The sequence below is a fragment of the Lepidochelys kempii genome, chromosome 1 (assembly GCF_965140285.1).
Source record: "Lepidochelys kempii isolate rLepKem1 chromosome 1, rLepKem1.hap1, whole genome shotgun sequence".
NCBI classification, from domain to species: Eukaryota; Metazoa; Chordata; order Testudines; family Cheloniidae; genus Lepidochelys; species Lepidochelys kempii.
In genome coordinates, this window is record NC_136380.1 from 243637147 (window position 1) to 243698094 (window position 60948).

General features: G+C 46.6%; 1 protein-coding gene across 5 annotated transcripts; it reads left to right on the forward strand.

Annotated features, from left to right (window-relative positions):
• Window positions 1-1365: 1365 nt before the first annotated feature.
• LOC140901672 (sodium- and chloride-dependent GABA transporter 2) lies at window positions 1366-60270 on the forward strand. Of its 5 annotated transcripts, none has more exons than XM_073320927.2 (15): window positions 1366-2272; window positions 5157-5369; window positions 16355-16489; window positions 19066-19206; window positions 20364-20448; window positions 23485-23617; window positions 31274-31408; window positions 48868-48971; window positions 53052-53176; window positions 53868-53980; window positions 54867-55004; window positions 56528-56630; window positions 57062-57162; window positions 58024-58194; window positions 59780-60270. In XM_073320927.2, exons 2-15 carry the CDS (start codon window positions 5162-5164, stop codon window positions 59897-59899), a joined length of 1812 nt encoding a protein of 603 aa, XP_073177028.1. In that variant the 5' UTR covers window positions 1366-2272; window positions 5157-5161; the 3' UTR covers window positions 59900-60270. The 5 variants fall into 5 exon arrangements, with proteins under 5 accessions (XP_073177028.1, XP_073177037.1, XP_073177063.1 ...); XM_073320936.2 differs by lacking the exon at window positions 1366-2272 and adding an exon at window positions 2414-3478; XM_073320920.2 differs by lacking the exon at window positions 1366-2272 and having other exon boundaries at window positions 4973-5369.
• Window positions 60271-60948: the final 678 nt, after the last annotated feature.

A 60948-nucleotide genomic window follows, 5' to 3' on the forward strand; every position in this document is an offset into this window, starting at 1 on the left:
TGTGGTCAGACTTTGATAGGTAATATCAGAAGTAACACAGTCCCACAATACCATGGTGGAGAACTGGTTTAATAGATATTCAGATGGGAAAGCATTGCCCACTGAATTGTCACTACAGCACCTATGTGCCCATTGGACGTCAGTCTACTATAATCTATATATAAGAACCTGGCTCAACCAAGATTATCCTGGGAGATACCACAATGAGAGGTGGTATGTCAAAACTGCAGATCCCTTCTCTTTCCTTTCTTTGTGGATTGGTACCACATTTGCTTTTTCCTGGTCCTCTGGTATCTCCCCACTTTTCCTTTATTTTAAAATGTATCAGTATCTTAGTAAATTTGATAACTAAATAAGTCTCTTAAGCTGGGATGCATACTGTCCAAACGCACTTATTTTATGTTTGTATTTTCCAATATTCCTTTACCGGCTTTTTATGACGTTATTTCGGTCATATTTCTGATGGTTTGAACCTCTCTTATTCGTTCTTATTGAAGACATTTTTCAACATTCTGTGTATCAGCCATTTTGAGTTCATCCTTTTCCTCTTTTTTTCCCTACAGACCTTTTTTACCCCAACATATTGGTTCAAAGTCCTTCTCATTCCCATTAACTTCTTTGGCTTGTATAACTCATTTAAATGTGTTATTGAACTTCTCTCTTTCCTGTAAGCCTCAACTGATTCTGTATTTATTTGTTCTTTCCTTCTATTTCCAATTATGAGCTTATTTTTTTAATCCTCAGATCTATTGAGTTAGTCTCTGAACTATACTGACTGTTTCTTGTTCTTTTTCCAGAAGAACTCTAATGTGGTGCACCTTAATTATGTTATGTTTTAGTCTTTTCTCCAGCCTTCTCTTTTGTACTTGTGGATTTTAATACTTCTTCCCGTTGCATTGTGCTCATTCAATACTTTAATTCCTGAAAATTTGCTTTCCTTCATTCTGCTGCATTCTGTGCATTCTGACCTGACTTGGCTCAAGTAAAATAGTTTGACTGGTTATGGACTTCCCAATTGTCCTCCATTGTTCCTCCCAACTGGCTTCTCTTCTGTCTGGAGCTCTACTTTCTAGATCATAAAGTTGTTGTCTTTGTAACTTGAACATCTTTGCATATCTACGCTTATTATCCAATACACGTCTTGGTAGCTAAGTCCCTTGTGAGTACAATATACAGTGGTTTCAAGAAACTCCAAGAAATTTTAGATAATTGATCTCTTTTTGTCCTGGGTGGGTCTGTAGTAGATGCAACCTATAATTTTGCTCCTTTTAATCCACTGTATCATTGTCCAAAATACTTTACTACACTCTTTATTGTCAGACTGTATTTCTCACTGGGATATTCCCTAATGTCTCACGCATTAAGAGTGAGATCTGTGGCAGTTCAATAGTTCTGTAGCTATGCCTTGCTGTCTCTCTTGTGAAACACCAATGACACACATCTTCTGTTATTGGAAGAGACACCTAGGTAAGAGCTCACTGGCCTGAGAAAGGAGTGGGGCAGAGATTAGTGGAATGTACTCCCACCATTGGGGCCTGTCTCCTCCTCCTACCATCTTAATATCCTGTTTGTGAAATAATTACAGTGTAATAATCCATAATAGAGATCTAAAAATTTGCCCCCACTTTCCCCCATCATCGAGAGGTAAATCCATGCAGAGAGGTCACTGGGGTTTGCCCATGTGTTGTGCTCATTCACTAGCATTCCAAGGGAAGGCTTAAATCTGTGTTATAGAGACTGCAGTGAAAATTCACTCTGAGTTAGATTCTGGTCTTACCTGTTTCTGATGTAGACTGGAACTTGAACTTGTCTCTGGTATGGACTTGACAGGCATGTGTGAATTTTTCATTTATTGTCCCTTGAACTGGGGGAAGAGAGAGACAGAATGAGTAACAGAGGGAAAGAGGAAGAGAAGTAGACAGAGAAGGGAAGAAACAAACTGAGATAGAAGTAGACACAGGGTGAGAGACTGACAGACAAAAGCAAGGTGGAGGTACACATGGAGCCAGCCACTCCCCCCTCCCCCTGCCCCCAAGGAAAAAGTAAGACACTTTCATGGACAGGGGAGAGAGCCCCTTTTGCAATGGTCATGCAATCAGTCATGTGTAGGTTGTTGTCCAGCCCTGGGGGAGTGGGGGAAGGAATGTGGGTTGGGCAAAGTGTAGAATTGCACCACTGCAGAATTTTTCTTCCACACTTTAAATAGCCAGTACCTTTCACTACAGCTTTCACATTTCCCTCCAATCAGACCCTTGACAGCTCCTTCCTTAAGGTAAATGGCTCACTGTTGTCTTCTGCTTTCCTTCCCCCAACTCCTTTAGTTACCTTGTGGTTGGCTGTTTAATAATTTTCTAGTGTGTAAAGTTTTTTTCTTCTTCTTCTGAGGAATTGCTGTCAGATGCTTGGGAGTGTTCGTTACTGCGGGGTGTGTGTGTGTGTGTGTACACAAGCACACTTTCTGGAGTATGCTGGGGTACAACCCCCACTCTTCTGGCTATTTTTGGGGAACACCATTTGTTGACATTGTGTTTTTCTGCTCTTTGCGAGAACTGGCGGTACAGGAGAACTAGACGGGGCTTTGCCAAGCTGCCTCAGTGGGGCACAGGGGGGATCAATGGCAGATGCTGTGTGCAGGAATGTGCTTCCATTGCTCAAAGAGTTCTCAGCAATCCTTACTTATGCACAGTACCAAAGTAGGAGCTGCAGCCATCCTCTTCCTCCTCTGCTGATGCATCCTGCTGAGTTTTGCTGCCATTAGTACTCCTCGTAGGGAATGAATATGCACAAATATCCCATGAATTGCTGCAGCAAAATCATGGTACAATCTGCACCCCCTATCCAATGTTTCCCTGCAGTATTCTGGAAACACTGGCTGTGTAGGAATTTGCACTTAATTCAGTCCCAGTCTTTAGTAAAAGACTCTCTAGGGACCTTTGCAGGACAGTGAGCAAACAGGATTAAAGCAGCTGTGAGCTTTCCTACCAGCAGAAGCACTTTATTAAATAGTGTATGAGCACCAGCTCTGCAGGCTACTGCAGTCCCAGCCTCTGCTAGCAGGAGTCACTGTAGGGAATAGCATAGAAGCATTGGCTTTGGGCTGCTCACAGCTATTGGTTCCTAGCCTCACCTAGCAGACATTGTAGGGCAATGGTTTAGGGGAATGGAGCTGGGGCACTGGCTGTGGTGGAATTCACAGCTCTTGCCGCTCCTTTGTTACACATAATTTCATAACTGCTATGCCTTTTCCTCCCCCCATAAACTGCACCTTTAAATCACTGAGAACTCTGCTCTCTGCGGAGAGAGGCAGTTATTTTGAGAGGCAGAGCTGCTGCAGCCTGTTGCAAAGGAAACTCTCTGTGCCCCCATCGAAGCCGTAGTTTACTGATCATTCTTGTTCTCCTAAAGGGACACGGTCAGCGTGGAAAAAATCCCATTTCTGTCTGAAAAACTTGTTATCCTCTACTTACAAGTAACACTGGTAAGATCGCTTCACCTGACAGTCAAAAGAAAACACTTTTTCCTCTATTTGTTGGTTTGTTTACTTTGTGCATGTGATGGTGGTTGGTGCATGTGAGGTAACTGAGTATAGTTAATTTCATGACTTCCCTGTGAGTTAATCAGTTTCTTCCTCCCTGAAAAAACCCTTATAAACTACAACAGGGGAGTAGAAAAACCCTTATAAAATATCTTCAAGACATTTAAAAAAAATTGGTTAAGGCTTGTCTCCTATGTTTGTACAACTCCTGGGGCAGTGTGGCCTCGGTGCTAGATTAATGTACATAGCTAATAATATTAGTAATATGTGTACTATTTAAAGGATGCGCTTTCAAAAGGATGGAGTGTTTTGAAATGAGTCTGTTTTAAATGATGATAAAGAAGGTAGCACCCCTTTAACCCAGAATAAATCCATGAGATTGAAGGTATGTAGGTGCATTTAGTATATGGAAAAAAACATAACATTCCCTATCAGGAATTGTAAGGATTGATACAAGAGTAACTAGTGGGATGTGTCTGTCTGTGTCCCTCAGCTGCTCTATCCTGAAAGAGAGGGAAATAACAGGGTCCCCCAAGGATCTGTACTGGGACCAGTGCTGTTCAACACATTCATAAATGATCAGGAAAAAGGGGTAAATGATGAGGTGGCAAAGTTTGCAGACACAAAATTGCTTAAGATAGTTAGGTCTAAAGCTGACTGTGAAGAGTCACAAAACTAGGTGACTGGCCAACAATATGGCAGATGAAATTCAATGTCGGTAAGTGCACATTGGAAAACATAATTCCAACTATACATACAAAATGATGAGATCTTGGAGTCATTGTGAAACAGCCGTTCAATGTGCAACTGCAGTCAGAAAAGATAACAATATTAGGAACCATTAAGAAAGGGATAGACAATAAGACAGAAAATATCACAATGTCACTATATAAATCTATGGTACACTCACACCATGAATACTGCATGCATTCTGTTTGCCCCATCTCAAAGACATATTAGAATAGGAAAAGGCACAGAGAAGGGCAACAAAAATAATTAGGGGTATGGAACAGTTTCCATATGAGGAGAGATTAAAAAGACTAGGACTGCTCATTTTTGGCGAGATAACTAAGCGGGGGGGATAAGATAAGAGGCTTATAAAATTAAGAATGGTACTGAGCAGGTGAATAATGAAGTTTTATTTAAGCCTTCACATAACACAAGAAATAGGGGTCACTTGATGAAATTAATAGGCAGCAGGTTTAAAACAAACATAAGGAAGTACGTCTCCATACAACACACAGTTAACCTGTGGAACTCATTGCCAGGGGATACTGTGAAGGCCAAAAATATAACTGGGTTCAAATAAGGACTAGATAAGTTCATGGAGGATAGGTCCATCAATGACTATTAGCCAAGATGCCCAGGGACACAACCCCATGCTCTGGGTGTCCCCAAGTCTCTGACTGCCAGAAGCTGACCTTGGATGAAGGGAGATGGATCACTTGATGATTACCCTGTTCCGTTCATTATCTCTGAAGCATCTGGCATTGGCCACTGTCAGAAGACAGGATACTTGGTTAAATAGACCACTGGTTTGACCCAGTATGTTCTTATAAATTTCTGACTAGTTGAATGAATTGTAAACATAATGCTGAAAAATGGTACCAATTCTTTGAAGGTGGGATGGATTACAGAGTCCCGGGGGCAGTTAGCAATGGAGAGACGATACCTGCTCATCCAGGCATGGAAAAGCAGAAGGAAGAAGAGAATCAAACACTGGAACGAGGCCATTGGAACAACAAGCTGGAATATGTGCTATCCGTGGCTGGGGAGATTATTGGCCTGGGTAATGTCTGGAGGTTCCCCTACCTCTGTTACAAGAATGGTGGAGGTAAGTACAGCCCTAGCTCTAACCACTTACATCAGCTACCCCATCTAGCCACTGATGTCCCTCTGTTGTTCTCCATTGGCCTTAAAGCTCCATGGTCACTTGCATTTTGAATTGCTCTGTGCCTATCTGCACTTGAGAGCTTTGTTTCCAAGAGGTGGTCTGAACTTGTCTGTACCTCTGGGGTATGCACCTGTGTGCACAGCGGGCCTGATTTCTAGATGATCTATACTTGCCCAAGAAATGCATTTCCTTGGGGGAGGGCAGAGGCAGCCGTATGCGCTTGGCACCATACATCTTGCAGTTTTTCAGAGTGTCCGTCTGTACCAAATTTCCCACAAGTGCTCAGTGTGTTTGTCCACTGCTAGGAAGCTTGTTTCCTAGAGGTTTCCAGAGTCCACATCTGTGCCCCAGGGACCCATTTGCTGGAATGCCTGGGGCCTGGCTGTCTATGCCCAAGAGGCCAATTTCCCAGCAGTGACCAGACTGGAGTTCTTCACATACAGGCCTGACATATCTGCATATTTCCTGGAAGTTCCCGAGGAGTTAAGGACTCCTGGTATAGTATAGGGGTTCTCTGTACCCGTGCCACAACAACTGTTTTTCTACGTGTAAAACTAGGGCCGGTGTTAGGGGGTAGCAAGCAGGGCAATTGCCCGGGGCCCCACAAAGCTAAATTGCTCAGGCTTCAGCTCCAGATGGTAGGGCTTGGGGCCCTGGGCTGCAGTCCTGTGCAGCGGGGCTTTGGCTTTCTGCCCTGGGCCCAAGCAAGTCTAATGCTGATCATGCTTGGCAGACCCCCTGAAACCTGCTAGAGAACCACTGGTGTAGTACATGTCCTGGATGCTACCCAGCATGTCTGTCTGGCCCTGCAGGGATGCCTGTCGTACTCATTGTGTGTGTGGCAGGGATGGGATCCTGTAACATGTGTAGATATTAAATCCTTGTAAGTGAAGGGCCTGACTACCATGAAGGTGAACATTTAATAACTAGATGCCTGTGCACCTCGAGGGCACCAGTTTTCCAGAGGTGCCAGGCACGCAGCATTACTGAGGGGATTCAGGACTAGTTTTTCTCTCATATCCTCTGACTCTCTTCGGGTATGTATCGCTAGTCAATGGGTGCTAACATTAGTGGTACACCGTCTCCAGGAGAGACATCGGGGTGAGTACAAGCGCAGAGACAGCAGTGTCTGTGAGACTGGCTTTATGGGGAAAAGAGCTGAGGTAGTATTCAGAGACTCCTTTGGTGTCTGTGAAGAACCCCAACATTGCTTCCATTCCCTGCAAAATCTTCTTGCCTGAGTGGGATGGTGTGTATGTGAGATGTGTGCACGCTCATGTACATGAGGAACGTGACTGACACAGTGTGATGTAGGTGGGAGATGGAGTGTGCATCTTTGTGTGTGTGTGAGACCTGCCTTCCAAGCACCCTGGGGCTATGCAGGTAATAATTAGTAATGGATATGTGAGCCTGTGGGGTGTATTTCCATTCATCTTTTCTATGGGGAATTCCCCAGTGCAGCAAATTCACTTTGTGGGTAGATTGTTGTTTTTAGGCTTTGCCGTTAGACTTTTTTCTTAAAGAAAAATTGAAACCGTCTCCCCTCCCCGCAAGTCCTGCTAGAGGTCAGAGATATTTCTGTGTTTTCTGTGGAGAACTTCTCCAGTGTGTGGAGCAGGAATTACTCTCCCTGTTTATGTTTGGTGATTTATTACTGATCAGAGTCTCCGGAAGGTCTCAGTTGGCAAAGTGAGTGGCATGGGGACCTTGCACTGAAATCTCCTGGATTTCACTTGGAAAAGTCTCCTGGGTCTAACTAAATGTTAGGGGGCTTATTTCTTCATCCACTTACTTCCCTGGTCCTTCTCGCATGAACAGAGAGCAACAATACCCGAAGTCCAAAGGTGCAAACAATTCAATGTTTATTGGGGTGAACTTCCAGCAAGCATGATTCCAGTTTCCTTCCTTAGTGTCCCCCTTCCCAGCTCTGACACCACAGAGCCTTACACCTGTGCCCTGTTCCCATTCCTGCCCTTAGCCAAACATGATTCCAATTTCCTTACCCCCATTCCCTGTTCCCATTTCCCCCTTTAGCAAAACATGATTCCAATTTCCCTGTTCCCATTTTCCCCACATACCAGGTGTAGGGGTCAACCTGGGATGAGATTAAAAAGGAAATGGAGGAAGTGTCAGGGGACCCAGAGGGATGGGAGGTGGCTGAGGAGCCCACCCTCCTTGGTATACGAGTAGTGGAAAAAGGTCCCTGACCATGGGGACTGAATGCCTCCCAGGGAAAGGAGGCATTTCAGTCTGCTTGTGAGAGGTTTGAAGTAAGGGCAGCATTATGGGAAGCTGTTAGAGTTAACAGACCACCTTTAGAGACTGGAGCTGGGACCTGGTCCTGGGGGAGTGGAGAGAAAGAAGGAAAAAAAAAAAGTTTCAAAGTGCAACCTGCCTTTCCATGCTCTTTTGTTTTTCTGATGTTTTAATGGAGGATACTTTGGATACTTATGTGAGATGTCAAGAAGGAAGTTTTTGTTTAATGATAAAACCCAGTTATATAAATGTAACTGTATGTGCAACTCTGAGCAGTCACATTGGATGGAAGCTTGGTAATTAAATTATCCAAAGGGGTCAGGTTAAGTGGCTACTACCACCACTATGCTTCTGTCCCCAGAAGCCTTTACAGCTATTCTGAGGGGAAATGGGCCCTTTTCCCACAGAAATGGTCTATAAGGGACTGCTGCAGGCAGCAGGCGGAGAAAGAATCTGAGCAAAAGTATTTGACTATTGGGTAACGTAATCAAAATCACTTAAGGATGTAAGGGGTTTCTATTGGAACTTAACTTGGCTCCCCCTGGTTGTGTCTAGTTGTACAAGATGGGAGTGTAATCAGGTACAGTTGTATAAAAAAGAGTAATCACAGTGCAAGGGATGTTAGGCAAAAGAGAATTTTGTGCGTGTGCATGGGAAAAAGAAAAGGAAAAGGGGAGGAATGATGCGAACACTGACCCTTGGGGTGTCTCTGGAGGATCAGATTGTTGCTTTGGTGGGTGTGCATGAAAACTCTCTGGGCATGGGGGAGGCAGTTACACCTTGTGTAAAATTAATATGGCTAATGTTATGGAGGTTAAACTATATGGAAGGAATTTGCATTTTCCCAGGACATGTGCAGTGTATATTGGAGAAGGGGTAAAAGAAATGCAAATAAAACATGGTACTTTATTAAAATCCTATTAGGGCTCCAAAAGGGGCCACAATAGGTTGTGCTTTCTTTTTCAGATCTCTGTGTGTTTTGGAGCAGGAGATGAAAGTGGAAAGTAATCAGAACTCTAGTGGAAGTAAAATGTTTCCCTTTTAAGACAGTGTCTGAGATGCCAACAGCTTTGGATCCAGAAGCAAGCTAGTAAGCCTCTGTGTAAATGCAAATTATCTAGCTGATGGGCACAAAGGAGCTGCAAATAATGAATACATCTGGTCAGCAAACAAGCTACTACAAGACTCAGATTACGGCCCTCCAGGAAAGGGAGGTGAAAAACAAGTCAAGCCTGAAAATAAGGGGGACAGGTTAACCATAAGGGGTGGGTGTGTGTGGGGAAAATGGGAACAGGGAATGGGGGTGGGGAAATTGGAATCATGTTTTGCTAAAGGGGGAAATGGGAACAGGGAATGGGGGTAAGGAAATTGGAATCATGTTTGGCTAAGGGCAGGAATGGGAACAGGGACACAGGTGTAAGGCTCTGTGGTGTCAGAGCTGGGAAGGGGGACACTAAGGAAGGAAACTGGAATCATGCTTGCTGGAAGTTCACCCCAATAAACATTGAATTGTTTGCACCTTTGGACTTCGGGTATTGTTGCTCTGTTCATGCGAGAAGAACCAGGGAAGTAAGTGGGTGAAGGAATAAGCCCCCTAACACTAAACCACTTTCTCATGCCACTGGCATGAAGAGGATTAGCCAGTTAGCTGCTTTCACTTGGTATTTGCTTCTTTTCACCTGGTGCTTGGGAATGTTTTATTTTTGAGGGGGATTAGAAGGGAGGATTTTTCTTGTTTTTCATTTTTAATCTGGAATGTATCTAGGTTGCAAGCTGCATGGTTTCTGCTTTCATTCACCGTACTGTTCCCTTGGGCTACCTGCACAGCCCCTGGAAGTACTTAGGGATAATGTGAAGACTGCTCACTGCTGGAATGGGAAAAGCAGTTCACAGAGCCACCTTCCTGCCCCTGTTGTTGGTGTTTGTTAGTGAACCAGGATGTGGTAATGATTATCAAGTGCTAGAGTCCTGGAAGGAAAGGGATGGCTTTGGGTGGTGTAGAACCTTTGTGAAGCTATCTTATCAGAGAGAACCCAATTTGCTCAGATAGTTCAGGATAAAGAGAGATGGACTTCCCAAATTTCATAAGCGCTAGAGGTGAGCCAGACCCAGAACTATGGATCCAAACACTCACAGGCTGTGGTGGGGTTGAACTCTGTATCAGAATCTGGCATTTGGGGACAAAAGCTGCGTGAAATTATTTGTGCAATATTTTTCAACAGAAAATGCAGATTCAGTTTGACCAAAACAATTTGTGAATTCAGGTTGATTTTTGTAAATTGTTTCAGTTGGGGGGACCTGGAAATGTCAAAATGGTTTGTTTCAGCATTTCCAAAACAAAATGTGTTTTGTTCTGGAAGGACTTTTTGTTTCACAGCATCCCTCAATTATATTTAAAAAATTAAACATTTAAAAGCATCAAAATCCAAATGAAACTCTTTTTTGATGGTTTGGTTCACTAAACATGTTTGAAATATTTTTCTTTTGGGTCGACCAGAAATGTATTTCTTATTTTTCAAAAAAAAATTTGGACCTGCACTTGAACTGGATATTTTGCATTTGGGACCTTTAGCTGCCTTCCCCCTAGGTTAGAAAAAGAATGAGTCATAATGTGACATTGGGGGGGGGGGGGGAGGGGGGGAGGAGAGGAGGTGGTTGCCAAACAGCCTTTATTGGGGAAAAAGAAAGTGAAATGGGGGGTAGGTGAGAAATCATCCGTTTGAACTTTGTGAAACGGAGCAGCTTGTTACTTTTCCTTTCTTTTTGGCTCTCTCCACTTTGCAAACAAAGAATCATCTTTTGAATATTTAGAAAGAAAAGGAGTACTTGTGGCACCTTAGAGACTAACGAATTTATTTGAGCATGAGCTTTCGTGAGCCACAGCTCACTTCATCGGATGCATCCGATGAAGTGAGCTGTGGCTCACGAAAGCTCATGCTCAAATAAATTCGTTAGTCTCTAAGGTGCCACAAGTACTCCTTTTCTTTTTGCGAATATAGACTAACACGGCTGTTACTCTGAAACCTGAATATTTAGAGTTCAGTATCCAATACCCAAGTCCAACATGAAAAAAGGAATAACTGTTCCTTCTTTTTCACTCTGACTGGGCTTAGGTTATGCCTCCCCTGGAAGGGGTTAAACCCTCTCTAGGGACGTTCGCCTCTCTGATTGAGAAATACTGGGGAAGTGTGTGGGTGTGCATGGGTGTGCCTTTCTCCTCTCTCATTGTGTCTCACCCCCACATTCACACCACCTCTGGTCTTGTGCTTGGTTGGAATCTTATTTGTGAGAACAAAGCAATCACACAATGGAACAGAGGGAGGCTAGAATTACAAAGCCAGACCTCAGAGTCCTTTATCAGGGTCAAACTCCCCCTGGCTTCACTAGATTAAAAATTTTGTGAGGGCTTCAGGATTTGACCTAGCCTGTGCCTGAGGCAGGATAAAATGAGATTCAAACTGGCAAAATTGAACTAAGACTTGAGCCTGTTTCGGAGATGCAATTAAGAGGCCTCTCTTGAAGTACAAAACGGAACCCTGTAACCAGGTTGGCTGTGTTGTAACCGCTTCCTCTGACTGTTGTCTTGTCCCTAGGGCCTCAGGCCTGAGCAGTTGTGAAATGTCCTTGCTTCACTACATTGTACCACTCTTTGGCTGTCTATGTAGCGGCAATCCTACCCCCATCCCCCACTGCTGTAACTACATCAGAGGCCCTTGTGTTTTACACTTGGTTCGTAACCAGTCTCAATCATAGTTCCTTATCATGGTTGTGACATGTATTTTCCAATCTGTGCAGGCAAGAAAAAATGGTCATGTAATGGTTTTGTATGTGTGATGCCCACTACTGGTTGGGCCATAAGGAGGATAAGAGACTGCCGCCCAAACAAAGCATCCTCCTTTCCTACTAGATGCCTGGGAGCCCATGAAGGGGCCTATAGAGCTTCATGTTCAGATTCCTTGCGCCTCTTTCCTGTGAGCTTGCAGTACACGCAGCATGCTACCAGAAAGGGTCCAGTGCACTGCGCTTTCACCGTAACCCCCTGCAAGGCACAAGTTACCCATGGAGGTTCCAAGAGAAAAGAATGGTGAAGGCTGTTTGGCAGGTCAAGTGTGAAAAGGCCACAGTTCATCAGTGTGGGAAAGTGCTAAGGGTGGGACTAGGCTTTGCTTGGAAATGAAACAGGGAAGTGCTAGAAGGGGTGTCCCAGGTATATGTAAAAAGAAAAGGAGGACTTGTGGCACCTTAGAGACTAACCAATTTATTAGAGCAGGAGAGTGAATTTGTGTGTGTATGGGGGTGGGGGGGATGTGAGAAAACCTGGATTTGTGCAGGAAATGGCCCAACTTGATTGTCATGCACATTGTGTAAAGAGTTGTCACTTTGGATGGGCTATCACCAACAGGAGAGTGAATTTGTGTGGGGGGGTGGAGGGTGAGAAAACCTGGATTTGTGCTGGAAATGGCCCACCTGATGATCACTTTAGATAAGCTATTACCAGCAGGACAGTGGGGTGGGAGGAGGTATTGTTTCATATTCTCTGTGTATATATAAAGTCTGCTGCAGTTTCCACGATATGCATCTGATGAAGTGAGCTGTAGCTCACGAAAGCTTATGCTCTAATAAATTGGTTAGTCTCTAAGGTGCCACAAGTACTCCTTTTCTTTTTGCGAATACAGACTAACACGGCTGTTACTCTGAAACCAGGTATATGTGTGTGTGTGATGACCTACCCTTGCATCCTTATGCCTGAGGTGTGCAATGGAGTGGTGTCTCAAGCACAGGTGCTGCCTCACCCCCCCGGCTTGAAATGGTTTCCATCATATTGGGGTTTACAGTTTGGTTCAATGGCTCTCAGCACCCCCCATTACACACATTGTTCCAGCGCCCCTGGTCTCAAAGCAGAAAGCCCTGTAATTGACTGGCATTGAAAGCTAAATTGCAACAGCCCCTATGCCTCACACAAAGACAAAGCTAAGATGTGTCAGCTGGAGGTCAGGCAGAGGCAAGCCTGCCTTAGCTTTGGGTTGTATGCTCCAGGAAATAGCCACTTGGCATTCACACGTGTGCAAACTTGATCGTGAGTAATTTTATAATCCATGCGATAGAAGGGGAGTCTGAGTTAGGATTCCAAAATGAGCAAACCTTTAGGTTTATTGGAAGCCATCTTGCTAATGGACAAACTAGAGAAGTGTTTCTCAAACTGTGGGTCAGGACATCAAAGTGGGTCGCGACCCCTTTTTAAAGGGGTTGCCAGGGCTGGCATTAGATTTTCTGGGTCCAGGGCCAAAGCCCAACTCCTACCACCCGGGGCTGAAGCCGTAGCCCGAGTCCCACCACTCAGGGCTGAGGGCTTCAGCCCTGGGTGGCAGGGCTCAGTTTACAGGCCCCCCGCCTGAGGCTGAAGCCCTTGGGCTTCGGCTTTGCATCCCCCCACCCCCCCAGGGTGGTGGGGCTTTGGCCCCCCAGCCCGGGGCGGCGGGACTCAGGCAGGCTCAGGCTTTGATCCCCCCACTCCTGGGGTCATGCAGTAATTTTTGTTGTCATAAGGGGGTCGTGGTGCAATAAAGTTTGAGAACCCCTGAACTAGAAATAGCCAGAGATCCTGAGGAAGAGGGAGGGCCAGAGCTCAGGGTACAAGTGGATGAAGCCCAAGTAAGACAACTATTGTTGCTAGATAGGAGAGGTCATTTGGTAGCCTGTGTGAAATAAGTGAGGGAGGCTGCAGTACTTTTCCTACTGGACAGAGGTCCACCTCAGAAAGACACCCCCCTCCACATGGCACCAACAACACTCTCAGGAGAGGTCAAGGACTGTGAATAGGCCATGAAGACTGGTCTCTCCTCTTGTTCCTGGCGGTGGCCTCTCTGCCTCAGGGCTGAAGCTTCCTGGGGAGGCTGGTGTTGCTGTCCCTGGGTGAGCCTGTTCTGCGAGTGAGAGGACGTCTGCTTCCAGACCTGTCAAGCCAGCACCTTTTATTAACATTACATTCATGTGAATTATTTTTCAAAGTTTGTGTGGGAAGATACCAACCCAACCCGGAGAGGCCAGCTTTAGCTCAGTACTGAATTTTAAAAAACAAGAGAGCAATTCTGAAGCAACCGCATCTGAAAGGCTGAACTCCTTTCTGCTGGAGGAGGTGAAAGCATCACCTATGGGCTCCCATTCAGTCAATAAAGCAGATTTACCTAGGCAGTGCTTTGCAGCAGCAGCCGCAGCCAGAGGGAGCCATTCTGTGTCATAGCCCAGTGCCTCATTCGAAGGACCAGTCAACTTCTGTACTAGCCTGGCCAGACTTCAATCGCAATGGCAGTGCCAGGACCAGTAGAAAGCAGACGCAGCAGCTTTGCTGATTCAGGGCTGAATGAAGTTCACTATAATTTGCAATTTCTCACAGTTACAATATTGGCCTGGCCCGGGGATGGAGGAAGGAGTTTAATAGCAGCAGCAATTAGTGCACAGAAACGGTGTTAAACCTTGCAAGAGCCCATTACAGTAGGAGAACCAGGCAGAGAAACAGCTCTTGAGTTTCCTTGAGCAAGTTCACTCATTTCATTTGGCACAAATTTCTTCTTTAGATAAAATGGATGTCAGCAAGATCCATTCTCAAGCCCATGCTGATGCGATGTAAACTGGAGCACCTTCTGTGTGCACCATGGGATCACTCCAGATCCTGACTTGGATACACACTGCAGAACTGTAATGCTGCTGCAGCTCACCCAAAGACGTCTTTAGAAAACTTTTCTGGCCAAAAAATTAATTTCCCTAAAACCGTTCCCACTCCTGTGTCAGCAGGATGCCAGCTTGCTCACAGGTGGGGTATGTGGTGGTGGTGATGTGGGAATAACGGTACTGAAGTAGCAGCAGATTTGAAAAACAAGAGATTTTGTTAAGAAGCTTACTTCAACTACATGGGTAGAAGAGAGAAGGAAAGCTTCTAGCCTTGTTCCAGAACTCCACCCACACAACTCCCCCAGCAGGACACTGAGTGATGAACGGCTGAGCCAATAAAACACAAGATAGCAGTATTGCATCTTCAGAACTTTTGGTGGCTCAACTTACTGTGAGTGGGGACGATGCTGTTACCTAGCAACTCTGGGGAGATGATTAAGGCCTGGCCTACACACAGGTATACTATGTTGGTTGGGGGGTGATTTTTGTACCAATTTGGTTATACAAATACAAGCCTAGCGTGGACGCAGTTGTATCAGCACAAATGAGAGGCCCTATAGACTATTCCTATGTGAAAAGGGGAATAAACTATACAGGAATGAGCTATATCGGTATAAGCACCTTTACACTGGCATAACTCTGACCACACTAGGCAGATGTACTGATATAACTATACCAGTGTAGTTAAAGTGGTGTAACTTTTGTGTCTAGGCAAAAAGTAACTCTCATCCCCCACACTCCTCCCCAGCATTTTGGCCCTGCAAGTTGCACTAACCAGTGAAAAGCTGTTTAAAATAAAATAAAACCACACAAGATTAGAGCCGATTGACAAATAAAAACTAATTACATACACCAGTTGTAACTGGCTTCATTTTTCTGGTGACATTTTAATTGAAAATGTGAATCAAGTTTTGTTATTTCCCATGTTTTCAATTTTTGAAATATTTTTCAGAAAGGTTTTTGGTCAGCTCAGACACAAGACGTGTGTGTATTTTAAATCCAAATAGTTGATTTCTTTCTTCTCTGATGTTCCTGGGGCCTCTCGCTCCCACTGTAGGTAGTGGGAAATTTGCCATAAACTCCAGTAGCAGCAGCAGGACTGGGCGCCCAATGTGAGTGAAATACCTTTCTGTACTACTTTCCTTTCAGTTGTGCTTCTGCCTCTTACAAACTGCTAGGAAATAAGGTGAACAAAAATCCAAATTGGGTGGAATGGTGGGAGCAGGCTGAGTTTATTCAATATTTGTACATTAGCCATCCTGATTATTACCAACTCCAAGCATTCAAAAATCATGTCAGTTTCCAAAAAAATGCTGAGATTTCTTAAAAAGTGTAAGTGTGTGTCTGGAGTTTCTTTGTATTTGCCTTCTGGTTTTTGAGCCTTTAGGGTTCATGTTTAAGCTTTTCTTCCCACCATAGGAGCTAGAAACATTTATAAAAAGATGAATCTGAGATTCTCATGGAATTATATGACTCCAGGAGTTGAGGCTTTAAGAAACTATCATGAGACTCGTGCTAAAATTTGTGAGAACATAGGCCACGTAGGCCTGTGCATACACATGTAAAGACATTGACCCTGCCCAGGAGAGCTTACAACTGAAGCAGTAACAAGACTTGGGTAATGCAATCTGGCCTCTTCACCACAGATGCAGATTTTCATTTCCTGAGGCAACTGGCAGGTTTGTCTTTATACTACATCAGGTTTTAATGCCTCATTCACACTATGGTTGAGACTATGCAAGCAGTAATTGTGTTTGAACGGGTTATTGCTAGCACCATTTCCTTGATAAATTGATAGGGATTTTTTTTCTTTACCGTGTCTCCCAGGCCCCTTGCATCCTGGCCCTTCCCTCTTCTGTTCTCTACAGCCCATATCGCCATCTGTGTCTCCTTTCTCAGGGACCCTTCTTGGAGCATTCTCTGTCCTGGGGGAAATTTTCAGTCTATGGTCAATGGTCTAACATGTTTTCTTTCCCATGTACAATGCTTAAATCTGCCAGGTGCTTTCTTTATCCCCTACCTCATCTTCCTCTTCACCTGTGGGATCCCAGTGTTCTTCCTGGAGACAGCGTTAGGGCAGTACACCAGCCAGGGAGGGGTCACTGCCTGGCGGAAGCTCTGCCCTCTCTTTGAAGGTGAGTAGACCTCAGAGTGCACCACTTTTTTGGTGGGGGAATGAGGGGAAAAATAGTGCAAGGGTCAGGAACTAGAGCTGGGACATCTATCCCTCTTAAGAGACCCAGGTAAAGCTCTCCCACTGTACCCATGCTGTTCTCTGAGAAATTCTTTGAAAGTGCCTATGGTGTTACCATGAAGAATTGTGTTTACCCTCTCAGATCAGTTCATGATGTACCTCATCTGGTATTCTGCTGCCTTTCACACCATCAGTATATGATGATGCTTTAGAGGAAGGTGAGAGCCTGCCCTAAAAGTCTCCTGGACTCTCCCCTCGCTCCCCTGTTGTTCATCCAAAATGGTGCTGAAAAAAATCTCTTGCCTTTCCCATCACTCTGGTCACGTTCGCTCTCCTTGTCAAATCACATCACTGGCTCTCTTCACCTCCTGCACTGAGGTGTGAGCTCTGGCTATGGAATCTGCCCACAGGCAGAATTGTGCTCCTGGAGGGAAATTTTTATTTAAATAATTAAAACTGCTGTAACCCTTATTATTGCAAAGAAAACCTAAAATATATGAACTTACATTTAAACTGATGCCATGTCATCTTCCTGAGTTTGCAGACAGCCTGAAACAATAGTTCTGAGAGGTGTGAACTACCCCAGTCATCTTAATGTGGTGTTAACTCTCAAACCAATTATGACATCATTTTAGCATAATCATCCAATGGGGTGTTTATCCCTCAATCCAAACACTACTGATGCTTTCCTAGGTACCAGAAGTCTCAACTGTCTCCTATCCATCTGCCAAAACCCTCCAGCTCCTCCCCTAACAACTTCTACAGATCTGGTAGTTTGCTGCTCATATAAAAACTTCCAGCACATTGAAAACTAAAAATGTGAGGTCGAGCAAAATCAAAACTCAGTGTAATATTGAACTGAATGACAGGAGACACACTTCTCACTTCCATATTTAATTCAATAAAAAAACCTTCATGTTCCAACTTCCCTGAAAGGGCTGCAAGGTGTTCTGTCCAAAACACCAGGTGCTGTGGAAAGCCAGGGAGATAGCTACAGAATTAACTGAGGATTGCCAGAGTACATGAGGCCACTTGGCTAAATGGAACAGTGGTGTAAATTTCTGTTTCTTTGTTAGTAGGTGGCTGCTCACCCTGCTGTGCAAATACAATCCACATGCTGTGCAAAGTCCAAACTCCCATCCCTTCCTGGGGCGTGGCTTTATTAACAAACAAATGCATTATATGAAAACACAAAGAGCAGCTCACATCTCCTCAGGCATGGCTGCTCCTAGAGTGCCTCCCTGAGGACTGCTCAGTCCACTCACAGATCCTCATGCCCCAGGAAGCCTCCCACTCTCCATTATCTCCAGATGAAATAATGAGTTACCTGCAAAGCCTGCTTAACCCTTTCCCAGAGGAATCATCCCTTGCTAACAGGGTGCAGTATTTCAGGAAAACACCACAGAGGCTGGAACTGCAATAGCTTGGAGCGCCCTATACAGCTACAACTCTGCAGCCATTCTCCTACTGCAGGGGTTCTCAAACTGGGGGTCGGGAAACCTCAGGGGGTCGGGAGATTATTACATGCGAGGGGGGGGGCAGGGTTATGAGCTGCCAGCCTCCACCCCAACGCTGCTTTGCGTCCTGCATTTATAATGATGTTAAATATATAAAAAAGTGTTTTTAATTTATAAGGGGGGGGGGTCGCACTCAGAAGCTTGCTATGTGAAAGGGGTCACCAGTACAAAAGTTTGAGAATCACTTTCCTATCATGAGCTCCTTACAGAGATGCCTGCTGGCACATGTTGCTCGGAGTATCTGTAAACAACACTCTTCCTTTCCCTCCAACTCAGCAAACGCTCCTGCATCATTTCCTAAAGTGAGTCCTGAGTGGAGTAGCTCATAATAGACTGTGGTTTATTTGAACCATGAATATCCCAGCAGCTGTGTCTGAATTGGTATAAGAGATGCTGGCCTATAGAGGACCCCAATGTGTACAGTGCTTTGCCTTTAGAGGTTGTTGACCTCCAGGAGTTATAAACATTATTCCATAGCTTTGGCTTTTCTCTTTTCGCTGCTGGTAAAAGTTTGGTTCCAGTGATTATTAAAGCGTAATTCTGACCCTGCTGTACTCATTAGTCTCTACAGACTCTAGCCAGGATTCTCCAGCCACTTAGCAGCATGAATAAGGCAGGGGTCATGAGGAAACCCTGACACCTGTTGGCAACTGCCCTGAAAGTTGCAGCCCACAGGTGCAGTAGATCACAAACACTTTTCTTATGTGGAAGTCCGTCTCCCAAGGGAGCTTCACTGCCTGCCATGACAACGTGAGGCCATGGAAGGTAGTCTGGATATCACTGGGAAGATGGTGATGGATGGATTGGTCGCCAGGCCAATGTTCACATTGCAGCAAGGGAACCCCAAAATGGTGAGAGAACTGGAGCAGTGGGCAGTACAGACAGAGGCGGATTTGGAGGGCTTGGAGAAGCAGGGTGCTGTGGCAGGCTCTGGCCCTGAGGCTATTCTAGCTCGTGTTCCTCTCCTTGTTTATGAACACTGAGGCCCTTCTCTCTGCAGGAATTGGTTATGCTTCCCAGGTGATTGTCGTACTCCTGAATTTCTATTACGTTATTGTCCTGGCTTGGGCCTTGTTTTACCTCTTCAGTTCGTTCACTATAGACCTTCCCTGGGGCAGCTGTGACCACGAGTGGAACACAGGTAACACTGAATTCCTTTCTATCTTGTCGTCTCCTCCAACTCTCCATCAGTTTGCAGGGAAAAATCTGCCACAAGCAAATACCATCTAACCTGAGAAAGCAACATCCAGCTTGCTCTGGGGGAGGGGCCAAGGCCGGTGTGAGCGGGGGAGGGGCCTGGTTTATTGCCATACTACCTGACACAACATCAGTCCTCCTGATGGTAGAGGAGAAGAGGCTTGAAATTTCATTTGATTAGCTGGGTCTCTTCTAGAAAAGGCTCTAAAATGCCAGCCACCCACAGCTCCCATTGATTTCAGTCTTTCACTATGCTTGATCAGAGCAATGAACCAGCTGGTGTGTTATGCAGGCTCCCCCGTGCTGCTCCAACAACAGATCTCAGTTCTGGAAGAGGCTTCCCTTTCCTGGCAGCTGTGGGGACAGGAGGGAAATTCAGTCTATATTCAGCCCTCTGCTTCCTGGGCTCTGCTTCAATAATGGGAGCCCATTCCTACTTGGGAGGGCCCACCTCTCCCCTTGGAGGGAAAAGGGGCATTTAACCTTTATGATCATACAGTCCTTGGTTTCATCCCAGCACTGCTTTGCCAATGGGACCCCAACCCTGCCCTGGAAGGACCTCTTGTTCTGAGCAAGAGTAGGGATTTTAGAATATTTGTCTCCCTTTGAACATTATGCTGCTGGATGGAAAGGGGATCTGCAGCATTTCCAGAGGTGAAAGTGGGCCGGTATGGCATACCGGTAAGAAAGTGGCTGCCGGTACACAGCCAGTGTTAAAATGCTGCTGTGGCAGCGCTTTAAGCACTGTACCGCAGGGCCGCTGAGGGAGTAGGGCAAAAGGGGCAGCTGCCTTGGGACCTGGCGATTTAAAAGGGCCCGGGGCTCCTGGCAGCGGCTGGAGTCCCAGGCCCTTTAAATTGCTGCCAGAGCCCTGGGCGGTACGGGCTGTGCAGTGCTGAAGGGCTGGCTGGGGGAGTCTGGCCCCAGCCCTGCCCCTTTCGGGGGCCCAGAGCTGCCCCCCCGCCCGACCTTGTCCAGGAGCCCAGCTGCCCTGCATACCAGTAAGTCCTTTAAGTTACTTTTGCCCCTGAGCATTTCCCAGGGGCTTGGCTGTTCCAGTTGTATCTGTTTATGTTCTCTCTCCCTGGGCCTGTCCTGCAGAGAACTGCGTGGAATTCCAGAAGGCAAACGGCTCTCTAAACGTGACGACCGAAAACGCCACCTCCCCTGTCATCGAGTTCTGGGAGTAAGTGAAAGGCTTGTGTTTCTCTGACTCCTCTGGGAGTTACAATTCCCCAGCGATGACTCTCAGCCCCACCAGGCACTTCTGAAAACCCTGAGGTGTATAAACTAGGAACACCTCAAACAGGATAGCACCCAGGAGAAAAACATGGGCCAAATTCTGCTCTTGATTACCATTCTGTTAATTTAGAGTAACTTCACTGAGGTCAGTGGAGTGCCTCTGGATTCACACAGGTGTACCTGAGAGGATACTCTGGCATCCTGTGTTGTTTATGTTCTCCCTGTCTTTCCTACACTGTGACCCAAATGTTGGCCCCACACCTATGCAGCCTCACTGACTTCAGTGAGGGGTTGCACAGGGGTAAATGAGATTAGAACTGGCTCTCTGTGAACAGACCTCATCTTCACTGCTCTTTCTCCTGCCCCTGGTCCGATTCGTTCTCTATTGATCGTTCTCATCTCACATCCTCTACCTGTTTCTGTTCTCTTCTCTCTCTCTCTCCTTCCGGTTACAACGCAACTACTCTTCTCTTCCAGCTCTTTTCTCCCATATTCTCTTTCTCTTCAACCTGCTCGCTGTCATTCTTTATACGCGCGTAGCCCGATGCGATCGCAGATTTTCAGTCTAAATCTCTTCTTGACACATCGGGTCAAGTTCATCCTGGGTATAAACTCCACTGACACAGTGGAGTTAAAGTAGGATATCAGTGGAGTTGCACCAGGGATGAACTTGGCCCTTGTTTCTGCTCTAGAGAGAAGCTCAACTGGCCTCGGGGTTACTCTATGGGTTATCTTTGTAATTTTATCCCGGGCTAGTATAATGTGGAAAACACTGTCAGTACAGCTGGGAATGGGGTGAGATCAGTGGACCTCCGTAGGGTAGCAGCCACACCCCTCGTGTCTTGCAAGGTTGGGCCTTCTCAGTGTGTGAATTTGGGGGGGCCCCTCAAGAAACATTAGTGCTGCAGGACTCAGTGCTGGTGACTCAGCAGATGGGACTCTCCCTTAGCGTCAGTACTCAGCCCAGCACGTTGGGCTGGAGGATGGGGACGTTTGGATAAGATGTAAAAACAAGGGCTTGTGACCACTGAAGATTCCACAGCCCCTGGTGGGAGGAGGGGAATTGCTAGGCACGGTGTCTCGGCTTCATTTCAGTCGGAGTAAACTCCCTTCGGCAACCCTAAATCCCCCTTGCAGATGTAAACGGCTGCAGTGTTCCTCTCTGCCTGTCCCAAACTGCTGTGCAGAGCTGCTGTGCACTGCTGAGCAGCAACCTTTGGCAGCTCCCGTTGAGCACAGGGACATGATTCTGACCTCTCTGATCCGCACAGGAACGCGGGGGGTTCCTTCTGGGATGGAAGGTGCTGTGTCGATGTGTTGTTAATAAGCAAACAGAGTTTGCTGCTTCTCCTCTCTCGTGCTGCCTTTCACTAACTCTCCTTGTTTATCCCCCCCTCTTCTCTCTCCTGTGGCTTCTCTTGGATTATCACGTGTATAGCGTGAGCTGCAGGGCTGGCATTTCTTGGCCTGCTCTGCCCATGGCTGGCAGCTGAGAGACTGAGATTAAAATCCAATGTTTTGAACGGTTCTGTAGTATTGGGACAACAGCACATGGGAGTGGAAATTTCCATTGTTCCAGCTCCTTGGTCTCAGCCTCTGATACAGGGGAGAAGCAGGCTCTGCTCTCACTCGCTGGGAAATGGAGGGTAGGGCCAGGGGAAGAGGGTAGACGTTTGCTTGAAAGATGCAAATCTGCACTGTATTGTGTGCCCTTCTGGGACTCCCTTGAGCTGCACTTGGTGCCCCCTTGGTCTATAGTCCCATGCTCTGTTACTGTTTTGCTCTTGTACCCTGCCAGGGTCCCTTCATGCTGTATGTCCTTGTGCCATTCACTGCTGCATGCACACACGAGGCCTCCATTTAGCTGGCCCTAGGAAAATAAGTGAGATGGGGAAATGCCAGAAAGGGAAGGGGGATTTCCCTTGGGCTCTGTGAGATCCTGCCTTTGTGCAGGACTGTTGATGGGGAGAGCAGGTATTTTCTGGGTCCCTGGCTGATGGGGCTGTGGAGCAGGAAAGGGTGCAAGTGCATTGCCCATCTTGGATTGTTGGCGTTCCAGGAGGCGCATCTTTTAGTTGTTGGATGATGCAGCAGGAGAGGGCACATGTGCATCACCTGCCTCTAACTGCTGGGGCTCTAGGGTGTCGCTTGGCCCAACCTTTGTGGGTGGGGACTGCAGAAAAGAGGAGGGGTTCATCTTCTGATCTCTGGGTGTGGGGACAATATCGTGGGAGAGGCCTGCAACTTCCATTCTCCAGCAGCTGGGAAAGAGTAGCTGAGGCTGCAGCAATGGAAGCTGCTGTGCAGTTAGTGTCCTCGGTGATCTGCATTATTCTCTTGCTTTGTCACGCTGTCTTCTACAGTCCTGGGCGTGGCATGTGCTGCCTTGCAGATTTGGCTCCTAAAGGGGAATACCTTTATACTGTGTGATCCCAACCCTTTGTCATCCCACCTAACGGGGTTGGAAGGAATTAGCTGAGGGTGGTCCACATGTAGAATCCCTTGTGATCTCTGTCAGAACACCAGCTGGTTTAAAGCACTTCTGAGAGGTAGGGAAATCTTATTATTTGTCATGCAGTATGCAGCAGCTGTGATCAGAGGCCATGTTGTGTTAGGTGCTGTACACTCATGTAGTAAGAGAGTTCCTGACCCAAAGACCCTGCAGTCTAAATAGACAAGACAAAGGGAGGGAGAGGGAATGGAGGTGAAGTGTCCTGCCCAAGCAGGTCAGTGACACAGCTGGGAATGGAGCCCAGGTCTCCTGCCCCCTAGGCTGGGATTCTGCCCACCAGACCTTTCATTTTGGAGAGGGAAACAGCTGAGGAATGTCCTTTGTGCTTTCCTGAGGTGCACAGTTCAGGGTTAGGGCTTGTTCTCCCGAAACGGCAAGGCATCATAGGGGCCCTCAAGGACGACTGGCTGGTCACAGAGGATCTAACAGTTGAACTTAGCAAGACTCAGTGTCTGTCTGCCTTCCCAGGAGGAGAGTGTTGAAGATTTCCACTGGCATAGAGCACTTGGGAAGCCTGCGCTGGGAGCTGTCTCTCTGCCTCCTGCTCGCCTGGGTCATCTGCTACTTCTGCATCTGGAAAGGAGTCAAGTCCACAGGCAAGGTGAGTGCCTGGCTCAGGTCTGGCCTCCGCCTTCATTGCAGTCCAAGGTGCTGCAGCTCCTGAGCTGAAACCCAGCTCTCCCAGACCCAATGAGAACTGGCAACTCCCTCTAGAGCTGGGCAAGGCCAACAGGGTTCAGCTGCCAAAGAGGTTTTTGAACTGGACTCTGTAGGGGATGGGAGCTGATGGGTTTCTACGAATTTGAACCTCCAAGAAGAACACCTGTCTTTGGACCCCTCCTCCAAAGAGGACTCACTTACCACCCCCAGCTACCTCATCACCCCAGAAAACCCTGAGACCCATTCTTATCATACATGTCTGCAGAGGAGGCCCAGTGCTCTCCCCCTGCATTCCCACTCCTTCAGGCCAGGTCCTCAAGTAGCTGCCACTTCTCTCCATCGGGGTCTTCAGGAGAGGCTACTTGGCATGGGCTGGTGCTTCTCCCACATCCTTAAAGGATCTTTTTTATTTGGGGGCGTGTGTGATGTGCCAGCCACCTGTCCCCCACTTATACAGAAAGAATAGGGAGAACATTCCTTCTCCAGCTGGCAGCTGGGGTTCAGACTAGCTTCCAAATCCTTCACATGATAGCTAAGGAAACCCTGAAGGGTCAAAGGGCCCTCTCTGCCCCAAGGCCAAAGGTATTTTCTATCTCCTGCTCTTAGTCCCAAAGATATCTGTATCCTCGCATGAGTTATAGAACTGAGGGGCTGCCAGTGAATTTACTCCTGGGTAATACAGCCCCAGCCTACTCCTTTCCATTCCTGCTTGCTCGCCCACTTCCTGACTGAATTATTTGTGAGTTATTTGCCCATCTGAGATATCACTAATCCAAGAATGTCCAAGGTGTTTGACTTTTTGCATGACATTTTGATTTAAAAAAATCTAGAAGGATATAAAATTAACATGCAGTGTAGTTGTAGCCATGTCAGTCCCAGGATATTAGAAAGACCAGGCGAGTGAGGTAATATCTTTTATTGGACCAACTTCTGCTAGTGAGAGAGACAAGCTTTCAAGCCATACAGAGTTCTCCTCCTCCACCTCCGCACTCGGTCTGGCACTAAAGCTAGTCTCTCAACAACAGAGGTTGGTCCAATAAAAAATATTGCCTCACCCATCTTGTTTATCTAAAATTAACATGGCACGCATTCAGTAGGTTAAAAGCTGGCTAGCTGATGAGCCTCAAAATGTAATTGTAAATAGGAAATCATCGTTGAGTGGGTGTGTTTCTAGTGGAGTTCTGCAGGAGTCAGTTCTTAGCCATGTGCTATTTAAGGTATATCGCAATGAACTGGAAGAAAACATAAAATCACGACTGATAAAGTTTGCAGGTGACACACAAATTGGGGGCATGGCAAATGAAGAGGACGCGTCACAGATACAGCGTCATCTGGATTGCTTGGTAAACTAGGCACAAGCAAACAATGTGATTTAATACATCTAAATTTAAATGTATACAATGGAACATGGACTGGAGGCCATATTTCCGGGCTGGGAACTCTATCCTGGGAAGCAGAGACTCTGAAAAAGATTTTGAGGTTGCAGTGGACAATCAGCTGAACGTGAGCTACTAGTGTGATGCCGTGGCCAGAAGGGCTAATGCAGTCCTTGGATGTATAACAGGGGAATCCTGAGTAGGGGCAGAGAGGTTATTTTACCTCTGTATTTGGCACTGGTGCAACCATTGCTGTAATTCTGTATCCAGCTCGGGTGTCCACAATTCAGTAGAGATGTTAATAAATTGGAGAGGATACAGAGAAGAGCCACAAAACTTATCAGAGGATTAGAAAACATGCCTTATAGTCATAGACTCAAAGAACATAGTCTATTTAGCTTAACAAAGAGACGGTTAAGGGTTATCTTGATTAGTCTATCTAGATATGTACCTACCTGGGGAACAGATATTTGATAATGGGCCCCTCAGTTTAGCAGAGATGGTATAACGTAATGTCATGGCTGGAAGCTGAAGCTAGACTAAATTCAGACAGGAATTAAGGGGTCAATATTTAATAATGAGGGTAATCATTGGACTATTGGAACAATTTCCCAAGGGTCGTGATGGATTCTCTCTCACTGATTATTTTTAAATCTGGGTTGGACGTTTTTGTCAAAGATCTGCTCTCGGAATTATTTTGGGGCAGTTCTATGGCCAGTGTTATACGTGAGGTCAGACTAGTTGATCACAGTGGTCCCTTCTGGCCTTGGAATCTATGAACCTAAGTGTTGTGTCTCAGTGCTTTGAGGTGTGGAGTGCCCTGGTTTGCAGTGCCTGCAAATACCTGGTTTGGGAAGTGGACAAGCCGATGAACTAGCATCACCAGGACCCAGCAAAGAGGCAGCCATACCCCAGGGTCCTTTAACAAAGGTTGGAGGTGGAGGGGGGAGGAGGCAGGTGTTGCAAGGAGATGTTGCCTGTCTGAGAGGAGATGGGGCTTAATTCACTCATCTTTGTAAAGTGACTTGTTCTCCTCAAATGAAAGGCACAGTAGAAGTGCAAATTATAATAAATGCAATCATGGGCAGTGGAGGGCAGGAGACTGGAATTAACAGGGAAAGAGAAAATAACTAGATGATCATAATGGTCCCTTCTGACCTAAATATCTATGAATCTATGAAACTCTTCTGCTCCATGACAAGCACCCCGACCTAATCTGCTCAGCTACCAAGCCCTCCCACACCCTTGGTGACAAGACCACTACTCTCCTGCATGCACCCCTTTCCCCCCTGTGACAACAAAGATGTCTGTTAATCGTCCTGCTCACCTTAGTTGCACTTCCTTGGTTGCCTGCATTCTCTCTCACTCATTCTCTTCTGGTATGGAGCTGTGTAACTCTGTCCTGATTCTATCCCATCCCTGCTCCCTTGATCTTTAATACAAATGACAGTAGCATGTTCTGTAAGATCATTAGTTAGTTTCTGTTCCCCCTCTTGAACCATTCCCAGCCGGCTTTATGCTTGGAGTCAGCAAGAGCAGAGGGACATAAAAAAGTTTTAATAACAAATGGTGTCCTCTTCATGCACTTTAAACAAAACAGAACCATTACATTGTGGTCGAGCTGACCGAATCCACTTGCCATGAGCGATAGCATGGATGTCGGTGGCTTTCTTGAGCTCATTATGGCCTCCGGAGCTGGCAAACCTCTTAAGAATTTGCAGGAGTAGGAGGGATGGAGTAAAGGAAATCAGCTTGTGAAGCTGATCCTCCCTGGCTCCTATGGAGCAAACTATGAAGAAGAAAAAGGCAGTTACTTACTGCTGTAGCCTCGTGAAAGAAGGCAGAGGCATTTATAACACATTACTACCAGCAGGGGCACTGCAAACTAATTTACAAAGCATATGCTATGCCAAAAGCAAACCCAGTTGATGCTAGATACATATTCCTTGCAGAAACACCAAAGGATCATAACAAAAAAGAATGGTGAGAGTAATTTCTTTCGCACAGACCCCGTGGTCAGAGAAAGACTTCTCAATGAAGGAGCTCTGCTTTCCCTAGAAACAGGGAATAGATGCGTCTAGGGCTGATCAATGTACAGAAACCCAGCATCAAACAATGGCTGGTGGACTGCAAGCCTGTCCGAGGCGAAAGGCTTTGCCTGTACTGGGGAGTTACCAGTTGCCAAAAGAAAGGGACAAAGAGTAACCTGAAATCACCCCCCACTAAAAGCAGCAGGAGTGACCTCATGCATCCAAAGACACAGATATCCAGGCAGACCCCTGAGTGTGGATATTTTCCTGGAGCAGATTGTCACAGATGGAATCACTTTGCAGAGGCTGACTAAACACGACCATGTATGTTGATCAGCGTGTGACTCTGATCCCAGCAAGGGTTCTAGCAATAGGGTTTGTGCTAACGATGCTTGAGAAATAACAAGGTTGTGTCTGAGCCAAGCGTTGAGTAATCCCCCTCATTAGACCCAGATGTTCACGTTCTTCCACCGGAGAAACCAGTCTCCGGATTGGGACCGCCCGTTTCACAGCAGACACTCGCAAGCACTAAATGAAAAGCTTAAATCTGGGAGCCCATGCAAGCTACAAAGCAGATCTACAACAGCCACAATGAAGTGGGAATCATCTGCTGTGGGCACTTGGGCAGCACCAGGTTATGGGCCTGGAATCGTGAGTGGATCTTGAACTTATAAAAACTGATGCAAGCGCTAGATCCAAATGGGCATGCGAAGCCTGATAGTCTCACAGAAAGCTTCAAAGCGGATGGGCTATTACCGTCCAACATTTCCTTTTATCTTACCCCAATTCTCACCCCACTCATCTGTGGGCCAGGAAAGACCTCACCTGAGTACTCTGATCACCTGCATCAGGTAGTAGATCACATAGTAAATACAGGGATAATAATTAAAATGACAGCCTACAGACTGGACTTACTTGCTAGCTATTGAACAGAAGCCCCCAACAGGCAAATCTGGAGTCTGCGTAAATCCTCGAGATCTTAAATGAGTGGTAAAACCTTTGCCAATATTTGAAGACATTACCCCTAAGTTTCCTGGATGCAAAGTCAGAGTGTCAGTCAAGTAAACATCCTGAACCGTCAATCCAAAAGACCACATATTTTGTGGATGTGGATTCCTTCACCTACCTTTTTGGCACAATCTGAGCCTGAGATAAAATAGAGTGCAAGGCTGATGAGATATGTGAAGGATTCATTGGAGTTGTAGCCATCATCAATGACATTCCAGTATTTCCTTGTTCAAAGGGAGGACACCATGCAAACCTTTCTCCCCTTCCCTACTTCAGAGCTGACCAAAGGTGCTGGAACAATTTTTATAGTGGGGCGCTGATGACAGAAACCATGTATTTGGTGTTTGTTATTACTACTTCAAGCCAGGGGGTGCAGCAGCAGCCCCAGCACCCTGGAGGTGACAGAGAAAAAGATGTGCACGTGACCTAGGAAAAAGCATGATTTGCATTACAGCAGAAGATGGGTTGGCCATTGCTTTATGGCAGGCAGATAGAAGGAATCCAGATCCAGTGAACAGCACTGTGGTAGAGGAACTGCCACCTAATCTGGCAGAAGAGGGGGAAATTCTTGTATAAGAAATATGGCAGACTGTAAAGCACATGGTTCTATTGTGAGCTATCCGGGGCAGGGAACCCTCTTCATTATGTGTGTAGAATGCCTAGCATGATGGGAATCAGTCCCTGACGGGAGTCTCTAGGCACCACTGCAATACAACTGATTGATGATCCTAATAAAAGAAACGGATGCAGTGGTTTTCCTACTTTGATCCTCACAGAACTATCAGCAGACAGGTCGAGGAAGGGAATTGGTGCAGCATTGCTCTAGGAAGGCTAGCTGCTACGTTGTATATCAAAGTCCTTCATGCCACCAGAAGAACAGCATGCACAAATGGGAAAATGTATGTACATGCATGTATGTAGTTGTATTTGAGTATAGTCTCCTTTGTCCGCATATGTCAGAATATGTAACAGTTGAATCTGACCACCTAACTGCTTGGATCAGTCCAGAAGAAACCATCCATCGCATCACCGTCCAGGTTACAGACCAGGTCTTCAGTTGCAGAGGGATAATGGCCAAGTTGTGTATTTTCCAGGAAAATACACCCCCCCCCTCCATGCAGGTGCTAATGCTGACACTGGTACTTCAGGCAAGACACATGTTGGCGTTCATAGGCCGGTGCACAGAATCTTCCAGCACACAGGCTAGGGTTAGAGGCAACTGAGATGGCAGGAGGAACAAATGAAACAAGTAATATTGGATGGATGGGGAGAAATTAGAAAGAAAATGATTTCACATCATCATGCAATACAGGCACCGTATAGATGAACTTTCACTCTTGTGTGGCATAACCTTTAAAGGTGAAAAAAACAGTTATCCCATTGCATTCAGACTAAATATGCGGAGATGAAACCTCACTAGGCACATGGCCATGGAAAAATCCAAACAGAGGCTTTGACATATTCTTTTGGCCTAGTACGTGTTAACCAGCTTGTCTTAAGATGTCCGATATGCCTTAAATGCAAGCGTGTCAGTGATACTACATGAAATGCCAACAAAACCATGTCAACCCATGGGCACTGATTTGTTTATGTTGAACAATGAAGACTACAGTATGTCATTGTTGTGGATTACTATAGCAATTAGTTTGAACAATCCCCAAAGTACCACAATAACCCAAGTTTTATAGTTGCAAGACCTAGAATCCCAGAAAGGATTAGCACTGACATTGGACTTCAGTATTCCTCAAAGGAATGCAGCTACTTTGCCAAAGTAAGGGCTGCCAAACATCTCTAAGTCCATCTTATTCATAAGGCAAGTAGGCTAAGTAGTAGAACACATGATGCATAAAACAAAGCATAATGGTAAGACCCCTATGTTGGACTACCTGAGTATTAGAACACTCCTGTTAAAGCTCTAAATCACACGGTCCTGATGTTGATGGGATGTCTGTGTTCAGCTTTGCTCTTTATGTAGGAACAGCTGAAACATGAAGCAGTGAGTCTCTGCCAAATGCCAGCAGCTAGTCCCAGTGCTCAATGCTGATGCTTCAGTACAAGGGAGGCAGGATGGTGGCCACTGGAAACCCCTTGCTCTGAAACTGGCAAATACTGAAAGACCGTATCGGGTTCACACCCTGAATGCATGTGAACGTTAATACAACCATTGTTTGCTTCAGATGCCAGAAAACCATCAAATTCTCTGAACTTGCTGACTGTATCCTGGCTCTAACATCAATATGGAACTCAGCAGTCCAGAAACTGATATAGACACACCCGTCAGTTCCACATACTGTTTCTCCACCTGTAATCCCAACTTGTGAACTACTGTAAGTAGTGGCAGGAACAATAGTGCCCTCTGGAATGGCACAAATGCCCCTACTTATGAACCCATTTGTTACCAGGTCTGTCTGATCAGCAGAGCCGAGGGAAAGTTTAGACTCGCAATGTTTTTCATGTGACATCACAGTTTAAATGGGCTTCTGTCTTACAACACCCAGGCAGCCAGTGCATGTCTTTATTACTTCAATAAAGAGTTGAAATGGCTATTTACTGCTAGGTTACATTCACTTCAAACAATAAGACTAACTCTTATTACTACTGATGATTCCTTGATGATATCCCAAGGACTGTGTCATCATGAAGGGAGATGTACTAGGACAAGTTGCTGTTGTTTGCATCCGTCTTGTTAGTTTTAGATTATGCCCTCCTGGCCTACTCCTAAATAGGGAGAGACTTGCTCGGTTTGACTCCTTCCTTTGCTTTCCTGTCAGAATGAGCAGATGGAAAGAAGAGCCCAGATTCTCAGCTGGTGTAGATTGATGGAACTACATTGAGTTCAATGGAGCTACCCTGACTTACGCCAGCTAAGACCAGGCCTGGTGCTTAGGTCACTACCAAGACTAGAGAGGGATTTTCTAGTTGTAGATATAATGGCCACATTGCGACTTTACTAACTGCTCAATAAGAGTGAATTGCTTTCTACCTTGCTTTAAAGAAGACCTAAAACATAGTAACCCTGCCCCTTTCCTGCCCCCATCTTACTGATCCTGTCTCATCTGGCCTTTCTAACTTGCTCTTGCACTGCACTTGCTCTCCTTGTGGCAAGATTTCATTGGTGTCCTAGGTTTCTGCCCATTTCCCAGGCTGCCCTCTCACATTTGCTCTGTTGTGTTCTCCTGCTAGGTGGTGTATTTCACTGCCACGTTCCCATACCTCATGCTGGTAGTTTTGCTGATCAGGGGAATCTCTCTGCCAGGGGCGATGCAGGGAGTCCTGTTCTACCTTTACCCAGACCTCACTCGTCTCATGGATCCTCAGGTAAGATGGAAGGAGGACTGACTGGCTGAGCTCTGCTTGGGTGTGTGCATGTGTCTGTAATTCTCTTTCTCTTCCATCCAATTCCCTTCTTTGCCCCCCATTCTCCTTTTTAATTTCCCCCCTGTTCTTTCTCAGTCTCTCTCTCCACTCCATCACTTACTCTTTGCCTTTTCCTCTTTCATTCACTCTTCTTCTGTGTCCTCCTCCTCCTCCTCCTCCTCCTCCGTGAACGTAATGCACGTTGACATTCACAAGCATTCGGCTGACACCATCAGGGTCCCCCAGCTAAGCTAGCTTCACTGTTCAGTTTTTACCAGCAGAGTTCCTAAAATCCCAAAGCTCTTTCTCTCCACGATGTTCCTTGGCTGATGCTATTGGTAAATGATGTAGGCTTCAGGCGCAACTGATGGGGCCACTAAACTTTTTAGCTGCTTGGTGACACCAGTCAATCACCTCTGTCTTCTGGAGACACTCATTGTAAAACTCCATTCCTCTCCTGAGCCAGATCGAGGGGGTATGGAGGTCCCATGGCCACAAAGATTTTGGAACCTTTATTTTTTGCTGGAATGTTGTGATATTTAATATCTTTGGAGGCAAAGCAGAGGCCATCAGCCCTTCCCACCCCGTCCTAGAGTATGGGCAGAAGGTACTTCTGAATGCTGCTGTGGTGTCAATCCACTAAACACACTGCTCCCCATTTCCCTTGTTTTCCTCTTTCCCCTTTCCCTTGATTAGAAATTCCTGCCAGTTTGACTGAAGGTTCAGTGCCCGACTGCCGTTTTTAATCTCTTCAGGACAAGTTCCTCCACGTTAAATCCTGGCTCCAGCTGAGCTGCTGTACCAGCCTTTGTGCGAAGGTGTCTCCAAAGGAGATTAAAGGGTGCCTGCCTGGAAAATAGGTCAGCGAAACCCTTCATAACCCCTTTAACTCTTTCCAGTCCTGGCCAAGCATTTTTTATTTTGAGTACAGATGCGTGAATGCACAGTGTGCGGGAGGGGATGACCTAGGGAGGCCATGCTGTAGCAAGCCCCTGATGCACTGCTCTGTGTATGGAGAATGGACTTTTTTGGATGTGAGGCAGCGTTCTCTAGTGGTTCCAGTCAGGGAGTCAGAGTCAGGACCTCCGGGTTCTGTGCTTGGTTCTGCCATTGATTCTCTCTGACCTTGAGCAGGTCATTTAGGCCAACATTTTCAAATCTGGGCGCATAAATGTGGAATCACGCAGTTAAATAAAAGCGGTCCTGATTTTCTGAGTTGGCGACTACACTCAAATCCTGCTGAAATCAGTGGCAGCCAGAGCTGCTCCGTACCTGTGCACATCAGGCCACTTTTAACTATGGGCCTAAACAATGATTTAGAAGCCTAGTGTCAGGCACCCATGTGTGAAAATGGGGGCCTTTCTCTCTCTGTTTATGTATCAGTTAAATGGAGGTGACAGTGACCTCCCTTGTAGTAAGGATGTTACGAGACTTAAGCTCTTTTGAGCTCCCTCCCCCAAGTGACTTAGGCCAGATCCACACTAGAAACGTGTGCCAGCATAGTAATGTCGGCTAGGGGGTGATTTTTTTTGACACTTTTATCCTGGTGAAAGTCAAAGTGTAGGCCCAGTTACCCTGGCAGAAAATTTCTTTTGCTTAGGGAACCTGTATAAGCTATACCAGGAAAAGCTGGTTTTGAGCTGGAATAAGCTGCACCTACACTATAGCTATACTGACCAACCCTTTCTGGTGTGTACTAGAAACACAACTGCCAGTGAAAATCAACTTATTTACATACATTTATTAATTGCACTTTTAATATTAATAAAGCACTTTGAAGTTCCCTGATAGAAAGTACTATGGAAACCCACATGTGGGAAAGTCCCGTAGAACTTACTAGGGGTGAAAATTTCATTACTAGGGATGAAAATTTCATTACTAGGGATGAAAATTTGAAAAATGAAAATTTCATTACTAGGGATGAAATCCAGCAGGTGGGGAGGTCGTTTCCAGCCATACGTTGGATTTGGGAAGCTCCTCTTTTCATGACTGATGCTTCTCCTATATGAAAAATGTCCTATAGATTCAACAGAAAATGATCACCTTTCTATAGTGGTTTTTAATCATCCTGTAGAATTTAACAGAAAGGCTGTAAGTTTTAATTAAATTCTATAAGACTTTCACATGAGGGAAGGAATGGTCAATGTGTGTCGTAGGAAAGCCTCCACTTTGCAAGGACCGTGTGATTCCTGCTAGCCATTCTGATGCCCAGGCAGTTTGAGCAGGCTCTAATTGGCTCTAGAGGGCACTCCTGCAATATGTTGGTACTTGGAAAACTGCAAGTTTCTTTCCTGCCTCGCAAATCATTATAGAAAATAAAACCCATCCGTTCCAATCTGATCCTCGCAACCAGACGCCTCACTGATAGGCAAACGATACATCAGAAGAGTGGGGGATGATAACCCCTTACAAGTATTTGAAAGATGTCATTGCCGAGGAGGGAGGGGAATTGTTTTGGGTGATACCAAGGAGGATGTACAGTTGAGGCATGGTACAGTGGTCAGGGCATCGGATTGGTATTTAGAAGACCTTGGGTCTGTGACTGACTCTGCTACGTGATCTTGGGCAAGATTTTTAAATTCTCCAGCCTGTGTTATACAGGAGGCCAGACTAAATGATCTGATGGTCCTTCTGGGCTTAAATTTTATGGATCTATGACAGTCCCTGAAACCTTTCTGGCCTCAGTTCTCCCTCTGTAAAATACTTACATTTAAAACACCAAATATAATGGACTCCTTGTCGGCAAGCCAGCAACCAAGAAATAGTCACTGAAATAATTCCACAAAGATTTTTGGGTAATAAAGAATTCTGAGAGAATCTTGATCTTCCCCCGGACGATATGAAACCAGGACAAGGTAAAATTCACCAAACAAACTATTCATTTGGAATTATTTGACCAGCTGTAATAACCATTTTCTTTTTTGAAAAAGGAGTTGAGTATCCCAGCCATTATTGGGGCAGCATTAATTTAATCCCCTTCCTTATTTATTATTGATCCTATGTTATCTCTAAACCAGAAGGTCTCACTCTTTCACAGCAGGTGGCCCATTTCAATTGAGTGTCTCAAGGACATCTACTGATCACATAATTTCCCATATAACTGTTATGTGCGAAATTAATACTGGGAAATTCCTGATGTAATCTATTAGCCAAAGGCATAACAAGATCCATTGTTTTGAGCTGAAACTAGAAAATTCAGATGATAAGCAGGAGGACAGTCTAGATCAGTGGTTCTCAACCAGGAGCCTGGGGCCCACTGGAGGGCTGCGAGCTGGTTTCAGGGGTCCACCAAGCAGGGCCGGCATTAGACTTGCTGGGGCCCTGGGCAGAAAGACGAAGCCCTCCTGTATGGGGCTGAAGCTCGGGGCCCCAAACCCCACCGCTTGGGGCTGACACCGAAGCCTGAGCAACTAAGCTTTGTGGGGGCCCCCTATGGTGGGGGACCTCAGGAAATTGCCCTGATTGCTACCCCCTAATGTTGGTCCTGGCTTTTATATGCAGAAAATCAGTTGTTGTGACACAGGTGGACCGTGGAGTTTTTGTAGCATGTTGCGGGGGGGCCCTCAGGAAGAAAAAAAGGTCGAGAACCCCTGCTCTAGATTATGATGGTTGACCCTTTTAGGGATGAAATCCAGCTTCTAGCCTCAATGCCTATGAATCTATTCTGGCTCTCTCTCATGTGATTTAGCAGGTGCAAATAAGAAGGAGGAGCAGTTATCTTTCTGGACCAACAGCAAGGGTTCCAGAGACTGCAGTTTGAGAACCTGTGGTGTAGTGTTGGTTTCCCATTGACCTTTCTAAAAGCCCTCCCTAATCTCTCTGACCCTCTGGCTAGCAGGAACTCATTCTGCTTACATAAGAACTAATTAATTATGTTCCGTAGTGCTGAAAAGCCTCTGTTGGTGTTTGGGGCCCCTCTCTACTAAGCATTGTACAGACACATAGGAGGACATTGTGTAGGAAGAGCTTGCAGTCTGTGCTTCTGATTCTGCAGTGAGACCCACTTGGGGGAGCTCTTACAGCTGCCCAGAGTCCCAATGAACTTGATGAGACACGACATGGTTAAAATGTCTGCCCCCAAGGATCCAAGCAGGACAGGGGCTTAACTTGAGACAAGATGCAACAAGAACGTGTGAGAAACAAGAAGGCGGGTGAAAATTACAGTAATAAGCTCCCACGGTTACAGAGGCTAACAGTGAGCTCAAGCCTGGAAAGGGCTGAGACCTCTGGCCCTGACCCAGGAAGCACTTAGCTCCATGAGGAGTTCCACTGACTTCAGTGCAACTGCTTGGGCGCAAAGTTAAATATGTGTCAGTGCTTTCCCTGATCCAGAGAGCACCACCCATGGCAGGTTTGGGCCCTGTATGCCCAACTTGCTGGCTCTGAAGCATTTGTCTTTTTTTTAAACCTCTGTCTATTTCAGTTTTTTTAATAACCTCTGCCTAGTCGATTTTATTTTGTCAGACGGTTGCCTGTTTCTCTCCTTTTTTTTTTTTTTAAGAGACTGTCTCTGCATATTTCCCCCTCTCACATTTACATTTAATAATGGTACCAGTTTTGGTTTCCTTCTGTAAACTTTTGCCTGTTAGAAATAGCATTGATCTTTAGTACAAAAATCTTAGCTTAAACTGCTCTCTTACCCTAGGCCCCATCATGCACCATCCTCCCTCCAAACAGTGAGGTTGGCCTCTTTCCTTGCAGCCTGCCCAAACCCCTCTCTGCCAGCTGCAGTGCACAGATCAGGGGAGAGATTCCAGAGGATGTTACAGCAAAGGTGGCCTGGGGGAGAGAGGTTAGAGTGCCCTGGGGAAGCACCACCCTGGTGGATGAAGGGAGGTCAGAGAGAGTGGCCAATCAGGCGGGAGGGGGCATCTGCAGGGTTTGTTTCAGAACATGCCTTGTGCTGACATCACTGCTAGGAACAAAGGGCTGCGAAGGAATTTGACTATATGGCTGAGGGAGGAGGGAAGCATGGGGCTTTGTACCCATGGTGAGGGAAGGATTTGAATCCCCTTGCTTCAGTCTGGATTTGGGAGAGGCCCCAGCTAGGCCCCTCCCCACCACGCTGCTGCTGCTGTTACTGCTTGGGGAGCCTCGTTGCTTCATAGCCGGAGGGGGGAAGCGTGGTTGGAGCCAGCTAAATATTATTTGTTCCCCTTATTTATTTTTCCCGGCATGCCTTTAACTGACTCTGTACATTCTTGTTTGGTTGTCGCCTCCCCTGCCCCATTTCCATTTCTGAGAAAGAGAGAGAATATTGGTGGGTGTGTTTTGTTTTTGCTTCCCTGCCTCACACATGGAGGGCAGAGTGCTGGGGTGTGTATGTGTGCACAGATGATGTTTGTTTACGTGATGATCTGCTCTCTTCTGTGCACGTCTATGTCTAATAGTATCTCCAGGCATGTGCCTGCGTGGCCTCCTGATCTCTGCTCCCATGCACGTTGGTAGGGGCACACGGGACAGCATACATCTATCTGTATCCAGTGAAATGAGCCTGGCTTGTGGCCGCACTGGAGCGGTGTGCAAGTTGCTACCTGATTGCACTGAGCCTCTGCTTGCTCTCTTGCTTTGCGTCCCCAGGTTCTTCCCTGTCACCTGATGGGTGTGTGTCGGTCGGGTAATGGTTCAAAGGGATGCTACTTGCTCCTCTTCCCTGGCTTTTGCACCCTGCAGTCTAGATGGCTCTGGGCTGGGCTTCCTCTTGCAAGGGCCAGTTCCCCACTCCCCATCTCTTCTTGTTTTTGGACCTCCCTGCGCTATCCTAGTGGAATTATGTACAGCTGTGTTTATCTTGCTGCCCCCTCCGCACCGTTTCTCTTGAACCTCTCCAGTTTGTGCAACTGGGAACTAGTTCTGCTGGCCAGATCACTCCGCCTGGGGTGGCACCCCCATGCTGAGTTTGTCCACGGTGCTGACATCTAAGGAACAATTAGGGACGTTGTTTTTAATTCATCAAACAGCGGGAGGGGGCCGAGCAAAGAGAGGCTCTAGAACTCTGGCTCCCGGGCTGTGTAAACAAGGGGCAGGGAGTGGATTCCCTCCTCCCATCTCCTGTCTGCAAGCCGCTGTGCTTTGCAGTTTCAAACAAAAACCTATTTGCTTTCTTGTGGGGTTTAAAGCGTAGGTAAAGGAAAATGGCCCCTCTTTTGCTCAGTCCAGTGGTTGGAAAGTTCACAGAGGCCAAGAGCCCTCATTTCTCTGCATACACTGTGAAACGTGTATCTTATAGAACGCAGTGTTGTTTTCGCCGTGTTGGTCCCAGGATATTAGAGAGACAAGGTGGGTGAGGTAATATCTTTTATTGGACCAACTTCTGAGAGGCAGCACAGGCTAGAGCATGTGGCTGGTAGGCAGGAGCTTCCAAGCTCTGGTCCCATCTCTGATTTGCCTTAGTTTCTGGGGTACAAGTTGAGACACCCACGGCCTGGTATTCACAAAAGGAGGGGCAGGGAGTATGGTACCCTGGCTATGTTCTCTGCCACTGTCTGGCCAGGTTAAGAGTATATATCTGTGCAGCAAAGGAAAACCCTCAGCTGGCCCATGCCATGTAGACTTCCAGGCTCGGGCTGGAGCCTGAGCTCTGGGACCCTCCCATCTCACAGGGTCCTAGCCCCGGGTTCCAGGCCAGGTTAAGGGTATGTCTACACAACGGTGAAACAGCCCCGCAGCCTGAGGTCCGCGAGCCCAAGTTGGCTGGCATGGGCCAGCCATGGGTGTCTAGTTCCTGTGTAGACATACCCTTAACCTGGCCAGGCATGATGGGAAAAGTAAACGGGAGGTCCCTTTGAGAAGCTGCAGTAACTTATTCCGTGCCTTCCTCCCTCCCCTTGGAGTGAGAGGGCAACAGGGGAGGAATTGTGTGATTTCCCCCTCAGTTCTATTCCTGAGTGTTGCGTTGCACACCATGCATTGCTAAGGGCTGTGCCCAAAAGGCACACTGTAGCCCTTAGGCTGTGCTCTCTTTGGGGCTGGGGCCATGTCTTCCTATGTGTTTGTACAGCTGGCAGCACAATGGGGCCCTGAGCCTGAGTGGGGCCTTTGGGCGCTGTGCTTAATAATAACAGCGTAAATATTAATTGACTGAGCACCTCTGGAAATCAGGCCCTAGGTGCCTCAAGCAGAGCTCCCAAAAATCAGAGGCCCTGCTTGTAAATTTGGACTCAGGAGACTTGTTCAGTGTCTCACACTGTGTTAGTGGTGGTCAGAAATAGAGCCCAGGCCCATCTTCTACCTACCAGGCCATGCTGCAAAGCTGTGTGCACAGCCAGGCACTCTAGTGCCAGTGGCCTGTTCTCTCTACCAACGCCAATGGCCTTTGCTCTGCATGATCACTGGGGCAAGCAGGTTTTTGTTCCCACTAATGTTTGGGGCAAGGGGAAAAACTGGATTGTGAATGAAGGACAGAGATTCGTGGAGGGAATGATGCTATTTGCACTTCTCCTGTTTTTATAAAGTTTGTCATCCAGCCGGGGCAGATGTGTCACGCTGCCAGTTAGTCTTGTGGCACGGTGGCCACAGTACAGTCTTTCTAGCCCTCGGTGCTTCAGCTGTATGACGAGCATACATATGAGCCATTGCCATGTACAGGATGAGCTGAGGCAGCTGATGGTGTGCATCTCACTCTCCTGCTGCTGCTATGGAGCCTTGGCTAGCTGTGCTGCGAGCATCACAGGGCATGGGTAGCCTCTGGATGTCAGCAGCTCTCTGCAACAGAACAAGAAGGGAGAAGAGGCGAGAGGAAATTACGGGAGGCGAGTTCAGTAGAACAGATGAGCAAAGCAATTCTGCAGAGCGAGCCGGGGAGGTAGGGCCAGGGGACAGAGAGAAACAGTAGTTGTGCTGGAGGGGTAATGATGGTCAGTGTCTCATCATATCTCTCATTTTGGTGGTCTAAACCCTGCATTGTAGCCCTGGGACAGGGGGAGGCTGCTCTTGCACAAGGCATTTAGGGAGACTAGGCAGATGGGTGCAGGCACTGTTCCTACTCTGGAATCCACGAGCTGAGCAGGTGATGAAGATCTCTGCAGACATTTGCAAAGTGGCAACTTGGGAGGTAGGATGCTCCCAGCTTGCCTCTTCATTAAAAGCTTTATATCCCGCTATGGCTGATTGAGATGATGCATTGCCACCAGGAGAACTTCTTTGAATGCCCCATGTCTCCAGCTATGTCAATAAAGCAAGTTCACTAATTCAAAAGAAATGTTGGCAGCTCAGGCAACCAGTGAAAGGGGTTTTGGACTGTGTTCTCTGGTCCCACCCCAGAGTGGCTGGGTGCAGGGTTGCTGGAGAGGTGCAGAAATGCAGAGGTTTCTCCTCTGTCACTGCTGCCTCCTGTTTTTGTTTTCCTCTGACTAGGTCTTCTGTGGCCTAGTCCTCCAGCCGTGTCACTTAGAAGTTCATTCCCTTTGGGTATCCAAGTCCAGCTGTAGCTGGTCAGCCCCCAAGCTGGTATCACCAAAGTCCCTTTGCTGGCAGCAAAGTCTTTCCAAAGAATCACACTCTTCTTTAGCAGAGTAGCGGGTCCCAGGGCTTCTCTCTGGGCCTCTCACTAGAACAAACAAATTTAACACTATCAAAACATCTTTTGACCCTCTCAGGACTTGAGCCTCTCCTCTCTCTTGGGTTCCTCTTCAGCTCCTTGTTCGTTGTGTGGATCACTGGCCCTGGAGCCTGGCCCCTTGTTCCAGGGGCACGTTAGAGTGGTTAGTTCCACTCCTGTACCTCCGCGCTCCAGCCACAACCCAGCTCAACTATTCCCCTCAGCAGCCAGCCCCTAACTGTTGGGTTTCCTCTCTTTTTAAGTCCTATACTCAGCACAGATGTGGCAAGGCAGGCCTAATTAAACAGGGCTGGCTAGCCCCAGGATCTTGGCCCTTACAGGTATGTCCACGCTGCGCACTAACCAGAGGTTCTGACTCAGGTTTGAACCCAAGCCCCCATTCTGTCCACACACACATCAGTCTGACTCAGGTCAGCAAGCACTCAGGACCCATGTCGCAGGACCCTGGTGGGTCAGAGCCTGAGTCCCACTGTGACTTGGGTCTGAGCCCTGTCATTCTGCAATGTGGATGCAGGGAAAGGCTCTAGCAGCAGGCTAAAAATGAGCAGTATAGATGTGAGAGGCACTGCTCAGCTGTGTGGAGATACCCCGAGGTTCTAGCATGTCTTTACTCTGCTTGTCTAAGCACTGCCTTCCCATCTACTCTGATCTTTATACTTGTGCTAGGTGTGTGTGCAGTGCACGTACTCTACACGTTACCATATGTGTAGATGTAGCCATAGAGTTTAAGGCTAGAAGGGCCCACTGGATTATCTAGTCTGACCTCCTGCATATTACAGGCCACCAACACCACCTAGCACCTGAACAAATGAAATTAGACCAAAGTTTTACAGCCCCACAAGAGTCTAGACTATGATGTGCCATGGGCAGAGAATAGAGGACCTGAGGCCCCTGCAATGGCAGGCAAATGATTGTGAGATGTACCCAGATAATCCTGGCAAGTGACCAGCAGTCACATGCTGCAGAGGGAGGCGAAAACACCCTGAGGTCCCTGCCAATCTGACTAGGGGAAAAATTCCTTTCCAACTCCACATATGGCTTTCAATTATAGACCCTGAGCATGTGAGCAAGAACCAGCCAGCCAAGCACCTAAGAGAGAGAATGCTCGGTGCCTTTTCAGGGCCCTGTCCCTCCTCTTCCAAAGTCCCATGTCCAACCATGGCCATCCCTGTGCTGTCAGAGGACTCTGGTAGCCATGATTGTTGTAGTCCATAGGGTCAGACCCTCTAGAGCAGTGGTGGGCAACCTGTGGTCTGAGGGCCGCATGCAGGGTAATCTGCTGGCGGGCTGCGAGACTGTTCGTTTACATTGGCCGTCTGCAGGCATGGCCGCCTGTAGCTCCCAGTGGCCGTGGTTCGCCGGTCCCAGAGAATGGGAGCTGTGGGAAGCGACGTGGACCACAGGGATGTGCTGGCTGCCGCTTCCCACAGTTCCCATTGGCCAGGAACGGCGAACTGCGGCCACTGGGAGCTCCAGGCGGCCGTGCCTGCGGACGGTCAATGTAAACAAACTGTCTCATGGCTCGCCAGCAGATTACCCTGATGGGCTGTAGGTTGCTCACCACTGCTCTAGAGGCTCAGCCAAGAGTTCCGGGAGCTGGCAAATGCCGAGTGGGGGTTACCTGTGCATTGGATGGTAATAGCATTTTGCTCTGAGACAGCTCCTTTTGTTATTTGTAAAGTGCTTTGAGATATTCCAAATGGAGGCACTATTTCAGTGCAAAATATTATTAAATTCCAGTACTTATAATAAATCAAACATAGCTGGGACAAGTAAGCAAGGAAGTGCCCTCTAATAGGTTATAACCTTTCTGACGAACTGTATCTCAGATGTTGGAGGCTGAAGTTGAAAACAGAGTGGGAGGTTACTTTGGTGAACAGGAATAAATAAAGCATAGAAGGAAAATGAATTAAATGAACTGGATCATTTAGAAGACTACATCCAATAATCAAATTAATATCCAGGTGGGCAGGGGTTTGGAGAATTCTGAACACCAAGATAAAGGGTACCATTCTCCTTGGGACTGAAGTCCAAGGAAGAGCTATACCCTCTTAAATTGGGTACAAAGAGCTCTTTCAGGTTCTCTTAGGTGGATTGATTTAAATGAAATGGAAGCCTCAATTTAAATCAGCAATGTTAATTGGCTATTTCATTTGTACTTCAGTTGTTTGCTAAAGACAGGTGCATTCTCATTGGTTTGTCTAACCATTATTTAGTTGTAAATCACCATATTTTAAGAGCTTTACACTAGATTTGGTACATATTTTTGCTACCTGGGATGGTACACTGTAACTATATACATTTATTTAAGCAATTATATAGCTTAATATTTTCAGATTCTTATTCTATATTTTTAAGTATGTTAGAAAATGGTGAATGATATATTTCTCAGGTTTCAGAGTAACAGCCGTGTTAGTCTGTATTTGCAAAAAAAAAAAAAAAAAAAGGAGTACTTGTGGCACCTTAGAGACTAACCAATTTATTTGAGCATAAGCTTTCGTGAGCTACAGCTCACTTCATCGGATGCATACTGTGGAAAGTACAGAAGACGTGTTTATACACACAAACCATGAAAAAATGGGTGATTATCACTACAAAAGGTTTTCTCTCCCCCCACCCCACTCTCCTGCTGGTAATAGCTTATGTAAAGTGATCACTCTCCTTACAATGTGTATGATAATCAAGGTGGGCCATTTCCAGCACAAATCCAGGTTTTCTCCCCCCCCCAACACACACCCAAACCCACTCTCCTGTTGGTAATAGCTTATCTAAAGTGATGACTCTCCTTACAATGTGTATGATGATCAAGGTGGACCATTTCCAGCACAAATCCAGGGTTTAACAAGAATGTCTGAGGAAGACGGGTGGTAGGAAAAAACAAGGGGAAATAGGTTACCTTGCATAATGACTTAGCCACTCCCAGTCTCTATTCAAGCCTAAGTTAATTGTATCCAATTTGCAAATGAATTCCAATTCAGCAGTCTCTCGCTGGAGTCTGGATTTGAAGTTTTTCTGTTGTAATATCGCAACTTTCATGTCTGTAATCGCGTGACCAGAGAGATTGAAGTGTTCTCTGACTGGTTTATGAATGTTATAATTCTTGACATCTGATTTGTGTCCATTTATTCTTTTACGGAGAGACTGTCCAGTTTGACCAATGTACATGGCAGAGGGACATTGCTGGCACGATGTCATATATCACATTGGTAGATGTGCAGGTGAACGAGCCTCTGATAGTGTGGCTGATGTTATTAGGCCCTGTGATGGTGTCCCCTGAATAGATATGTAGGCACAGTTGGCAATGGGCTTTGTTGCAAGGATAGGTCCCTGGGTTAGTGGTTCTGTTGTGTGGTATGTGGTTGCTGGTGTGTATTTGCTTCAGGTTGGGGGGCTGTCTGTAGGCAAGGACTGGCCTGTCTCTCAAGATTTGTGAGAGTGATGGGTCATCCTTCAGGATAGGTTGTAGATCCTTGATAATGCGTTGGAGGGGTTTTAGTTGGGGGCTGAAGGTGACGGCTAGTGGCGTTCTGTTATTTTCTTTGTTAGGCCTGTCCTGTAGTAGGTGACTTCTGGGAACTCTTCTGGCTCTATCAGTCTGTTTCTTCACTTCTGCAGGTGGGTATTGTAGTTGTAAGAATGCTTGATAGAGATCTTGTAGGTGTTTATCTCTGTCTGAGTGGTTGGAGCAAATGCGGTTGTATTGCAGAGCTTGGCTGTAGACAATGGATCGTGTGGTGTGGTCAGGGTAAAAGCTGGAGGCATGTAGGTAGGAATAGCGGTCAGTAGGTTTCCGGTATAGGGTGGTGTTTATGTGACCATTGTTTATTAGCACTGTAGTGTCCAGGAAGTGGATCTCTTGTGTGGACTGGACCAGGCTGAGGTTGATGGTGGGATGGAAATTGTTGAAATCATGGTGGAATTCCTCAAGGGCTTCTTTTCCATGGGTCCAGATGATGAATTATGTCATCAATATAGCACAAGTAGAGTAGGGGACGAGAGCTGAGGAAGCATTGTTCTAAGTCAGCCATAAAAATGTTGGCATTCTGTGGGGCCATGCGGGTACCCATAGCAGTGCCGCTGATTTGAAGGTATACATTGTCCCCAAATGTAAAATAGTTATGGATAAGAGCAAAGTCACAAAGTTCAGCCACCAGGTTAGCCGTGGCATTATCGGGGATAGTGTTCTTGATGGCTTGTAGTCCATCTTTGTGTGGAATGTTGGTGTAGAGGGCTTCTGTCAAGGTTCCTCCCCCACTCTGAACTCTAGGGTACAGATGTGGGGACCTGCATGAAAAACCTCCTAAGCTTATCTTTACCAGCTTAGGTCAAAACTTCCCCAAGGTACAAAATATTCCACCCGTTGTCCTTGGACTGGCCGCTACCACCACCAAACTAATACTGGTTACTGGGGAAGAGCTGTTTGGACGCGTCCTTCCCCCCAAAATACTTCCCAAAACCTTGCACCCCACTTCCTGGACAAGGTTTGGTAAAAAGCCTCACCAATTTGCCTAGGTGATTACAGACCCAGACCCTTGGATCTTAAGAACAATGAACAATCCTCCCAACACTTGCACCCCCCCCTTTCCTGGGAAATGTTGGATAAAAAGCCTCACCAATTTGCATAGGTGACCACAGACCCAAACCCTTGGATCTGAGAACAATGAAAAAGCATTCAGTTTTTTACAAGAAGACTTTTAATAAAAAATAGAAGTAAATAGAAAGAAAGAAATCCCCCCTGTAAAATCAGGATGGTAGATATCTTACAGGGTAATTAGATTCAAAAACATAGAGAACCCCTCTAGGCAAAACCTGAAGTTACAAAAAAGATACAGACAGAAATAGTTATTCTATTCAGCACAATTCTTTTCTCAGCCATTTAAAGAAATCATAATCTAACACATACCTAGCTAGATTACTTACTAAAAGTTCTAAGACTCCATTCCTGGTCTATCCCCGGTAAAGACCAGCATATAGACAGACACAGACCCTTTGTTTCTCTCCCTCCTCCCAGCTTTTGAAAGTATCTTGTCTCCTCATTGGTCATTTTGGTCAGGTGCCAGCGAGGTTACCTTTAGCTTCTTAACCCTTTACAGGTGAGAGGAGCTTTCCCCTGGCCAGGAGGGATTTCAAAGGGGTTTACCCTTCCCTTTATATTTATGACAGCTTCTACATTCATAGTGGCCAGGATGGTGTTATCAGGAAGATCACCGATGGATTGTAGTTTCCTCAGGAAGTCAGTGGTGTCTCGAAGGTAGCTGGAAGTGCTGGTAGCATAGGGCCTGAGGAGGGAGTCTACATAGCCAGACAATCCTGCTGTCAGGGTGCCAATGCCTGAGATGATGGGGCATCCAGGATTTCCAGGTTTATGGATCTTGGGTAGTAGATAGAATATCCCAGGTCGGGGTTCCAGGGGTCTGTCTGTGCGGATTTGATCTTGTGCTTTTTCAGGGAGTTTCTTGAGCAGATGGTGTAGTTTCTTTTGGTAACTCTCAGTGGGATCAGAGGGTAATGGCTTGTAGAAAGTGGTGTTGGAGAGCTGCCGAGCAGCCTCTTGTTCATATTCCGACCTATTCATGATGACAATATTTCTCGTTTACTAGCTAATTAACTTTTTGCTCATGATTTATGTCAAGCTGCATTAGGATGGTAACTGGAATTTAATTACATACACAAAACTGCATATAAAATTTATTTTAATTAAACAAATCAACCTTAAATGTTTTGGATATGAAAACTTCAGTGTTCTTCCATGAGTTTTCTTGGTGGATGAAGTCATAAATATTCATAATTTGAGAACTGAGCCAATCATTGTTCAGCTAGGGAGAAGCTATGAGAAATACAACTATGAGCCCACCAAAGTGGGCTCAGTGGAAGAGCCTGATGAGATAAAGGATGATGTCTCCTGGAGTCACAGACAGGGCCCCAGTACCTGTGATGGCTTTACCAGTCTCTTGAACCCAATAGCCCCTGGGTCCCCCACACGATCAAGCCCTTAATATAGTACATGACCAATTGTGCTGTATTTATAAAGCTTGATCTCAAAAGTTAGATATTTCCCCCCTGATTCTTTCTTTATATAGAAAAGCATCTTTTAAAGCAAAGTTTTTGATAGAGGTTCATGGATTCAGCATATTTATTTTGTAATATGTTTCAGCGTTAGCATCTTTTCTACTAAATTCAGATTTCATTTTAAACAGGTTTATTTTTCAAAAGAACAATTTATTATAATTTAAATAAAAAAATCCAATTTAAATTAAAAAAATCTGATTCAAATTAATTTTTTTATCTGGCGAAAGGTCATGACCAACTATCATAAAATTAATAAATGACAAGGAATTTTTGTCAGACATGCAGAAGGAATTTTTTTTTGAAAAAATGTATTTCTTCCAAGACATTGTGGGAGAGAGAACTCAGAGAGAAAGGGTTGTTTTGTTTTTAAAGTAACTCCTGATATGTGTAATCCAACAAGAAATATTGTTCTCAGGATAGCTCTGGATCAGGTATAGAGAGGCACCTTTCATGATGAACTAGAGGTAGTCGTACCTGTGCAAGAGGTCTCCTTTGATCTCTATTGTGCAATCAATAGTCTTGTTGGCTGGCTGAATTTTTAAAAAATACAACCAATATGGTGAGTTGGTAGGGTTCAAACTGAGCTCTTATGGTAACCAAAGTTCTAACACTGGACATCCAAAATAAAATGCTATGGGCTTGCCTACATGGAGGCACTCAGAAAATTTAATCCAAATTAACTAAAGTTTTGAAGTTAAAGTGGATTAGTTAAACCACATTAAAACCCATTAATTAAATGTATCTTAATTCACAAACTAAATCGAATTAAGGGCACTTTAATTCTGAATAAGAGCATCCGCACAAGTTAAATGCAGTTTAACTAATCCACTTTGAAAATTAATTTGGATGAACTTGGATGAACCTGATTTTCCCCTTGTAGACAAGCCTTGAACTGATTAAACTGGGATCTGTTCACCTTAAATTGCCAAAAGACAATATCCTACACAATAGCAAGGGTGATTCATTTTTAACCCTCTGCATGCCTGCTATCTCCAGGCAAACTTCATTTTCTGTTCCCTCTGGCCTCACAGATCATAGACCTCTGACATAACACCCAATGAAATCGCTGGGAATCTTTCCACTGTCTTTGGAGGATGGATTGAAAATTTTGGCTGGATCCCTTACAGAAGGGAAACAGTCTGTGGAAGAAATCAAAAGAAAGTGTAACATAAGGGCTCTGCCTTTTCTACCATCCTTACCGATTTTGCTACTTTATGGTGATTGGGGGGAAAACATTTAATGCAGCTGCCTAATGAGCTAGAACAGATTTTCCTCTAGAAAACAACAGGGAAAGGCATCACAGCATCCCGTTACAATGCACATTGACATGGGAATAAGATTAAAAAAATACAAACCCAAACCACCAATGACAATTGAATCAAATCAACACTGACACGCACAATAGCCTGGGAGAAAGAAATACAAATGGATGAATGAGAAGAGTTCTGGGAAAAAAACTATTCAACCGCACCTTTGATCTGAATACCTACCCTGATATTCTACATTAGGCTTGCTTGCCTTTCATCGGAGAACTTGTGCAAAAGAGAGAGAACTGAGTTATCCCTTTTGTGGGAGCAACTACAGAGAGAGGTGATTTAGGGCATATGGAGTGGGCTTGCCCAAAAGTCAGTGTTGTGAGAGATGGTTCAGCTGTGCCCCTGGAAGATGCAGGAGGGGACCATCTTTCTTGTTGCCTGAGAGAGAAGGGTCTAATTCAAAGCCCACTGAAGTCAATGGGAGTCTTTCAGTGACTTTAAGCTTTGGATCAGGCCTTCTTTTTTTTGTAAATAACCCAGTGAACTCTCGTGCAGTGTTGTTAGCTAAGACTGACTTCCTCCTTCTTCATATCCTGTTTTTCACTGCCTCCCTGAGTGCTAAAGGCGAAAGGTGGTATAAAACGGGCGGTGTTATTAATACTCATTATTATTTCCTTCCTCATTAACTTCTCCTTTAGCTTGTCTCTACATCAAGCTATAACAAAGCCTTTTGAATGAATGTGAATGGTATCAGTGATTGCACAAAGCTAGGCTTTTAGATTAAAGGTGGCATTGACAGACACATGATGTGACTTCCTTAGAACACTCAGACATGTCCTTGACAGTGATTGCAATGTAGTTCAAATGGACCTCATGAATTCTGACAGGGACTAAAATCTCTCTCCTGTTTCCTCTTTTAGTAACTTTTTATTGTAATAGTTTCAAGTAACTTTTTTCATGAATTTGTTTTTAAGGGTTTGAATCTTAATATCAAGCCTCAGAGCCAAGTAATACTATAATAAATTGCCAGTCTGTATGTTTAGCATTGCCCTCTAGTGGATGGAATCATAACTGCCAAACTGTGTGTGAGCTTCTAAACTGCTAACGGCAAATGGAGAGTCTCCTTTAGCTCCAGCAGTTGGACTCTCCTCTGTGGCATCTGATCTCCTGTTGCTGTTTGGAGAGCTCTTATAGCCACAAAGTCTTGTAGGTTGCTCTAAGGGAAAAATCAGAATCCTTACAAGGTCCCTGGAATTCCCACACATGTGACTCTAAACACCAGTGGGTGCTTTGACCATGCTCTAGAATTTAGGAGATCCTGTACATGCAGTTCTAGAACCCAGCTGTATCTAGACATTCTGTCCTAGAGCATGCTTATCTGCATACTCCATGTTTAATTTTTCTCAGTCACTGTTCATGCTGGTTCGGTCATGGCCTCTGAACCCAGCTGTCTCTCCTCACTTTCTGGAATCTGTGTAGCTGCCTGCCATGTTGGCCTTTTCGCCTCCTCAGCTGCGTTTGTCTTTTCCTTGCAGGTGTGGATGGACGCAGGCACGCAGATCTTCTTCTCTTATGCCATTTGCCTGGGGTGCCTGACAGCCTTGGGTAGCTACAACAAGTACCACAACAACTGTTACAGGTAATCAGGATGAGATTCTATTGTTCAGGGACCCCCACCCCCACTGTTGCCCATTTTCCTCCCTGAATGCCATTGAGCCCTTGCAGATAGCAGACGGCTCTGCCAAAGGAGACAGCTGACCAGGTTCATTTTGAGGAAGTGCCTCCTGCTCTCTTTTCTCTTGAGGCAGAAGCGTGCTCTTGCCAGTTGCTGCTTTACTTGAAAACTAGTTTCTCCTGCCATATTTCTGAAACCAAATCCTCCATGATCTGTCCCCAGGAAGAACTTCAGTAGTTTCCCAGTCGATTCACAGGTGAGAGGTCCTCCTTCCCCTGCTGAGCTTGCCGCTTGCTCACATTGTAACCCTTTAAAAGCTCTGAGGCAGAATTCTGCTTATGATGCCATTAAGCAGAACCATTCTCCCCTTTACAAAGGCTTGTGAATGGATTTAGAACACACACACATGATTTGCTGGAAGCAGTTGAATTGAGTCTTTCCCCCGAAGCTCTGCCATTCCAGTCAATCCTCACCTTGCAATTCTCTTTGCTATTGCAGTCCTTATCCCTCACACAACTTCTCACTAAACCTCACTCCTGTCCTATAGCAACCACGGGCATTCCAGTCCTGGAAACCACATTCAGTCTTGCCAATGCATCTGACTCCTAACTTGCAGCCTTCCCCCTGCTGTTCTAGTTAGCGCTGAGCTATCCTTGAACAGAAACTGGCAATCCTATTAAATTGTACCAAGTTGTCTGATAGTCTTGTGAGGTGTGCAGGTGGGGAAGAATGTGAGAGCAAAGTCATTTTCACATTAGATGCTTCCAGCATTTGGAACCATGTCTCCAGCGGTGAAAGGCTCGTGCAGCCCCAGAAAGCTGCCCACTCACCAATCAGAACACCTCTTTATCTTGATGCGACGTTTATCGGTCAGCACGCTATCCAGATGAATTATATGAAGTGGGAGGAACTGGGGCATTGAGTTTATATCCAGACAAGTCCCACCTACTCTGTCAGTTAAACTACTCTTTAAACTGGGATATCTTTTCTTTAAATATATTATAATTTTGTTTGTTGTTATTGTGACCCCTGTAGGTTTGCATGGTGCTTCTCTAAAAGCTAAAGACCTGGGCTGTGCTGTGCCCTGAGGAGCTTATGCTCCAGTGCCGCAGTCTCTTCTCCCCCTTCAAGTAAGGTTCACTGCCAGTTGTAGTGGCGTGGACACCTGTCCAGTGAGAACTGGACTGAGAGCCCCCATCTCATTTGAGGGGAAGAAGGATGGCAGAGGAAGGAACAAAGGATTTGTGGTTGAGGCATGGTACAGGAAGACCTGGATTCTTTTCCTGGCTCTGCTGCTGGTAACACAGGCAATCTATCTGTGTCTCCATTTCCCTACCTGTAAAATGGAGATAATGACAATTACCTACATCACAACAAAGTTGTAAAGAACTTTGATAGCCTCAGATGGAAAGTGCCTTTGAAGTAGAAAGTGATGGTGTTCCATACAAGCCATTTAACCATCTAGCGATCAAATAGTAACAACATTCCTTTGCTGCTGAGCTGTGCTAGATGAATAGCTCTTTATACTGGTGCCAGTCCTTCATACCATCCTTTTTCCTAGGTAGTTCTATTTCACATGGGTCTGTCCTACATTCTGCAAGCCTGGGGCTTACATAGAAATAAACAGTCCATTTTCAACGTGGCAAAAAAATAACAGCAGGATGCCCTATAGATCCTTACCAGGACCAGTGTTGTTCCATATAGTCATTAACGATTTGGAAAATGGGGTGGACAGAGAGATGATTTAGGTCAGTCAAAGCTAGAGAAGATGGTGAGGAACGTCAGAGGGACATAACCAAGCCAGGTGATTGACCAGCGTGATGGCAGATGCTGTTCAGTGTTGACATATGCAAAGTAATTTATGTAGAAATGAATAATTTGCACTATTCTCACCTTGTGTGTCCTAAATTAACTGTAACTTCTCTGGAAAAACAGCTGGGTGGTGTTGTGGATGGATCAGTGAAGACAACTACTCATTGTGCAGGGGGTCTGAAAAGCAAATCCATCATTAGCTTGATTAGCTTATTGATGGATGGATTCATTCATATTATTTATTAATCTGTTAGCACATAGTGGTCACTATAGGTTCAGTCTCCAGAGGGCTGCTATTATCAGTCCCGTTAGAATCAGAGACCCTAGAAGCACATGAGAAACAACTGCAATTTATCACAAGTCCCTTTATTAACAAATCCACTGAAAAGATAAACCAATCCCCCAAACACTGAAATACAATAGCAGACAGAGAGTGCAAAGTGTTTAGCCTTTTGACTAGCATCACATCTCCTTTTGGCAGACCCTGGAGTGTCAGTGGTCATCTTCATCACCATCATAGTCACCTGGAGTTGTCATCCTGGCATCTTCCCATGTGTGTCCCTCCACAGCACTCAGGCCAGTCAACACCCATTTATCCTGAGTTATGCTTACGCCTACTAAGGCCCATATATATATGCATAAGGGATTCAATCCCTTTTTTATACTTCCACATCCCACTAATTTAGAGATGCCCAATTTCCTATAGGCTATTTCCCTTTATTCTCATTAACATCTGTGTTAATGAGTTACTATAGCAACTTGAGGTTATTAAAGAATCCCCCAAAATGTCACTATTGGGCATCTTGCAGTGTCAACCAGCTCTACTGCTGCATAGTTTCCAGGCCATCAGCACTTAACACATCTTTTACTGTAATCATCCCCTTTGCTGGTACCACCTTTATCTGTCAGTCAACTAATTATGCCAACCTGTTTCAGGACTAAGGCCTTGTGTCACTAAACTGAATATCTTACAGGCCTATAGGCTGTTACGTGTTACAATGTTAAGTAATACTTACATTTCACCTCTATATCCTAAATATACTTAATGTCTTGAATTCTTGGCTACAAATTATGTAAAGAATGGATAGATGATAATACTGAATATATTAAATTCCATAAATTAATAGAAATCAATGTATGGCCTTTCCTGGAATGTAGTGTTCAGTTCTGCTCTCTTCATCTCTAAAAGGTAAAACAGAAACATAGTGCTTCAGAGACCGTGAGAATGACTAGAGGCCTGGGGAGACTTGAGTATATAGGGAGACTGAAAAGATTGGGATTGTTTAGTTTAAAGATTTGATGAATAAAAGAAGACATGATAGAGGTATACAAAATGAATAGTTTAGAGGAAGTGAATTGGGTGCTTCTCTTTACCATGTCTCATAACCAGGGGACAGCCAATGGCACTGAAAGGCAATGAATTTAAAATTGATACAACAAAATTGCAAAAACCCTAATGTGCGTAACATGTGGAACTCATTGCTGCAAGATATTCTTGGGGGCAGAAGTTTACTAGGGTTAAAAAAAAAATCAGGCATTTTTATAAGTAATGAGACTATCCACAAGTACATTAGATAGGATACACTGGTCTGATTCAGTATGGCAATTGCTATAAGTGGTAGGATGGCCTGGTGGTTAGGGTGCTAGTCTGGGATATGGGAGACCTGGGTTCCATTCCCTGTTCTGTTGCAGACTCACTGTATGACTTTGGGCAAGTTGCTTAGTCTCTATGTGCCTCCATTCCCCATTTATAAAATGAACAGAATACCGACCTCACAAGGGTGTTGAGGATAAATAAAGATTGTTAGGGACACAGACACTGTAGTAATGGAGGGCCAGCTGTACCTGAGATAGAGAGAGACAGGTTGATGTTAATAAATAAAGAGTTCTGAATTTATTTTAGGTTTTATTTTGTGACATTATGAGGCTGTCAGTATGTGGGATGAAGAAGCAGCATCAGTGTTATGATGTGAAGATGCACATGTCCTATATTTATCCCTGGATGAATCCACAGCCGCACACTGTCAAGACATCTGCTCAAACATCTGCATAGAAATTATTAATATAGATGTATGTGCGTGTTTCTATGTGGGCGCTTTCATCTCATTGGCTGCTGTGCCTCACTGATGCTTGTTTTTGATTGGCTTCTCCCCCTCCCCTACCATGCTGACGCTCTTTTCTGATTGGCTGGCTGGTTCCCCCACACTGATGTTCGTCTTTTCTCCTTCCCAGGGACTGCATTGCGCTGTGTTTTTTGAACAGTGGTACGAGTTTTGTGGCTGGCTTTGCAATCTTTTCCATCTTGGGCTTTATGGCACAGGAACAAGGCGTGCCTATTTCTGAGGTAGCTGAGTCAGGTGAGTAGGCTCGGTGTGCAGGAAGAGCAGAGTGCAGGATAGGGTGGGCCATTGCTAATGTGGGGCAATCTCTGGTCACCTGACACTGACCCTGGATTCCTTTTCTGCATTGCCTCTGACAAAAGAGCTCCTGTTAAGAGAGCAGAGCAGAGAACAGAGTGACTGAGGGGTGTCCCAAAGGTGCTGACCCCCTAAGATGTACAATGAACCACAATGAAATGAGATTAATTGCAACCCCAGGTTCAAATCCCAGAAGGGTCAACTCAGCTCTTCTGGTTACGGCGTGTGGATCTTTGGCATGAAACCTTAAGATCTGTTTGCTCTGCAGGGACATTAACAATCCATCAGCTCCCAGCCCTAGCCATGGAGGTGGAGCCCACAGCCTGCTGTGGCTTGTCTGCCCCCACTCCTGGCAGTAAAGCCGTAGCCTGCTCTGGTTCCTCTGATCTTCCTCACCCAGCAATGGAGCCACTGTTTCTTGAATGGTGGTTCCTAGTGCCAGGAGTGAATTTACTGGGGAAGGTGGGGTGTGTTTTACAGATGGGTGGGTGCCATAGACCAGTTCTGAGCTGCTAGTCTCCCTGATTCTGCTTTGGTGGCCTCTTCCTCACAGCCTGGCAGGGCGATGATACAGCTGATGGCTTCTAGATTTGGCCCCTACCATCTTCTATAAATGACCCTCTTCTCACAGGGCCTGGCCTGGCTTTTATCGCATACCCTCGAGCTGTTGTCATGCTGCCTTTCTCCCCACTCTGGGCCTGCTGCTTCTTCCTGATGGTTGTTCTGCTGGGACTGGACAGCCAGGTACAGACGCACAGACAGGACACGAGTGCTTCCTTCTTGTCTGACCAGCTTCCCTTCAAACTGACAGCTAATACATTCCACTTGATAAATGGCCAGCTTGTGAGGGAAAGACCTGGGTACAAGTTCTGAGGTAGCAAAGCACGTTCCCCTGTCTAGACAGAGTAGAGCGCCCCTGCATCCAGTCAGCTCTCATTTAATCTAGTATGGGCTCAGATATACAGATGGGCCCAGTGGACAGGGCACTTGACGGGGATTCAGGTGATCTGGGTTCTATTCCCAGTTCTGCTACTGACCTGCTGTGTGACCTTGGGCCAGTCACTTCACCTCAATTGCCTGTCTGGTCTATTTGGAGCGTAAACTCTCTGGCGCAGGAGCTGTCCCGTTATGTGTTTGTCCAGTGCCTGGCACAATGGGGGCCCAATCTCAGCTGGAGCATCTGTGAGCTATGATAATAAAAAATGTCATGCTCCCTGTGAGCTTCCTCCTTCCATCCAGCCCATACAGCATAGGGAAGAGCTGCAGCCCATTCTGTGGTTGTGTGGGAAAGGGTCTGAGCAGGTGTCCTGTGAACCATGATGCTAGTTTCCAGCAATACCTTCTGGAGTCAGAGCCATGATTTCAGCAGCATGCCTAGTGAGGGATTGGGAAATGGCCTGGCACTGGTTTCCAGCAGCACGTCCTTAGTAAGGGATTGAGGCATGGATGCCCATGGAAGTTCCCAGGACAGCTGTGGCATGGCTGGGGCTAGCTCTCAATGTTGAATGTGTGCAGTATCTCTTGGCTGAGGGAAACCTGTCCTGTGAGCAAGAGGCCGTGGCGCAATGAAGACCAGCCAGCTGGCATAGTTGGAGCGTGCTGACAGGTGTGTGAATTTTCTTCTTCCTAGTTCGTCTGTGTGGAGAGCCTAGTGACAGCTGTTGTTGACATGTACCCCACCATCTTCCGGAAGCAAAACCGCCGTGAGACCCTCATCTTGCTTGTCTCCATCCTCTCCTACCTTGTAGGACTGGTCATGCTCACAGAGGTAGAGCTCAGAGACAGGAGTCCCTCCGTCCATCCTCCTATAGCTCACAGTCTGTGGGGTGCTCTGGTCACGTCTGACTGAAATTTCTCTGGGTGGAAAGAGGACTCTAGACCCTATGGCTGGATTAGGAGCAATTCCACCTGGGGCTGCAGTCTGTGCTCTCCTAAGCTAATAAGTGTTGGGTCAGTGCTCAGATGGGAGACCTCTGAGGCGCACCCCAGGTGCTGCAGACAGTGGTGTTACTGATTCAGTACGTGGTGCTCTGCCCTCTTTCTCAGCCTGGTACTAGTGGGCACTGTGTGGTTGGAGTTGCCAGTTCTGGGGCGGGTTTTAAAGTGAAGCCCTGGCCCGAGTGGTCAGTAAGGATTCCGGGGTGTATTTTACAAGAGCTGCTCTGCAGTGTTGTGGCCCAATTCCAGTGCAGCGTTTTACATTCTGCCTTGCTAAAAATTCTTTCAACTGGATATTGCAGTTTTCATTGCCTGTCCTAAACTCTCGTGGACCATTGCTCTGTGCTGGCCTGTGAGAGAGTGTTTTGGAGGTCAGGACTTTTCAGAGTTTCATGCAAACCAAGCCCTATCCCTGTCTCATTTGAAGGCTATTGGAGCATCTTTATCCCTTTCTTCCCTACTTGATGGGACCCTCCTGAGCACTGTGTGTACAGCTAGCTGCTGGGCCTGGTTCTGACCTCACGTCCATTTGCATGATTAGCCCCATGGAAGGGAATAGAATTCCGTCGGTATGAAAATTGGTCTGAGATCAGAATTGGGACCAGGTTCCCTTTTTGGCAGTGGGAGGAGGTGACTCCAGTGTGTTTTTTCTCTCTCTCTGATATTTGAAAATCTGCACCTGATTTTGCAGCTGCAGTTTTGCGCCTGGAATTAATTGCAGGCCCGTGTTGTAGCAGCGCCTGTAGAATTAGGCAACTAAGCCAGCTAAAATTTGGGTCCCCAACGATTTGTGCCTGCAAAATTGCACTCAGTTATATCTGGGTGCAAATTTGGAGTCTGGGTTGATTTTTGAACATCAGAGAGATAGGCCTGTGGGTCTCTTCCCATTTCCCACTACCGGGCTTATTTTTTCAGATTGTCCTAAAAGTAACCCTGCGCTCCTGGACAGTGACTAGGGTGACCATATGTCCCAAGTTTATAGGGACAGTCCCGATATTTGGGGCTTTTTAAAATATGGGCTCCTATTATCCCCCCACCCCCTCACACACACCCTGTTTCAATTTTTCACGCTTGCTATCTGGTCACCCTAACAGTGACTTATCCTCTCCTGGAAATGACAGGCTGCAGAGAGAGCAGGGATGGGATCTGGGGAGAACAGGATTTCCACAGATGTCCCCAGTGCTGATCCGGGTTTTGACCAGGTTGGGCTTATAAGGGGAATGCTTGTCATCAGGGTCTGCCAGGAGAGGGTGGGGCAGGAAGGTGCCAAAGACCTGAGTTGGTTCTTTCTCTAGCTGAATGGCTTGACCTGTCCCTTAGTTAGATTTCTTCTCCCTGCTTGGCCCCTCCCAGGGTGGGATGTACATCTTCCAGCTCTTCGATTACTATGCTGCCAGTGGCATGTGCCTGCTCTTCGTTGCCATCTTTGAAACACTTTGTATTGCCTGGGTGTATGGTGAGTATGGGCCTGGCGGCCAGCGGCTTTCACTGACTCCAAATCCCTGTGTGAACTCTTGTCCACTCACTGGGGCTGGTCTCTCTGTTATCCCCAAGAGCACCAGGCCCAGATCCCCTTAGTAAACCTTTTACAGACAGTAACACAACGTGTCCTCACTTCAGTGCCCTGGGACTTAGATGGTGGGAGCTTCCTTACAGCAGAGCCCTGGGGGAGCTAGCTGGAGAAGCTGCTTCATGCCAGCAAGGAAGTCTGTGACCCTAACAAATTTCCCTTGTTTGCGCTTATCTGTATTACCCATAATGCCCCATTTCTGAGCTCCCTCCTCTCCACATGGGTCTTCCTGTCAGTCAGTATCCTCTCTGGGCCATGCAGACCCTGTTACTCTTGTTCCCTTTTATTAACAGGCTCTCCTTCCCTGTCTTTCTCAGGTGCTGATCGTTTCTATGATAACATTGAAGACATGATTGGTTACAGGCCATGGCCTATTATCAAATACTGCTGGCTCTTCATCACGCCAGCTGTCTGCATGGTGAGAGCTTGGAGGCCTTTGGTCTGGGGGTCTGAGAGAGGAGTGGGGCTGGTTTAGGTTGTTGTGGGAGTGGGGGAAATGGCTAGCTCTGGGGCCACTGTGTTGGGGACATATTGAGTAGGTAGTAAGCACTTTCCCATGGAGCGGGCAAGGTTGTAATGGCTCACTGGCTCTGTGTGGCCATCATGTTGTCCTCCAGCAGCTGATCCATAAAAGGTAAGAACCCTATTGCTCCTGGCAGCTCTGGTACATCTCCACGGCCAGCAGAAACCCATGGCAGCAAGTCTCAGAGCCAGGGTCTGCAGATGCAGGCTCATGCTATGCAGCTAAAAAAAAGCTATGTAGACACTTGGGGTGGAGCTCTGGCTCTGCCTCAGAACCTGAACTTCAGGCCAGTCCTGAACATATGCACAGCTATTTCTCATGCTATCAAATGAGCCTGAATCTGTAGACCCAGGCTCTGAGACTGGCTGCCGCAGGTTTCTGCTGGCCATGTAAATATACCCCTCGTGAGTAGACTCCCGCTTTAGCTCAAGTGGCCTGTGATTTGGAAGCCAAAGGCTTTAACCCTGCTGCTGTGTGTGGTCTATCTGATCACCATGGACATCCGTGAGTGGGGATGGAATAACTGGGGGAGGGAATAGATCACCTGCTCGGAAGAGCTCTTGGCTGAGATAACAAACACTAATTGAAGGGACAGCAGCACCAAAGTGGGTCTGATGGATGCTCTGATTGTTGCCCCTTGCGGGCTGTCTGTCCCAAGGAAGTCCTGCAGTGGGTGTGAAGTCAGAAGGCAGATCATGTTGGCTAATGGCATTGCTTCCCCACTTCCTCTCTTCTTGGCTTCTTCCATCTCCCCAGGCTACCTTCCTGTTTTCTCTGATTAAATATACCCCTCTGACCTACAACAAGAAGTACGTGTACCCCTGGTGGGGAGACACCCTGGGCTGGCTGCTGGCCCTCTCATCTATGGTCTGCATCCCTCTCTGGATTGTCTACAAACTCTCCATGATCAAGGGCTCCCTGAGAGAGGTGAGTCTGCTGCTTCGGGAGTGGGGTCTGGGCCACACAGGGGCTGATGGAGGGCCTTACAGGTCACTGGCATATTGAAGTGACAGCCTCTTGAGGTGTGATTGGTGTGTTGTAGGTTAATAAACAGGAGCGTAGAATTAAGTTAAGAAGCTCAGTCTATTACTGTAAAGAATTAGTGGCTTTATTGAATTCAAGCTGGCTGGAGGGCTACGCAGAGCTAGCTGCCTTCCTGTGCCTTGCAGTCAGTGATGAGCTGCCAAAATCTTAACAACTGGTTCCCTCCTCACCCACAAGGGGGTTGTGGCCCGCCCCCCGGGACTCCTGTCCCATCCAACCTCCTGTGTTCCTTGATGCCCCCACCCCAGGGACCCCTGCTCCATCCATCCCCCTCCCCTGTCCCCTGACTGCCCCCAGAAGTGGCCAGGAGGGTCTCATGGGCCACCGTAGTGGGTGCCCACACCGCCTCTAAGAGCCGGAGGGACCGTCCGGGGGGTGAGGTGGGGAGTCCCGGCGGTGCTTACCTGGGGCGGCTCCCGGGAAGCATTGGGCAGGCCCCTCTGGCTCCTAGGGGTGCGGTAGCGTAGCTAGTGGGGGAGCAGCCGCTCCCACACTGATCACATCAAAAGTGGCGCCTTAGGCACCGACTCCATGGGTGCTCCGGGGCTGGAGTCCCCATGGGGAAAATTTGGTGGGTGCAGAGCCCCCACTGACAGCTCCCGCCCCGTGCCCGCCCTCAGCTCACCTCTGCTCCGCCTCCTCCCCTGAATGCGCTGCCCTGCTCTGCTTCTCCACCCCCGCCCCCCCCCCCCCGGCTTCCCACAAATCAGCTGTTTGCATGGGAAGCCTGGGAGGGCTGAGAAGCAAGTGGTGGCTTCGCGCTCAGGCCCAGGGAGACGGAGAGAAGGGGAGCTGGGGTGGGGGGCGCAAGGAGGGCTGTCCATGCCACAGCACGTAACCCGGGGGCTCGCAGGGGAACCGCTCCCCGCCCCAGCTCACCTCCACCTCTCTGGGCCTGAGCACAAAGCCACCGCTTGCTTCTCAGCCTTCCCAGGCTTCCTGCATGAACAGCTGATTTGCGGGAAGTCGGGGGTGGGGTGGAGAAGCAGAGTGGGGTGGAGCGTAACTAGCGGAGTGGAGGTGAGCTGGGGCTTGGGGCACGGAGGGGAGCTGCCGGTGGGGGCTCTGCACCCACCAAATTTTCCCCGTGGGTGCTCCAGGGCCACTTTTGGCCGGTTGTTAAATTTAGAAGCCCTTTTAGAACCGGTTGTCCCGCGACCAGCGAACTGGTGTGAACCGGCTCCAGCTCATGACTGCTCGCAGTTATTGGCTCTCCATCACTTGTCAAATGCCGTAGGAAAACCACTTTGTGGGAAGTGCTGATAGGAGACCAAGTGCAGGCCTCAGGCCAAATGCAGTCCACAGTCATGATTACCAAATTCCTCCCTGCCTCTCCCCTCCATGCTGCCCTTGCTGGAAGGCTACTTAGAAAGGGGCTGTTTGGTGGGGGTGAGGTTTTAGGGAGGAGGCTGTGGGTGAGCCGGATCCATCCCTTCATCCTTGTTCAACACCCTACTTTGTCTTTCAGAGATTCCGCCAGTTGGTCTGCCCAGATGAGGATTTACCTTTCAGTCTGCGTGCGGGGCAGCCCATTCCTTCCTCCAGACCTGGCCTCCTGATGCTGACAGAGCTAGAGTCCCATTGTTAGGGCCACCGTGGCCCCCCGGATTGTTTGATACATCCCTTCTAACTGTCGGATGACTCAAGGATACTCCACTTGCTGGGGGGAGCAGGACTTGTGAGTTGATCTCTCTTCCGCTGGAGGATTTGATGGGCTCAGCAGGGGCTGCCATAGAAGGGTCTCCAGGGACAGTGTGGAGTCAGCGATGCACCTTAATGGTCTCCTGGGGAGCACACACAGGAGCTGATTCAAACAGCTGAGAGTCCCCAGCGCTCCAGTGGGTGGGACAGGAGATACTCAGCCCTGGAGTGGAGACTGTCAAAGGGTCACGGAGGCTATTCTCCAACATGGACTTTGAGGACCTCTCCATTCATTCCATTAAATCCTTTATCTTATCAGTCCTGAGTGGATCTGCCTCAGTTTTGTGTCTTGTGGTTTTTTTGTAAGGGAACTCTCCCCTCCACACCAGGAGTCCTTGCTGCTAAAGGTGCTGCTTGATTCCAGAACTACATGGAGTCCAATCTACCAGGACCACCTCTCTGGGCAGGGGTGATGGGTATTCTGCTGGCCCAAGAAGCCAAGTCCCAGGTGGTAATGGGGGTGTGTGTGACTAGTCTAAAGAGGAAAGTCCACACCGAATTAGTTATGACTTCCCCTCACTCACCTCCCAGAATTAGAGAAATATTATATACTGTTACTCCTTTTTGACCCAAGTGGTTATTAGGATAAACCGATGATGGAGTCAGGCATTCCTGTTTATTTACAAGGAATGTATAAAGTCCAGTTTCTCTGACCACAGTAGGAATTAAATAAGAGATTGTGTCTTTACTCTCAGTTCCAAGCCTCTCGTCAGCACTTAGCCCAAAACTCTCTCAGCTTTTGTTCAGGGCCACATTCCCAGTGTTTATCCTGACTCTGTCTTTGCTGTGATTCTCCTTACTTCTCTGCCTTTTTGCCTCTCTTCCACAGACACACAAACCTTCTCAAAACAATAACCAGCAAAACCTATCCACCCACAAATGCCTTGTGCCTGTGTTGCAGATGGAGGCCTCTGTTTCAGCTACCTGGCTCCATAT

Coding starts and splice junctions, on each gene's coding strand:
- LOC140901672 (XM_073320920.2), top strand. CDS start 5,111: ATGAATTGTAAACATAATGCTGAAAAATGGTACCAATTCTTTGAAGGT. Junction 19,207..20,363: donor TGACCACGAGTGGAACACAG/GTAACACTGAAT, acceptor CCTGTCCTGCAG/AGAACTGCGTGGAATTCCAG. Junction 55,005..56,527: donor GACTGGTCATGCTCACAGAG/GTAGAGCTCAGA, acceptor GGCCCCTCCCAG/GGTGGGATGTACATCTTCCA.